We start from the raw sequence: 72089 nt of genomic DNA, 5'->3' as shown, positions 1-72089 counted from the left end.
GCTAGAAAAAAGGTGGCAGCAACATCCCTAGAGATAGGGAGAGGTCTCATGACCATAGAAACCTGAATAAGATTGTCCCTCCCTACCAGAGTGGGGATGACATCCACAAATGGATAAATGCACTGGAAAGGGCCTGTAAAGTTCAGAGTGTTCCCCAGGAGCAGTGGACAGCAATCTTATTGCTCTCCATTGCAGACAAAGGTAGAGATAAGCTCCCCACTGTTAGAGAGGAGGAGGCAGATGATTATAACTGTCTGAAAAGTGCATTGATTGAAGGGTTTGGCCTAACCACTGAACAATACAGGTTAAAGTTCAGAGATGCCCAAAAGGCACAGAATCAATACTGGGTAGTCTTTGTAGATTGTGCGACTAAGGCTCTGGAGGGTTGGTTACTTGGCAGCAAATTGCATGACTTTCAAGGCTTGCACAATTTGATTATGAGGGAGCAGATCCTTAATAAATGTCAAAATCAGCTGCTGCACCAGTACCTGCTGGACTCAGATCTGACCTCTCTCCACGAATTGGGAAAGAAGGCAGACAAGTGGGTCAGATCCAGGGTGAGGCAGAAAGTACAGAACCAATGTGGTGAACCAAAGAAGCAAGATCCTAAAAACTCTGACAATGGTGGGGAAAAAGGTAAAGACCAGAAGTCTTCATAAGGTCCCCAAAAATCTTCTTTATGCGGGGATTCACAGTCTAACAAGGGAAAAGGCCAAAAGAAACCATGGTGCAAAATCTGTAAACAGAAGACTCACTGGACAAGTGATTGCACCAAGTCCAAAGACTCAACTCCAGCCACCATTGCCCCTAAGGCATCTGTTCCCCTTAGTACAGCTACAATTGGTGGTGGTAATGTTCAGAATAAGGGTGTAGTAGGGTTGCCCCTGGGTTCTGAGATGGACTCTGGCCTAGTCAGAGTTCCAACTCAGGCTGTCCTGATCTGTGATGTAGGCACAATGGTGACAAAAGATCTTGTGGATCCTGTGAAGATTGTACTCAGTGAAATGTACCAAGTGACCAATGCTAGCAATGTCAGAACAGACCATTCTCTGGCAGATGTTAACTTCTCCTGGGGAGGGGTAACTGGCCTTTAGAAGGTTGTGGTAGGTGCAGACCTACCAGTTGAATGCTTGCTCAGCAATGATCTGGAAACTTCAGCTTGGGCTGAAGTGGAGCTCAGGACACATGCAGAAATGTTAGGGATCCCTGCTCATGTCTTTGCTGTGACTAGGTCACATGCCAAAATGTCTAACACTGGACAGGCCTTGGATTCTGGAATAACGGACCCAGTGCCTCCCAAGAGGAGGAGCAGTAGGGTTAAGGCAGTGCCTTCCCACTTGACTCAGAATGCAGATCTGCCTTCTAAGGGAGATGATTTTGAGCTTGAAGAAGGAACTGTCCCAGAGGAGCTTGAACCTGACCAGGTTGAGTTCTTGGGGACAGTAGGCCCTTCCAGGAAAGATCTGAGCCAGGAACAGAAAACCTGCCCCTCTCTTGATCCCCTCAGAAAGCAAGCTGCTGATGAGGCTGCTGGGAATGCTAATGTCACCCATAACATATATTGGGATGATGAACTCCTTTACTCAGAGTGTAGAGACCCCAAGCCTGGTGCATCCAGGAGGTTGGTTATACCTCTGAAGATTAGGGACTTCCTATTGACACTAACCCATGATATTCCTTTAGCAGGGCACCTGGGCCAGAACAAGACTTGGGACAGAATTGTCCCTTACTTTCACTGGCCCCACATGTCTGAAGACACTAAGGAGTTTTGCCGCTCCTGTGTGACTTGCCAAGCCAGTGGCAAGGCAGGTGGAACCACAAAGGCCCCCCTGATACCACTACCTGTGTTGGGGGTTCCCTTTGAGAGGGTTGGGATTAACATTGTTGGTCCCATGGATCATCGAACTACATCTGGGCACAGATTTATCCTGGTGGTGGTGGACCGTGCCACTAGGTACCCAGAGGCAATCCCACTTAGGACCACTACAGCACCTGTGGCTCTCTTGGGTGTATTCTCAAGAGTGGGCTTTTCCTAAGGAGGTAGTATCTGACAGAGTACAAACTTCATGTCAAGTTACTTGACTGCAATGTGGAAGGAGTGTGAAGGGAATTAAAAATTCACCACACCCTATCACCCACAATGCAATGGCTGAGTTGAAATATTCAACAAAAACTTAAAGGGCATGATCAAAGGTCTCCCAGAAAAGCTTAGGCGCAGATGGGACATCCTTTCACCCTGCCTTTTGTGTGCCTACAGAGAGGTGCCACAAAAGGGGATTGGTTACAGCCCTTTTGAACTTTTGTTTGGCCATCTTGTTAGGGATCCTTTGTGTCTGGTGAAGGAGGGATGGGCGTTACCTCTCAACCCCCCTAAACAGGACATAGTGGACTATGTACTTGGTCTCCGCTCCAGGATGACTGAGTACATGAAAATGCAACTAAAAAACTTGAGGCTAGCCAGGAATTGCAAAAGGCCTGGCATGACCAAAAGGCTGTGCTTACTGTTTATCAGCCAGGGCAGAAAGTGTGGGTATTGAAGCCTGTTGCGCCAGCAGCCCTCCAGGACAAATGGAGTGGCCCCCATACAATTGTTGAACAGAAAGGGGAGGTCACCTTCTTGGTAGACCTTGGAACCTCTAGGAGTCCCCACAGAGTATTTCATGTCAACAGACTTAAACCACAAGTTTACAGGGTAGACATGGGCTTGCTCATGGCTACTGATGAAGGACAGGAGGAAGAGAGTGACCCACTTCCTGACCTGCTTTCTCAGAACCCTGATGATGGATCAGTAGATGGTGTAGCCTTGGCAGGCAGCCTCACTGTTCAGCAACAAACTGCAGAAAACTTCTCAGCCAGTTCAGACATATGTTTTCTCTGACTCCAAGTCAGACTACCTGATGCACTCATGAAGTGGACACTGGGGACAGTCTGCCTGTGAAGAATAAGATCTACAGGCAACCTGACCATGTCAGGGACTGTATAAGGACAGAAGTCCAAAAGATGTTGGATTTGGGAGTCATTTACCCCTCAGATAGCCCTTGGGCTAGTCCAGTAGTCCTGGTACCTAAACCTCACACCAAAGATGGCAAGAGAGAGATTAGGTTTTGTGTGGATTGTTTTGTGTGGATTACAGGGATCTCAATGCAGTCACTAGGACTGATGCCCATCACATCCCCAGGGCAGATGAGCTGATAGATACTTTGGCCTCAGCCAAGTTTCTAAGCACATTTGACTTGACAGCTGGCTACTGGCAGATCAGACTAGCTGATGATGCAATGCCAAAGACAGCATTTTCTACCCCTAGTGGGCACTATCAGTTTGTGGTAATGCCCTTTGGTTTGAAAAATGCACCTGCCACTTTCCAAAGGTTGGTGAATCAAGTCCTTACAGGCCTGGAAGACTATAGAGCAGCATATATAGATGATATTGCTCTCTTTAGCTCCACCTGGGAGGATCACCCGGTCCACCTGAGGAATGTGTTGGAGGCCCTGCAGAAAGCAGGCCTCACTATCAAGGCTACTAAGTGCCAGATAGGGCAGAGTCAGGTTGTGTACCTGGGCCACCTTGTAGGTGGAGGCCAGGTTCAACCATTGCAGAGCAAAATCCAGACCATAATGGACTGGGTTGCTCCCACTACCCAGACTCAGGTGAGAGCCTTCTTAGGCCTGACTGGGTACTATAGGAGATTTTTCAAGGGGTATGGATCATTAGTGACACCCCTGAATGACTTAACTTCTAAGAAAATGCACAAAAAGGTTCAGTGGACAGTTAGCTGTCAAAAGGCATTTGATGACCTGAAGCAGGCCATGTGCACTGCTCCCATTCTGCAAAGTCCTGACTACTCCAAAAGGTTCATTGTCCAAACAGATGCATCTGAGTTGGGGGTAGGGGCTGTAATGTTCAGTTGAATGATGAAGGTTAGGATCAACCAGTAGCTTTCATAAGCAGAAGGTTGACCCCCAGAGAGAAACATTGGTCAGCCATTGAGAGGGAGGCCTTTGCTGTGGATTGGGCTCTGAAAAAGTTAAGGCCAAATTTGTTTGGTACGGACTTCATTGTTCAGCCAGACCATAAGCCCCTCTTATGGCTAAAACAGATGAAGGGCGAAAACACCAAACTTCTCAGGTGGTCCATTTCCCTACAGGGGTGGACTATACAGTGGAACATAGATCTGGGAGTAACCATGCTAATGCAGATGGACTCTCCAGATATTTCCACTTAGAACATGAAGACTCAACTAGTCAAGATTAGTTTAATGTCCCTGTGTTTGGGTGGGGGGTTGCGTAGGAGATTAGGATCTGCTTCACATGTTTACCCCCACTTTTTGCTGTTTTTTTTACTTTAGTCTGGCTGGTACCCTGCTATTCAGGGCCCCAGCCTAGCTGCTTCCTCTCTAAATTGATTGCCTGTACTTTAGGTACACTCCAGATTGGATTCGGGGTACCCTTGTGAGTCCCTAGTATATAGTTAACTATGTACCCAGGGCATATGTAGCCCAGAGCCCTACCAGGGGATGAAGCATGTATTGTGCCATCCCTGTAAAGCCCTCCAAAATGACACCACAGGTCTGCTAATGCAGCCTGGGTAAGGTGGTTCATGCACCCCTTACTGAGGTATAGGTTCACTATACCTCACCTATCACTGCACATAGTAACCTATGTCACGCCTATGGCAGGCCTTATCAATCCTGAGGCAGGGTGCTTTGTTATATGTGAGAGGGTGCCCAGGCATGAGCTGAGCCCCTCTGCAGTCTTCGGAATCTCTTCTCCGGGGTTGTCAGTGGTGCTGCCTGACCATATACTCTTAAGTGCATTATATCTAAAACGGTTAATGCTGGCTGCATGGAAACATGTTGTGTTTGGTGTCAAACACTTTGGAATCATACCCCCACAGCAGTTCTTGATGTGAGGATATGATCCCACCCTTATAGAGGGAGAGACATGGCTGTACTGGTACACCCGGTAGAAATCTAATAGAGCCCTGGCATAACAAAATGGATGCTGCAGACACAGGTCTGGCCTCCTGTTGCTGACCGAAACTCCGGCAGCGGAGGCCTGGACAATAGGTTTCCTATCCCAGGGGGGTGTAACCACCTCCCAGACAGGCTTATGTGTATTGGGGCTGGGTGGGAGCAATCTCTCAGTGCTTTGAAGTCCTGCACTGGGGGCACATTTGGTGTCCCTGTGCATAGTCCAGCTCAAACCGGTTCAGGATCTTCCAGCCCCTGCTCTGGCACAAAACTGGACAAAGGAAATGGGTGTAGCCACCCCTCATTCCAAACCCTCCCATAGATGGGTCCCTAGATCTAGTCCAACCCCTTCCTTAGGTATAAGTAAGGAACCTCTGTAACCAGAACTTGAGATATCCCTGGACGAAACTCTGAAGCTGAATCCTGGAACTTTGACGCTCTACTAACCACTAGAGGACTGAAAAAATCTCCCTTGGAGTCAAGGAGTGACTCGCCTGCTTGGCAGGCACCAACAAAGCATTTTGCCAGTCTGCATCTCTGAAGCTCCCGCTGGACGCCCAGGAAGAGAATTTCCAGACATCTCAGAGGCCGACCGGAGTCCCCAGCAAAGCTGAGACCCGCAGCCCTCGTGAGTAGCGTGGAACCGGAACTCCTGGTCACCGTGTACTTTTGCAAATGCATTGACTCCTGACATCTCTTTAAGTCGTGCTTGGGGTTACTTGTAGCCCCCACCTCGAGCAGAGAATCCACCGAAGATTGTCGGCCTAATCACCCCGAGTGATCCATGGGCCGCCATTTTGTGTTTCCCCTCGAGGCTCCTTCGCGATCCCTGGTCCATCGACTGGTGGGTCCCTGAGGGGGTAACTTTGATTTTCATTGGGATTCCCTGGTTGCTCCAGATGTGCCCTAACTCCCAACCAAGTGGTGAGTCCCTCAGACCTTGCTGGTCTGCACCAAAGCATCTTTCTCCTTTCTGCATGGGTTGCTGTTGCCAAGGTTTGTTGTGTCCAATCTGGGCATCAATGCTGCAGCACTCGACATCCTTCGTGGGACAGCTCGAATCCACCTGGTTGTCCTTGACACCTCCTGGTCCTCGTGGCTGAAGAGTCACGCTTCGCCTTCTTCACCTGAAATCAATTGACATCCGTGGGCACCCGCCTATCGTCCTCCTGGTCACTGGCTAGTGACCCAGACTCTGTCCCCTCTGCATTCAGGTTCTTCTTGACTTCGATCCAGGCTTGGATCTCTTCGGACACTTCGCATCTTCCCGGCAGCAGCACTTCTTTGCCAGCTCCCATTGAAACCGACAAAGCGACCCGACACCATTTGACACCTATGCACCCGGCTTCCCTGGGTGAGGTAACATGAGTACTCCAGTGCTCCTGTGGGTGTTGACCCTAGAACTTCCCAAGTCCCAAAGGGTTTGGTCCTGAATCATTTTTAAGTGTCCCTAATCTTTAAAACTCTTACCGCGACTTTCCCCATTGAAGATAACGGGAGCTCGCGGCTGTGTTCTCACACTGTGTCACTACCTTGGGTGGTTCCTTGTGGTCCCAATGATTCTACAGGCTCCAGACCTTATGTCTAGTTAAGTCGTGGTTCTTATACCACTATTTTAGTATATGGTTAGGCTTGCCCCTAGGGACTGACGTGTATTTGTGATATTTTACTCTCATAGTTGAAGTGTGACTTATGTGTTTTGACCTCTAGCCTCATAAAGAGACTAGGAGGGTATCTTTAGAAATAAATACATATATTTTATATATATACCTGGTGTGGTTTTCTTTCATTTAGCCATTCAAGAGATTATGGACTGGTAAAAACAAGCTGCTTTACATTCCTTCAAGACTTAGCCTGAAGGCTGCTCTCCATAGCTACCACTAGGATAGCTTTCAATCAAGGTTGTCTTTAACCTATAAAGATTTAAGGGGTTGTTTGGACTGGTACAGGGTGCCCACTATAATTAGTGGACAGCATATACCAGGCCAACTTCTCACACCTTCTGCTTTGGCCCACTTCAGCAAGTCTAGTAACCATAGTTTTACATCTGCTGAGGTACTTGCTTTCCATGACATAGTAATGCAGCATTTAAATAGTATTAGGTCTAGATCTACGAACTTACAAACACCATTTTGTCCTGTTTGGGTTGTGGCATGAGGCCTAGGAGGCACACATCTGGTGTACAGGGGATTGAGCAGTCCACCACCTCCGATGTGACTTCCAGTGATGTCGTGTCAAATGAGTGATAGAATGCACACCTTTCATTTTTCTCTTTTTAAATCATTGTAACTTTTGATTACAGTAATCAGATAGCGCATGCTGACTCGGTGCTCGCCTGTCTCCAATGGCGACCAGAGATATATCAAACAGCTATGGAACGCACTTTTCGCTCCAGTCCCGGTCGCACAGCAATGTTCTGTGAAAATACTCAATGTCCAATCATGTCATCCATATTTTATTTCATCAGCCACTTGCAAGTTTTTTTGCTTGTGCGTTGCTTCAAATTTTGGAAAAATGCCAATCCAGGCAGTTTTCTCCAACATGTACAGTTTAAGTATTATTCATCCTAAGCAGTTTCCATATACCCAATACATTTCGGGCTGCATTTTAGCCCTTCTTCAGGGGAAACTGTAAATGTGAAAAAAACTGACCTTACTCACTATTATCCCTGTTAACATATGTAATATACTTGCATTCCCATATAACATGTTATTTGTTCTTCTAAGTCAGGGGTACTCACAAACTTTCTGTCGGGGGCCAAAATTACAGTGTGGTTAGTGACCGAGGGCCGCACTGGTAGGGGTGGAGTCAGTGGGGGCGGGATCAGTGGGGGGCGGAGCTAGAGTAAAAAAAAAACCTTTCAAAACATTAGACAATGCTGTATTTCACAATCAGATGCAACTACAAAGAGCATCGCATTTTGCAATGCAGTTCAAAAGCTTTTTGAGCTGGATTTGAATCTAGGGAACCAGGATATGTCAAAATTGGGATATGTCAATGAACAAATTACTTACCTTCGATAACAATTTTTCAGGTGGATACACTATTTAAGAACAGATTCCTCACCTTTAATATATCTCCAGGAGCCAGACTGTGTTAAGATTTTAACTGTAGTTCCGAAGTGCCAAAGGGTGGTGATGTGCAGCTTCATGTTGTCTTAGTTTCCCGAAAGTGATACACATAAGTGCCCCCCCTACATATTGATTACAGTTTCTTTCTCGACTCGGTCCACCGCATGGGACCTGGAGTCCAACAAGAATCATAAGTACCAACATGCACATCTCTTGTTTGGGGGCTTTTTAGATGCAAAAAGAAACCATCCCACAGAACAGGGAGGGCAGTAAGAAATACGTGGTTAGATAGAGGTATAACGCACTCATACTTAATTTTGTCAAAAATTGTTCCCTACTTTATTTAAAGGCAACCGCCCCAGGGCGGTTACTCCTGACGTTTGAGATGGCTCAGCGGAAGGGTAGAGTATCTCCTTCGATGTGAAGCCGAGGGAGTGGCAGACAGCTAGACAAGACTTCGAGCAAGGGTGCCTGCTTCCCGATAGAAATATGCCTGTGCCTATTTGGATATTTTGTAAATATGAAGGTTGTTTGGGAGTTGGCAAAAAAAAACATACCTGTGCAGGTGAAGAGACGCTGAAGATTTTCCGGGCACCAGGCTGCTGTGAAGGTTCTCCGGGGCTTCGGGCTAGAAGGACGTCGTCAACAGGGACACATGAATCTCACCAATAGGTGCTTTAAAAGTCAGCTGTATCTAGCGCTAGTTACAGCTGACTTTTAAAGGGCCAAAGCTTCGTGTGTGACATCGGAGGCAGGCAGGCCAATCAGAGGCAAGCAGTAAGCAGAGACGGTGGCCGCAGGAGGAAACGTTGTGAATACGTATTCAAGCGTATTCGCAACGTTTGCTCCTGCGGCCATCTTCCCTGTTTACTCCAAGGAAGGAACTGCGGCATAGTGTAATCGAACAAGGTCCGCGGGCCGCCAATGAAGGCCGGGCGGGCCGCCAGCGGCCTTCGGGACGTACTATGAGTAACCCTGTTCTAAGTCATGTTTTTCACAAGGATTCCCCTCATGTGTGCAATGTAATTTATAAAATGATAACTTCCAGCCATGATGACTCAAAAGCAACTACATTTGCATACCGCATTGCTCTCCCCCTTCCTGATACCTTATCTAACCCATATGTGTTAATATAATGTGCTTCTCACACCACTTTTAAAACTCCTGTTTTCACCCCCAGACGAAAAATTCTCTGTGCTCACACTGTTCAGATGTATACAATGAACACCCCCCTTACTGCATTAACATTGTGTTAAAACACATAAACTAACCAAAATACTTTCTTTGCGTGCCCCAAATCGTGACAATAATCAAAATGTTTACCTGCCCATGTGTGTTGCAGTGTTTGGCAATCCTAAACCATATGAAAAAAGTATACGTCAATGTGTTGCTATTGGAGGCATCCAGTGGATGTCCCCCCAAACATCTTGTATATGCAGTGCAGGTCAGTGCACGTAGTTGAATTATATAAATTGGAATCTCGAATCATGGGAGATCTGCTTGACCATGCTTGTGATTGCCCCCCATTGTTTAGTTAAAACTTTCCTGTCCAGGTCTTGCTCCCATTTAGTTTTGCAAAAAGAACAATTGATGGACGAAATGATGAGCAGTGTCAAACATTCACCCCCAATACAATTGTCTGGGCAAAAATCTATTTTGATCACCATGTCATTCCGGTTTAGAGCCAGCTTTATGCAAATCAGTCTTGACCCTTCTCCCCGCGGGAATAGTCCAGCCTGAACTGCCAGGCCAGGCCCTCCCTTGAGTGAAAACAAGCATCCTAGGACCTGTTTAGGAGTGTCACCCCTCATCAGCCAGGCAAGCTTGACTCCAGTGGCATGGAGAGCACGGGAACCACATCTAGGCATACCCGTCCCACTCAGGGTGACAAATACAAAAAGAACAATTGATGGACTGAATGCTGAACAATGTCAAACATTCACTCCCAGTACAGAGATCAGGGCAGAAATCCATTGTCTGTTTGCTCACCATGGCATTCCAGTTTAGACCCAGCTATATGCAAATCAGTCTTGACCCTGCTCCCCATGGGAAAAGTCCAGCCCAAACTGCCAGACCAGGTCTGCCCTGGACTGACAACAAGCATCCTAGGATAGGTTTGGAGAATCACCCCTCATCAGCCAGAATAGCTTGACTCCAATGTTATGGTGAGCACGGGACTCACATGTGGGCATACCCGTCCCACTAGGGGTGACAAATGCAAAAAGAACAATTGATGGACGGAAATCTGAACAATGTCAAATATTCACCACCAGTACAGAGATCTGGACAAAAATATATCGCTTTTTTATCATTATGCCATTCCAGTTTGGACCCAGCCATTTGCAAATCAGTCTTGACCCCGCACCCCTAGGGGAAAACTCCAGCCCGAACTGCCATGCCAGGTCCTCCCTGGACTGACAACAAGCATCCTAGGAGAGGTTTTGGAGTATCACCCCTCATCAGCCAGGATAACTTGACTCCATTGTTATGGAGAGCACGGGACTATCATTGGGGCATACCGGTCCGACTCTGGGTGCCAAATGCTAAAAGAACAATTGATGAACGGAATTCTGAACAATGTCAAATATTCACCCCCAATACAGAGATCTGGGCAAAAATCTATTTTGATCACCATGTCATTCCGGTTTAGAGCCAGCTTTATGCAAATCAGTCTTGACCCTTCTCCCCGCGGGAATAGTCCAGCCTGAACTGCCAGGCCAGGTACTCCCTAGACCGAAAACAAGCAATGTAGGACCAGTGTAGGAGTATCACACCTCATTCAGCCAGGCTAGCTTGACTCCAGTGGCATGGAAAGCATGGGACCCACGTCCCACTCGGGGTGAAAAATGTAAAAAGAACAATTGATTGACGGAATTCTGCACAATGTCAAATATTCACCCCAGTACAGAGATCTGGACAAAAATTCATTGTTGCTTTGCTCACCATGCCATTATAGTTTGGACCCAGCCATATGTTACTCAGTCTTGACCGTGCTCCTCATGGGAACAGTCATGGGCGTAGAAAGTGTGGGGACGCAGAATATATATATCCCCCAGACTTTGGAGTGGGAGAACAAGGGGGACAAGGGTGGTGGGCGAGGGGACAAAACCAAAAAATCCCTGCCAATGCTATGATTTGCAGGACCATTAGCACGCAAACGCGCTACCTATAATGGCCCTGCACTTGACCTTCTGACCTTCCTCCAGTTATTAGTGACCGATCTGCTGGTCACAGATTGAAGGTGAGTCAGAAGACCATCCACACCCTGTGCCCTTTTGTTTGTGTTAATTACTGATGCCTTCATTCTGGGTGCGGCAGGACAAAGGGAGGTTGGATTTTAAAGCATTGTTTGCTTGATTACTGTCTGCATCCTGCCGCCCTCGGCCCTGCCGCTACCAGCTGCTTTGAAGACTAGGCCTGCAGGGCAATGAGAAAGATATAAAGAGGGAATAGTCCCATTCAGCCTGACACCTGCAGGCTAAAAAGGAGGCTCAATGAAATACAACATTGTCTCGGATGACACCTTTTGGTGAAACAGGGAAGCTGAGATTGGGCCCAGATTTTACATTTTCACATGCACAATTCAGCTTTTAGAAGTGTTTCTCTTTCTGCCATTCACTCTTAATGTTTTTCACCTAATTAATGAAGGGTTAGATTGCAGCATAGGTGACAGGGAGAAGCCACATTTTATTTTGGGAAGTTATGCCTAGCATTATTATTTATGTTGTTATCGTTACATACTTTAGCACATTGAAGTATATTGTGATCTTTTCTGTTTTTAATATTCTTGTTTGACTTCCAGTATGATTTGTTTAATTTATTTTCAAATTTTAGGAGTATAGACAGGAAAAACAAGCATTGGCAATGCCCATTGGTCTCGGCATATAAATGAGTTTAGTGGTGTAGTTGCTATTATAAATATATTAATATACTATGTTTAGGATCAGATGAATAAGTTAGCAGGTTAGCAATGAGTTTAGAAGTAGCAGAATAGTAATGCAGCAGTTTTAGTAGTAAAGCAGTTAAGCATGAGCAATAGAGTAGTGATAGCATTTAAGTTACCAGGAGAGCAGTGATAAAAGTTAGCAAGAGAGTATTAATAGTAGTGTTAGTAAAACAGCAGTGATAGTAGTGCACAGACATGCATGCCAGGGGGGGCCTACATGCCAGTGCACACACACGCAGGGCCAAATGGGTACTCACTGTTACAGGCCCACGCACCTTCCCGATGGTTGAGGCAGCGGCAGTGCTCCTCTGTAATGCCCCCGGTCATTTCGTGGAGTCAATGCAGGCAATCAGCGTTGGAGCAGCAGGCCGGTCCACCATGCCTCCACGGCCTCAATAGTAGTGAATGGGATGCAGTTAGTCGGGTTCGTTCAGCACGTCGTCTGGCTCCCACCAGGGCGAGCAGTTAATGGTGCATGATGAAAGATGTGCCCACCGGGCTCATAATTACAATTGCGGGAGCGGCGGTCCCTGTCGGAAGCCCACCGCAGCCACCTGGGGCAAGTCGCCGCGCAGAGCGGGAAGCTGGGTAGGCCGCAGCACGACCTTCCCCGTTAGGCCCGGCTCCACAGCAGAGAGTTGCATCCGACTTGGGCCTCAGTCAGGCAGGCCTGGGTCGTCTCTTCGCCGCCGCACCGTACTACCAACCAGCAGTCCCAGGTACAGCTCTGCAGGCCCCACAGATACTCCGCCGATCCGTGGCCGAACGCCTCAGCTAGCATATGTTCCACGACCAAGTGTGGCTCAGGGAAGAAGTCACAGCGACAGACTGAAGTCCCCGCAGGTGTGACCAGCATGCAGGGCTGGGTTCGGCCGTGCGTGCCCTGGGGAAGTGCAATACCAGGCGCGGTTTGTGCTTCGTGCGGCACCGGAGCTCCGGAGTAAGCTTGAGTTGTGCAGTAAAGCAGCGGATGGCAAGCAACATTGAGCAGAAAGCAACAATAAAAAAAAAAGTTCTGCAAACCAACTATTCAAAAATGAAAAAATGAAAGTGCAAGGAACCCGTACTTAGGCGGTGCTCTTCTGCCTACAGAGTAAGACTTTTGGCGCGCATGCGCACGATGTAAAGCATCGCGCGCATGCGAGAATCGGGGCAGGTCAGGCAAAAGAAAGTGCGAATGCAGGCAACCAATCATATGAAAAGAAAGCATTTACAAATGCAATAGGACTTGTATTTACGCGAGTCCTATTGCATTGTAAACAAAAATGCGGGCGCCGAAGAAGGCAGGAGTGGGAGTGGGTGGGGGGTGGTAGTGGCCAGAGAAGTCACAGACTGTGGGAGGGAACAGGGGGAGGCAGGGGAACAAAAGAGTTGCTGAAGTAAAGGGGCTGATAGCCATGGAAGGATAAACATGACATCATGGCAATAAGGAGGCGAGACTAATATGCCGGCAACCAATCAGAATGCAGCATTTCAGATGTGAGCCAAACAAAATCATGTGCAGAATGTGGGCGGAGCTTTCCCACAATACTGTATACAGCATCTCTCGACGAGACAGCGCATGCGCTGCCAAGCCAAGACCTAAAAAGTAGAAAAACAAAAAATAATAACAGTTACATGTCAGGATACATTGTATTGTATTGTATTGTAATTGCATTTATATGGTGCTTACTACCCCTAACGAGGTGTTGAAGTGCTTTTTTCAGGGAGTATCATGATATTCCAGAACCCAAAAAGGATTAGTGATGAACTGGTATAGGGAAATATGAGATTAATTTGAGCTGTGGATATGTTAGTCTGTTTTTTGGATTGAGAAGGATAGTGAAGGGATAGAAGAGGAAAAGGTCTGTGTTTATTTACTGCTTGCTACCACTGATGAGGTGTTGAAGTGCTTTTCGGTGAGTAGCAAGCTACTCTGGAACCAGAAAAGGATTAGTGGTGAATTAGTCTAGGGAAATATGAAATTAAGTTGAGTGGTAGACATGTTAGTCTGTTAATAGGATTGAAATGGATAGTGGAGAGATGGAGGAGGGAAGGGTTTACAGTTATATGGTGCTTGTTCCCATGATGAGATGATGAAGCACATTTTGACGAGTGGCAGGCTACTCAGGACCATTAGCACGCAAAAGCGCTACCTATAATGGCCCTGCACTTGACCTGCTGACCTTCCTCCAGTTATTAGTGACCAATCTGCTGGTCACAGATTGAAGGTGAGTCAGAAGAACATCCTCAACCTGTGCCCTTTTGTTTTTGTTAATTACTGCTGCCTTCATTCTGGGTGCGGCAGGACAAAGGGAGGCTGGAGTTGAAAGCATTGTTTGCTTGATTACTGTCTGCATTCTGCCGCCCTCGGCCCTGCCGCTACCAGCTGCTTTGAAGACTAGCCCTGCAGGGAAATGAGAAAGATCTAAAGAGGGAATAGTCCCATTCAGCCTGACACTTGCAGGCTAAAAAGGACGCTCAATGAAATACAACATTGTCTAGGATGACACCTTTTGGTGAAACAGGGAAGCTGAGATTGGGCCCAGATTTTACATTTTCACATGCACAATTCAGCTTTTAGAAGTGTTTCTCTTTCTGCCATGCACTCTTAATGTTTTTCACCTAATTAATGAAGGGTTAGATTGCAGCATAGGTGACAGGGTGAAGCCACATTTTATTTTGGGCAGATCATTATTATTATTAATTATCATTAATTGATTCTTGATATAGCACATGGCTACCCTTAGGCATCCCCGCGCTGGTTGCAGTCAATCACATTCCTTTTTTTACTGCAATTTTTGGAAAAGCCACGTCTTTAGTTGTTTCCTGAAAGAGAGGTGATTAGTTGTGGATCTAAGCTGTAGGGGAAGTGAGTTCCACAGGATAGAGGCATTGTAAGAGAACCTGCGTCCCCCTGATCGTGCCCTTCGAATCTTTGGTACCTTGGCTAGAAACAGACTGGCAGATCTCAGATTACGCAGAGGACGGTGAAAGGAGAAAAGGGTAGAATAAATTGTTGGGCCTGTTTTCCAGAGGGTCTTATGTGGGATGCAGAGTGATTTAAACATTATTCGTTCTGAGATGGGAAGCCAGTGCAGAGTCCTCATTGCTGGCTTAGCTGATTGTTTTCTGGGGATGTTGTATAATAGTCTGGCTGTGCAGTTCTGTACTACCTGGAGTTTACTAAATATGGAGTGTGGGATGCCCAGGTAAAGTGCATTGCAGTAGTCCAGCCGAGGGAGTATCAGTGCTTGGACCATCGCTCTGCGTGCGGTATCTGGGAGTAGAGGTAGTATTTTCCTTAGTTGTCTCAGGATATCAAAGCAAGTGGCTGCTACTTGTACCGCTTGATGGTCAAGTTTAAGTGACTTATCCAGCCAGATTCCTAGGCTCTTTATTCTATCCTTGGGTTTGGGAGTTGGTCCCAGGCAGGCTGGCCATTTTAAATCTAAGGGGCCACTTGCTGTATTGCCGAGGATCATTAGTTCAGTCTTATCCCCGTTGAGCTTTAAGTAAGACTTGCCCATCCAGATGGCCACCTTTGTCAGACAAGCTTCAAGGTCGATTTTGCTACCATCGGGGTGGTTGAGGGCTACCACCAATTGGGTGTCATCGGCGTATGTAACTATCTGGGCTCCTTATGGGAGGACCAGATCAGCTAGGGGTCTCAGGTACACATTGAACAGGGTGGGGCTCAATGAGAACCCCTGTGGAACCCCACAAGTGAGGGGGATCTTCCTTGAGGTGTGGTTGCCTTCAAATACTTGGAACGTTCTGTCCGTTAGCAAGGACTTGATCCAGGCAAATGCTTTGCCTGTCACTCCTACCTCTTTGAGTCTGTCTAATAGAGTGCCATGATTTACCGTGTCAAATGCGGCGCTCAGATCGAGTAGGATGAGTGCCACATTACCCCCCAAGTTGAGGATTTTTCTTGATTCCTCAGTCACTGTTATCAGTGCTGTCTCAGTACCGTGTTTGGGACGGAACCCTGTCTGGGAGGAGTGTAGAATGTTATGGACTTCCAGGTAGTTGGTGAGGGAGGTATTTCCATGTTTTTCTAAATTTTTGCTAACCAGGGGAAGTAGTGATACCGGACGGTAGTTGTTCGAGGCTTCTTGGTTCAGGTTAGGCTTTTTTAGGAGCGCTTTGACCATGGCGTGTTTCCAGCTTGGTGGTACTGTCGCGGTATTTAGGGATAAGTTGAGGAGTTCCAAGAGTGCAGGGAGTTTTGTCTCCTTTACCTTATGTAGCAGGTGCGCTGGGGCTGGGTAACATGGGGAACCTGATTTAACTTTCGTAAAAAGTGTGGACAGGGTAATAATGTCCAGTATTGGGAGGTCGCTCAGTAGGTTCGCCCCCTCTGTCAAACTTTCCACTTTAGTACTAGGATTTTTCGTCTGCTGAGGTGGAGGGAAGGCATTGTATATGTTAAGGATTTTAGTATTAAAAAACTCCGCTAATTCCCTACATCGTTGGGGGTCTGATTCTGAGGGCCTTTCTGGCTGGGGGCAGGTGGAAAGTTTTTTTGCTATTCTAGCAATTTCCCTGGGTGCATTGGCTGCCTGGTTGATTTTTCCTTCGTAGTATTGAACCTGGGCTTGCTTGGTTTCTGTTTGATATAATTTTATGGCCTCTTTATATTTGTGTTTTTTTTCTGGACTGTAGTCCCTCCTCCAGGCCCTCTCCAGTCTTTTACAGTTTTGCTTGGTCTCTCTTAATTTCGGGGTATACCATGGGAGTCTCTTTTCAGTGGGTTTCTTCAAGCTCCATTTGTATGGTATGGTGGTGTCGAGAGATGTTGTGATCCACTCATTAAATTTATCATATGCTTTGATGGGGTCGGGATAGATTGTGGGGTTAGTGGCCTTGAGGGTGTTGGCCCAGGTTTCTGAATCTAACTTTGCCCAAGGCCGGTCCCAAGTCTTAGGGGGCTGGTTGTTGGAAGGGGTCCATGATAGCTTCCAGATCATAGGTATTAAAAAATGGTCTGAGCAGGGGACTGGGGACGGGTTGTTTATTGAAATACTATCTAAGTTTGAAAAAACTGGATCTAGTATGGGGCCTTTGTTGTGTGTCGGGCTTATGACTCTTTGTTTAAGTTGTAATGCCTGCATATTAAGTACGAGGTTGTGTGCATCGCCTTTACTAGGGTCCTCCAGATGTATATTTAGGTCTCCAAGGACGGTGAAGTTGGCAGCCGTGTTTGCCCTCATTGCTACTGTGTTGGTAAGGGAGTCTATAAACATTCCGCATGGACCGGGGGGTCTGTATATTAAGATCCCTGATAGGGAGCATGTGGGATTGAATGTGAGTACGAAGCCCATGCTCTCGCAGTCTTGTAAGATATCTGGTTCAATGCGTCCTTTTACGTGGTTTTTAAGGATGATGGCAATTCCCCCCCCCCCCTTTACGGGGTGTCCTGTCTTTCCTTAATATATAGTATCCTGGAGGGAGCGCTTGCACCACATCTGGGTCTGCATCTTTGTGCAGCCAGGTTTCAGTCAGAAACAGTGCTTCCGGCTGTTGTTCAGTAAGCAAGATGTTGATTTCAAGGTAGTGTTTTGGCAAGGACCTACTGTTCAGCAGAAGTAGTTTTATTTCTGAGTTGGTCTCTCTATTAGCCGAGCGCTGCCCTGAACAGTGCAGTTTGAACGGACAGTTGTTGCAGGTTTTACTACTCGAGATCAGATTAATGTGGTGTTTGCATTTCTCATCGACCGGCTTAAAAAGAGATTTTAAATGGTGCTCTGAGTATGTAAGAAGCTTTACTCTTGGTCCGGGGGTTCTGGTCCCTGGTCCCTGCCGGTCGCGGATGGGCACAGACAGGCTTGCCTTAGGTGCGCCTTCCGCACGCTAATGGCGCGCCCACTACTCGTGTCTGCGCTGCCATGCGATTCATATGGTTATTGGCTCCACCCCCTGACCCCTGCCCTGTGCCCCGCCTCCTAACGCCGTTTCCCTCCACAACAATCGGAACACTACGTGGTGGACCGGGAAATAAGGCGAAATAGCGGGAGAGCGGGGATGCAGCTGGTTACGGTGAGTGAAATGGATTTTTAAGAAGACTTTCAATTTCAATTTTGCGCAGTGTTTAAAATGTTTAAATGTAGTCAGCAATAACAACACTCTTTTAAATACTTCCTCTCAGAGAGATTTGACAAGCATTAATATTTATGTTGTTATCGTTACATACTTAAGCACATTGAAGTATATTGTGATCTTTTCTGTTTTTAATATTCTTGTTTGACTTCCATTATGATTTGTTTCATTTATTTTCAAATTTTAGGAGTATCAACAGGAAAAAAAGGGAGAAAAATAAAAAATGATAACAGTTACATGTCAGGATACATTGTATTGTATTGCATTGTAATTGCATTTATATGGTGCTTACTATCCCTAACGATAGAATGGCTACTGTACATAAAAAAGTTTTTCAATGATCTAGATCTGATTAAATATTATGATAATCCCGAATTAATGTCCGAGATTTCGAAGAAAGATCTAAAAATAAGAGCCCTTTCCCATCTGGAAGAATTACGGATCACAAAAGAGTCAAGTAAAACATCGGTCCAACATTCTCTGATGGTTGAGACTTCTCTCACCATTGAACCATACCTGACCTATGTTGAGTCCCAATTTGAGCGCCTTTTGCTGACACGTTTCAGATTGAACGTCTTCCATAGGCTTGTAGCCTTCCCAAAATGTAACTCCTGGGAACGAATTTTAGTGGCGTGCCCTTGCGATGAAACTTCAACACAAACAACTATGCACACTGTTTTGTTTTGTAAATTTTACGCTGTCCATCGCAATTTATGGTTGACCCCGTTGTTAAGAAAGCTTGGTTTTAGAAGATGTCGTCCTGCTATGCTGCACCTACAATTTCTGAATACTACACTGATCACAAAAAGTGTAGCAATGTTTTTAAAGTGCATTTATAATCATAGATCCAATTTGGGTTGAAAGTATCTGTGTTAAACTAAACAATTTCACATTGTGTGTATACTGAGGATGATATGTTTTTCTTTTTGTAAAAGCTTTTATGGTTATAACTGTTTTTATATAACCGAATAAAGATTATTATTACTATCCCTAACGAGGTGTTGAAGCGCTTTTTTCAGTGAGTATCATGATATTCCGGAACCCAAAAAGGATTAGTGGTGAATTGGTATAGGGAAATATGAGATTAATTTGAGCTGTGGATATGTTAGTCTGTTTTTTGGATTGAGAAGGATAGTGAAGGGATAGATGAGGAAAAGGTCTACATTTATTTACTGCTTGCTACCACTGATGAGGTGTTGAAGCGCTTTTCGGCGAGTAGCAAGCTACTCTGGAACCAGAAAAGGACTAGTGGTGAATTAGTCTAGGGAAATATGAAATTAAGTTGAGTGGTAGACATGTTAGTCTGTTAATAGGATTGAAATGGATAGTGGAGAGATGGAGGAGGGAAGGGTTTACAGTTATATGGTGCTTGTTCCCATGATGAGATGGTGAAGCACCTTTTGACGAGTGGCAGGCTACTCTGGAACCCAAAAAGGATTAGTGGTGAATTAGTGTAGGGAAATATGAAATGAATGTGATTTGAGCGGTGGACAGTTATTTGGATTGCAAAAAGAATAGTAGAGGGATTGAAAAAGGAAGGGTCTAAAAATTATTTTTCTTATTTTTTCTGGGGAGTTCATAGCAGTAGGAAGGGGTTTGGGTTGAGTAAAGAGGAGGTAGAGGGGGAAGAGTCAAATGGAAGGGTTTAGAAAGCCTTAAACCTGCACACATTTCACAAAGTTACAGGGAAATACAGTGAGCGCAGTCCAAGCCCATAGGAACGAGTGCGAAAGGCCCTAAATAGCAAGATGTTGTTTGAACAGCACAGTGGTTGGTTTGCATATTGTATTGTAGTCTATCATATCTCTGTACTGGTAGGACATATATCACAGTCATAGCAGTCATAGAGTGCTTACTGATGTGTGTGTTTGGTATGAGAAGGTTGATGGTTCAACATCATCTACTTATGCAGGGTGGAATAAAAAGGTATATAGCGGGCCACAGATATATTTGGGTCTCAAAGAAGGGGGTTGTAGTTCCAAATATATTCAACTTCTTGTGTTGCAGAGGGCAAAGTCTCTTAGCCATTCTTTCGCCTTGTATCATAACTGATTCATCATGAACAGGAAGTCAATAAATATTCAATTTTACATAGCGCCCCTCTCTGTGATATAGGAGTGGCTGATGTGCACAGGCCCAGGATATGGGGTATGGGACCTGAATGTGCAGGTTCACCCAGCATTGCTCTGGGTTATAAGCAGGGCCACAGGAATTATGCGGCAGGAAAGGGCCACATTGTGCGTCAGGGTTGAGTAAATTATTTGGCAAGAAAAAGCAAATTATGCACAGTAATGCAGCACATTTTGTAACACTTTTACTTCATTACTTTTTCCTTTTTAAACTTCCTAACAATATCTGCACATTAGGTGCCCCTCTTTAGTATCAGTTTAATACCCAAATATAGCACTAAGCAACAGAAAGGTGTTCAGTCCAGCTTTGCAAAGGGCCTTCCACTGCGCTGAAACACGTGTCGCTGCAGTTTTAGTAACTGTTGAACTGCTTGAGCCGGAAACAATTTTTTTGTGGTTAAAATTGCAGATTATGAGGCAGATGGTGGATCATGCGGCAAATCTATAATTATCAGAAAATCACTGCACAATTGCATAATTACAGTGGCCCTGGTTATGAGGTTGTCCCAATCCCCTCCTAGAAATGTATTGTCTCCTGTGCCCCTGGGAAACGTCCAGCCTGAACTGCCAGGCCAACTCCTCCCTGGACTGACAAGAAGCATCCTAGGACCGGTTTAGGAGTATCACCCTTCATCAGCCAGGCTAGCTTGACTCCAGTGGCATGGTGAGCATGGTTCCCTTGTCAGGACTTACCCGTATCACTTGGGGTGACAAATACAAAAAGAAAGAACAATTGATGGATGGAATGCTGAATAAAGTCAAACAATCACCCCCAGTACTGAGATATGGGCAAAACTCCATGACTTTATTTGCACTATGCCATTCCAGGTCAGATCCAGCCATATGCAAATGAGTCTTGACTCTGTGCGCCATGGGAACAGTCCAGCCCGAACTGCCATGCCAGGTACTCCATAGACCGACAACAAGCCTCATAGGACTAGTTTAGGAGTATCACCCCTCATCAGCCAGGCTAGCTTGACTCTACTGGCATTGAAAGCACGGGACCCACGTCTGGACATACCCATCCCACTCGGAGTGAAAAATGCAAAAAGAACAATTGATGGACAGAATTCTGAAAAATGTCAAACATTCACCCCCATTACAGAGATCTGGGAAGAATACATAATTTATTTGCTCACAACGCCATTCCAGTTTGGACCCAGCCATATGCAATTCAGTCTTGACTCTGCTCCCCATGGGAACAGTCCAGCCTGAACTGCCAGGCCAAGTCCACACTGGACTGAAAACAAGCATCCTAGGTCCAGTTTTGGAGTATCACCCCTCATAAACCAGGCTAGCTTGAATCCAGTGACACAGAGAGCACAGTACCCTTGTCTGGGCATACCCGTCCCACTTGTGGTAACAAATGCAAAATGAACAATTGATGGACCGAATGCTGAACAATGACAAACGTTTACCATCAGTACAGAGATCTGGGCGAAAATCCATTGCCTTTTTTTCTTACCCTGCCATTCCAGTTTAATCCCTTTCATATGCAAATCAGTCTAGACACAGCTACCCATGGGAACAGTTCAGCTCGAACTGCCAGGCCAGGTCCTCCCTGGACCAAAAACAAGCATCCCAGGACTGGTTTCATAATATCACCCTTCATTAGCCAGGCCAGCTTGACTCCAGTGGCATGGAGGGTATGGGACCCACTTCTGTGCAGACCCGTACCGCTCGAGGTGGCAAAAGCAAGGCTGGGTTCAAACTGGGGTGATGTGGTGAGCAAAATAATTATGGATTAAACCCAGATCTGTGACTGGGGGTGAGTGTTTGAAAAGTTTCAACGCTCTGCCCATCGTTTTATTTTGTTTATTGGAGTTAGGGTGTTTGTTACCCCTTCACTGGACCTAAACATCGCATAAACATGCAATTTTAATTAAGAAATGTTATCACCATGATATACAAGTATTTTGAGATGTGTGTGTATATATATAAAATATGTATTTTATTTTTTGATTTTCTAGATATTATCTTTTGTGGGAGTTGTGTTACAAGCATTTGTGCTAGCCTGGAGAAGGTGGGGAATCACAAGATACCACCGAAACGCGTCGCTTTTTTGTACAGATTTTATGGGAAGGACTTACACAACGACTCTGGACACCGAGAAAGCATTAGGTCCACAAAGGCACAGGCAATATCTTGGGATATAGTTGAAAAAGAAACTTGACACATTTATGAAATATGTACTTATGAACTTGTCAGTTTTTGAGTTATGCATCTTCGAGTGCCTGTGAGATTTATATTATAAGACATCGCTGCTTGTGTACTTCCCTCAAAGTCTTTTTGTCTCCCTCATGGATTTTGTGATAAAATGTTTTTAATGTTTTTTTAAAGTTTTTATGATACATAATAAATACACTGATTATTCTATATACACTACCTTTCCGGACTCCTATTGGTGCTAATACCTGACTCTTGTGAGTGAATGTGAATGAACGGATGTATGCTACATAAGATACCCAAGGGGTATCACAGGATTCAAACCTAAATCTACATTCACGCCCACCTTAGGCTCAGTGGGGCACAATATAGAAACTTTTGAGAGAGTTGTTGAGATTGAGGTTCAAAACATCCTAAAAAATGAATTCACTCAAACACATAATCTAGACAGAGCTCAGCGAATAGCTATTAGTACTCTTAAGGAAGATCATTCTATCACGATCAAACCCGCTGATAAAGGGGGTGGGGTCGTGGTGTTTGATACACATGATTATGACAATAGAATGTTAAGCTTACTTAATGTTGCGGAACACTATGAAAGAATTCATGAAAAGGAGATTAGTGCTCTCTCCAAGAAATGTAGTGATCTCTTAAAAGTAGCGAGAGAAGAAAACTGGATTTGTGAACAAGAATACAAGTTCCTACACAACACCAACCCTAAAATCCCGGCCATATACGGTCTTCCGAAGATCCACAAGGACCCCCAAAATCCCCCCATGAGACCCATTGTCAGCTGTTTGGGTTCTATTCTAGAACCCTTTAGCAAATATATTGACTTCTTTCTTAAGCCCATGGTTAGTCAGCTTAAATCCTATGTTAAAGACACCACCCATATTATAGGTTTGGTTGAGAACAAAATGTTCTGTGAGGAGACTCAATGTCTTGTCACTCTTGACATTGAGGCTCTTTACACGAACATACCTCAACAATCCACTGTCCAGGTCATTGAAGAGATTCTTAACAACACAACACTTGAGGGAGTTAACAAGGAGTTCATTATTGAATGCACCAACTTAGTATTGAAAAATAATATTTTTCTATTCAGAGACCAACTCTTTCGCCAGAAGAAGGGGACCAGCATGGGCGCAACCTGTGCGCCCAGTCTAGCATGTCTATATGTGGGACATTTTGAAAATCGGCATATTTACAACCAATTGGCACCATTTTATGAAAACATCAGCGAATGGCATCGTTTTATCGATGATGTATTCTTTATTTGGACTGGTCCCACTGAACAGTTAGAAGAGTTCCTGAGTTGGTTGAATCTAGGGGATACCAACTTAAAGTTCACAGGACATTACAGTAAGGTTAGTGTGGACTATCTAGATATCACGATTGGAGCAAGGGGTGGTAGATTGGAAGTAGAACTATATACCAAACCTATGGATAAAAACACTCTTCTTCACTACTCCAGCTACCACCCTAGATCCCAGAAGGATAACATTCCCTTCAGCCAGTTTCTCAGGCTAAGGAGAAACTGTACAGAGCTAGATGATTTCTACAAACATTCACAGGTCCTCAAGAAGAAACTAGGTGACAGAGGCAATCCCAAAAAGATGTATATACCATTCTTTCAAAAGAGCGCGCTTCTACAACAGAGAGGCCATGTTTGAGCAATCTAAAAAGAAAGAGGATAAGATGACCAAGATAGTCTTTGTGAGTCAGTTTTATGGAATCAGCAATAAGATCAAAAATGTCATTAACAGACATTGGACTATATTGAACAATGAAGAGACCGTGACACTAGAGAGACCGATTTTTGCGTACAAACGTAATACCAACTTACGCAATCAATTGGTCCACACGTATAGAGAGGTTAGCAATCAAAAACAGAAAACGATCGACAACTCCAAACCAACGGGCAATGTAAGATGTGGCAACTGTTCAGTGTGTGCCCAGTGCATCGTGGCCAAAGAGATACAACATAACGGCAGAACGATCGTGACACACACTCTCAATAATTGCCGTAGCAAGAACATCATCTATTTCCTGAAATGTCCATGCGGACACGCCTATATTGGTGAAACAAGCCGAGAACTACGAATTCGCCTCCTAGAGCATAGATCAGCTATTAAGACTAAAAAGACGAATGCCCCCCTTGTTACACATTTTTTGGAACAGGGACACCATGAAAATGACCTTTCATGGTTCATCTTAGAAAAAATTACACTAAACAGAAGAGGGGGCAATATGGATGAGAAGAGAAAGGCAAGAGAACAATGGTACATTTGCATATTCAACACGATTAGACAGGGCCTGAATTCACGTGAGGAATGGGAAAAACTTTTAAGATAAACATCTTATAAGAGAAATATGGCCCATTCATATCTTGTGTCTCTCGCCTGGTTTATTTTTGTGGATCTGCTATCTTACAACCATCTCTAGATATCCTGAATTCGTCCCGTTACTATTTCTCTCTAATGTATGATACTATGGGCTCCTACACGTAATAAGTATAGGTTGGGAGGTTGTATTGATACATTAGATATTAGCTTTTGAACTTTACTGTTCAAACCAGGTGTGTCTCAGGCACCAATTAAATGCATCAGGCCTCACTTAGGGCAACCACACACTAGGATCATTTATTTTGTTATTTTGTTATTTTTCATGTCACCTACTCTGGACTATCGGTAATGCAGCATACTCATGTATGAGTTTGTCTGCCTTTGAAAATAAGACTGATGGCAGGGATTTTGATCCCTCTGAGGTGATCAAAGATAAGATAAATCAGTTTATGTCCCGACGTTATGTAGTGTTTTCTCAGCAATATAAATGATGGCGTCCTAAACATAACCAACTTTAGGTCCCCATAGTGTTATTATATATATTTTTTTAATTAAATTTATATATCTTTTGGGATGTTAATCTTATTTGTTTTTATTATGATTTTCGCCACGTATCCATTACCGCTCCTCAATGGCGTCGCCCTTCGCCATTACGAGTTCGCGTTCTTTTAATATTACGTTCATTCAACTCGGACCCACTCCAAGATGGCGGCCAGTTTGAAAGGGATTAGCCCTATTTCTATTTCCATGACCCAATTCACAAGTGGAACCAATCACGGCCTTATAAACGGTTCCAGGATGAGGCTTGAGCTACCGAAGCATCGGACGGTGATCAGAGGCAAGTCGTGAGGCTCTTTAGTCCCGGTAAGTCTGCTTTACCACTCGGTTCGCTGGTCCACGTAGGCGTAGGGCACTGATAACATAGGTAAACTTTAGCCGGTCGGCTTGTCTAGGGAGTTGAAATATGATTTTATACTTCGTGTGGATTAGATACATTTTTCTTTGGAACTGGGAACGGACTTGGTTTCTATAATATCGGGGTTTAACAATATTGTTAGAGCACTTTAGGCTCCTGCCATTGCAGCATCAGATGAACAGTAGAGGCAGTGGGGAAGGCTTTGTCAGTCCCGGTTGAACCTTCAACCATTTGGTTCATTGATTAACACAGAACGGGATAGTGTTACCTTATACAAACAATATTTCGTTTGGACATCTAACGGTGAACGTCTGGGATTATATACATTTCACCAGACTACGGGGAGTTGGCCTGATGTTATTATGTGAGCCCTAAGTGGCTAAGGGTATGCCCAGACGTGGGTCCCTTGTTTGCTGCGCCACTGGATTCAAGCTTGCTTGGCTGATGAACGATGATACCCTGAAACCGGTTACATGATGCTTGTTTTCTGGGACTGGGGGTGAGTGTTTTAAAAGTTTCAACACTCCATCCATTATTTTGTTTTGTGATATTGCTATGTGCACCCTAAGTGACTACGGGTATGCCTGGGTGTGGGTCCCCTGCTTGCTGCACCACTAGCTTCAACCAGTCTGGCTGATGAGGGGTGATAACCCAAAACTGTCCCATGATGCCTGTTTCCAGCCCAGGGAGGACCTGGCTTGGCAGTTCGGGCTGGGCTGTTCCCATGGGGAGCAGGGTCAACACTAATTTGCATATGGCTGGGTCCAAACTGGTGTGACATGGCATGCAAAATAATAATGGATGAAACCCAGATCTATGACTGTGGGTGAGTGTTTGAAAAGTTTCAACACTCATCATTTTATTTTGTGATGTTGCTATGTGTGCCCTAAGTGGCTAAGGGTATGCCGAGATATGGGTCCCTTGCTCGCTGCAATACTGGACTCAAGCCAGCCTGGCTGATAAGGGGTGATACTCCAAAACCGGTCCCATGATGCTTGTTTCCGCTCCAGGCAGGACCTGGCTTGGCAATTAGGGCTGAACTGTTCACATGGGGAACAGGGTCAAGACTGATTTGAATATGGCTGGGTCCAAAATGGGGTGATGTGGCGAGTAAAATATTGATGGATTAAGCCTGGATCTGTGACCTGGGAGAGTGTTTGAAAAGTTTCAACATCTGTGCATCATATTATTTTGTGATGTTCCCATTTAATTTTATGACATGGATTGGGATGTTGTTAATATGGAAGAAATGCTGACTTGATGATATTTTTAAACAATACTCTTGCAAACTCTACATTTTTGAAATTGTATTCTTTTTACTTACCAATTGTTGTTGGTTTTTTTGGTGTTTATGTTTATATGTTTTTGTTTTTATAGATGCAGTGATATCCTTAATGATGTCACAAATTATGTCACTTACGATTTCATGTGTGATGTCAAAGACAATGGGGGGGTGAAATATGGTTTATACCGGGTTCCATACCTGGCACATTTTAATGGTTTTAAGAATTTGACCCAGAACCATAACTGTTTTTATTGAATACAGACACACACACACACACCACACACACCTCCCTCTCAATATTCTGACGTACAGTCACTTAGGTGTAACAATATTTCTGCCTTGTCTGTTTTAAATCCTAACTTTTCACTTCTTTGCTTTTAATTTTCAAAATATTAGTATCCCTTTTTTTCCTTGAGAGACTCTTAGGTACGATTTTTTTTATTTTTGAGTAATTTTTCTTCTAATTAATATGTACAACACATGTTTAATCTTCAATCTGAAGCGTGTGCTGTCTTTTTGTTTTGTAAAATTAAAAAACTAAGAAAGCAGAGATATTTTCACACTTGTTACCACGTGCCCTAGCACTTCTGCAATGTTGACTATCAGAGGTGTATTTAGAACTCGTCTGTTTTTTTATATCCTTGAGTGTATCTAGACATCTCTCAACATGCTTATTTCCTTTCTCCAGGGTGCACACCAAGAGGAAAACATCCATCATAACGCAGGCATTACATCTTAATGCCTTTACAATGCAAGTCGTCACAACGACGTGTTGTTACATTGCATGCCATTACAAAGCAGGTTATTTTCAATCTAACACCTTCCCTACCGTTGCACACACTGGAGTTGGAATAGTAAATTATACTATTCCAAACTCCAGCGCCCCCCTACAGCAAGTCATTGTAACGACTTGCGTTGTAATGGCATGCAATGTAACAACGCATCGTTGTAATGACTTGCGTTGTAATGGCATGCGTTGTAAACGCATGCGTTGTAATGAGTGCTATTCCCACCAAGATTGTCCTGTCTTAATGAGATACGTTCAGACTGAAAATGTGCGTATGTGATATGCTTGTATTTGTTTTGATTTTGATATGTTGTGTGGTGAATTGAATTATGTCATTATTAAGGAAGTTTTATGAAGAATTAACTTACGTAAAAACCACAGTGGATAAAAAGTTGTTATGACCAATTTTATTTTAGATTACAATCATGAAATATTACATTTTTGTTATTGATTAAAAAAAAGTCATGATAAAAAGATAATAGTTAGTAATATGAGAGACAAAGTTAGGGTGGAGGTCAGCGTTGAAAATGAAGGTTAGATTAAAAGTTAGATTTGTGGACAGTGTAGTCTAAGAATAAGGTAAAAAAAAAACTGTGCTAGATATAGGTTAAGAAGGGTTAATACTGGGGCCGTGGGTGAAATGCATTTTCTTTACAAACGTACTCATTCTTAAATGTACTCTTATTGTTGACCATCAAACGCTTTAAGACAAATCTTTATGGTGGGTTCTTCATCACAAATGTTCTGCCTCAAGGCATTCCTCATCGAAACATAACACTGGTGAATATAATTGTATCTAAGGGGATATGTGTTGAGTTATGCCATAACACGCCTGAAAATCCAAGTCGTATACATCATTTAACAAGGAAACAACACAGAATACCCATTGTTGGTGATTGTTAGAGATGTTAGACTGTGACTGTATGAAGAATAGGTGCTGGAAGTAGGGATGCTGGGGGTGCTGCAGCACCCTCAAAATACCCATGCTGGAGTTCAGAAGGGGAATGAGCAATACAGATGTCTTTACATTTTGTTTGTATCTGAGCACATTAGTGGTGCCTTCAAAGGCAGATGTGAAATGTCAGGCTATGTCTTCAGGCAAATTACTGCTTATATTTTTAATTGGTGTTTGCTTTTCTTTCTCTGGCTGCACATTTAGAGCATTGTGTGGAGTGAACTATGTGACAATCTTGCTGGGGTACCTGAGAGTGTGAAAAGGAAACACTGTAGGATGTCAGTTTTATTTCTAACACACAGCAAAATGTAAATACCTGTAAAACAACTGTACATATATTTCAAAATATATCAGCATGGAGGAGAGCACAAACGAAGCACATATTTTTTTTAAAGTGTGATGAAAACAAACGATTTAATAGGATCAGAGCAAATCAATGCACTTTACTACCTAGTGTGAAAGAATGAGTCACACACATTACTGTTTGTGGGCTATGGTTTTATCAGTAAAACTGCATGCCAGTTCGAATTCTATAGCCATTTCAACGGATACTATGCGGTCAGTAAATGTAAAAGATTTACAACAAAATGTTTCAAAATGCACCACAGTCCATGTACCACTGCCTTACCCCTCTCCTGCTGAATGGGTGAGGTTCATTTTCTACCCTTGTTCTTTGTGTGTTGAGTGAATTTTTCACAATCCCCATCACTTTCAGTAATGTAACATTAATGGCACTACCCCAATCTGAAAATTGTTTCAGCTCCACTGCTCTGAAGTGAACTAATTTCCCCCTGTGCTGAATGACCCCTTTGGTGTACTTAGATGTCTGAATATGTGGGGTGCTCATAAATATTTAATTACACATTTTTATAACCACAGGGCATATGGCCGGCTAATGGTACGTCAGTGTCATGTGATAGAAGTGTAAGGTTAGACCAGGTGCCCATACTGAAAACCTGGGGCATAGTTCAAAAGGATTCATGAAGGATTAAGGGACAGATTGTGACAAGATTGTTATTTTTTTTTTGCAAAAAAAATTCCAGGTTCATGTATAGCGGTGCGCAGTTTGAGACAAAGTGCTTGGCTTAGGTGGATACAAAGTGTTCTTCTAATATGAGTGTGAATCCTTTTATATTGAGGTGAGCTGCTGCACCTTCCATCCTGCACCATCCTCAAGATCTGCAGGAACATTTTCGAGTCAATAAAGCCCACTGCACTGGCCCACCTGGCTAAAACAAATGAACAATCTCAGGAAGCAGCAAGTAGCCATGACATGGTCAGACTTGAAATTCAGGGGAGACGTCTCCTCAAGCCACAAATCCATAATGTTATAAAATGAGAGCTTCACGAAATCTGTTGCTGCTGCAGAAGAGGTAGTTGCATGTCTAACCTTAGCTGGACATGTATTTCATTTTACCCGAGCCCTTCCAAAGGGTCACCTGCCACGTGATAGGCTGGGACCCAATCCCAGGCCACCTTTCATTTCAGATGCAGCATCCATTGGAGGATTGGAACATTGTCTGCCTATGATGACTGACAAGGGTTTGAGTTATGGATGTTTTAGGCTGTGCCACAAAATGAGCTTACCGAAGCCAACTGCAGTGTGTTCACACACAAAGAGCACAAGAAGTCATGAAAAGCACATACCCGTTTGTTTTATTGAAAGAAATACAGTACGACAAAAAGTCCCTGGGTCGCTTATCTTAGTGGTACCAAGGCATCCACGTTGTGAATATAAAAAAAGTGCGTTGTGGAGGTGCTGATGCGGGGCGTCCGCCCCTACAAAATGTAAGAAACTACACCGGACCAGGGCTCCGAGGTCCAGCCACACACCCAGATCCCATCACAAAGCTAGTGCATCCTACAGCTATGTACAGAGAGAGGAGATAAAGGCCAAGGGCCCCGTAGAGAAACACAGAAAGTGTTCTTTGAGCACATTTCCAAAAGCTTTCAAGGAGTCATGGTTCCTGTAGATCAACTTGGGCGATGCTCCTGTGCATCCACGTCACACTCTGCCCACTCCTTACTGTCCTCAGGGGGCAAGGGGTGGCTGCAGGTTCAGGGCGCCCCCAATCCATGTCAGGCAGTTTGCGCAGTGAGGGTTTTCCTCATCTTCGGGAGTTCAGCGACGCAGTCATTGCTGTCCTGAAAACAAGAAGTGCGACACGTGAGCGATGAATGCCCTGGTGAGGTGTGTGACGGGCAGAGCAACAGGCGGGGGTGTTGAACCACAGGGGCAGATGCGTGACTGGTAGATCTGAGGGCAGGGCAGTTCATTCATACAAAAATGATGTGCTTTTTTCCGAATGTATGTGTACATACTGGAATGTTTGTCGCAGCAGGGCTTGATGGGGAGGGCAGCTTGGCCACAAATGGCAATAAAGTGTACATTACGCAGAGCTACCTGATCATACTAACACGTTTGATCGGTGTGGGTGGGGCTGGGTCATTACTCCACAGCTCCAGAAGTGTTCTGGCAGGGCTGAGGTTAGCGGTGTCTGATCACCGAGGCAGTTGAGGTTGGCAAACCACAGAAGCTGGCATGTAATGGTTGGGGCTGGATGCAGGGTTGCCTGACATCAGAAGTATATATGTGGTGGCTTCAGTTAAGAGTTGTCTCACCACAAAGACAGGTGTGTGATGGATGTAGCAAGAAGCAGGTAATAGGAAGGGGTAGGCGTAGCCATAATAAGAACAAATAGGACGGGGAAATGTATCAGATAACTAGGAGAAATTTGAGTCTAGTTAAAGCAGGAACAAGGATCAGAGGACTCATGTATCATTTGGGGAGGTAAAGGGCTAGATGGCTGTTTCCCTGCATCTCGGGTGGAGCAGTAGTCCTATCTGTATGTATTACAACTATACGTTCCTATTTTTGTTTCTGTTCCCATCATCATCATCTCTGAATGACTCACCCTCGCATTTTCTCTTAAATCATTGGGGCAGATTTATGTTAACTGGCGCATCCCTGCATATCAGCAGGGATGCGCCAATTATTATGCGCCACAGCTGCGCCACCATGGATGCGCTGCATTTATAATGCGGCGCACCATGGGGCAAAAACGGCACAGATGCGTGATGCATCTGTGCCGTAAAAGTGGCGCATTGCTGGAGTTACGTCGTAAGCGCGATGCAGCTCCAGCAATGTTCTGGGGGGCCCTATCTGTACAATGCTGCGTCAATCCTTACGCCTGCTTCAAGCAGGCGCAGGGTTTTGACGCAGCATGGGCCTAAAAGTGACTGAGTGAAATCTTGTAGATTTCACTCAGCCACTTTTAGGAGGCGTTCCTGCACCGGAACGCCCCCACCTGCCCTGGAACGCCTACATGTGGCGCAGGGCTTTACAACGTGACGCATCTCCCAGATGCGTCACGTTGTAAATACCCCGCACCATGGCGCAGGAATTGCGCCGCTGCTGCGTCACAAAAGTGACGCAACGGCGGCGCAAAAGTGGCGCAAGTGCAACATAAATCTGCCCCATTGTCTCCAGCGCCTAGACACTGTTTCAGGGTACAATGTCCGAGTATGGTGACTCACTCAGTGAAGCAGCTCTGAAAGACTTACAATGGTTATTTCTCACTCGAAAGCCAAAGAAGGCTCCGAAAAACATGGGATAGGAGGGTTGCGCCTGCTTGTTTCGTGCTGAGAAGCTGCCTTAGCTTGTGAGAAGACCTCCAGGGAGGCTTTCAGTGTAGGATTTTGAGAAGTTCAGAAATCCTTTCTGCTTCATTCTCTCAGGGAAGATACCTCTCTCGCCACTTTTTTCCTTCGCTTCACCTACTCTTCCCTGCTCGACTTTTCCCCCTCCCTCTCGCTCTCGTCTCTCTCTCGATTCTTTTTCTCCCTCGCTCTCGTCTCTCTCTCGATTCCTTGCCTATCTCCCCCATCTTGTCCACATTCTTCAGCCCACCCCGAGTCTTTCCTTCCTGCCGCCCGCTCTCATTCCTCCCCTCTGGGCCTGTTGCACTCCTCACCCTCTCTCCTTCACATGCTCCTGCTGGTGCCTTGGGCAGCGGCCTGTTGTCATGTGACTCCTCTCGGGAGCTGAAGGCCTCCTTTGTGGCGGCGAGCAGAGATGGGCAGCGTGCCCTGTGTTTTCAACACACACAAGATAGGCGGCTGAAGCCTTATGATGGTCCCCTCTCTCCCTCCCTCATCCGCCCCACTCGATTGCACGAGAAAATCTACCCTGGTCAGCCTTCATCCCTCCCCGCCCACAGTCAGATGACGCACTAGACACCTTCAGCCTAGACATCCTGTGTCCTCTAGTCTAGTGCCCGTCCGTAGGACAACTTCCAGGGACATTCCATTTGACTCCCTGGGACATCTAATATGCTGTTGTTGCCCCCTCTGCAGCCCTTGTCCTCGGCTATAGTCAGGGCTTTAAGTGGGCTGGGTCTCACCGGTGCTGAGCACTGGCAGTTTTTTAAAGGGGGCCTCGAAACAGGTCTCTTCCGGCTCTGTTTGGTGCCCAGGCACACTCGGTCCGTTTTATTTCAGACGTGCGCACGTGCTCACTTCTCACGAGTGGAGAAGTTAGGGGCATGACGTCATGCCAGGTGAGCGTTTAGGGGAAGGAAAATTCTTTAATGAGAGTCCTTTTCTCTGGATTTCCCTTCTCTTTTTGAAACTCAGGAACAACAACATTGTCAAGGTGTCACCAGGGCTTTAAGTGGAAGCTTTTTCAATACTATATACAAGCCATAGTTGCTGCTTATTTATCTTATGCAACTAACAACAATTGACAAAGCCAATAGTCCTGACTTCTTGTCGGTATGTTACTTGTTGTATCATATGTCTGGATTCAGTGACAGAAACCACAAAATACAAGTCGGCGGCACACTATGCTAAGCACAGATTTTTAGCTTTTGTGTTTTTAAGCCACGCCCTTAATTACATTGGCCACGCCCGTTTGCGAGACCAACCCCCAGTTTGTTCATCCCACTTAAAGCCCGGGCTATAGTAATAAATTAGTGCTTAATATGAGCAGGTGGTTTCCGGAACTCAGCACCCACACTTAATTGTCAACACCAGCGCTTGTGACAATTTGCCACAAGGTGGGGCTGTCTGGCTAATTCAGAGATGACCACAAGAACAGTTAATTTTTTATTCAATATAATAAAAAAAATTACTATTACCTGCCGCCCAAGCCATTCTTATAGCTTGGGAGCCAGAAATAGTCAGAATCATCATATTTGTAGTTGTCTGATGGTTAATAGTTATCTTTTTATTATCATTAGCAACATGGCAGGGGCAAGGTGTGGTGCAAGCTAGAGAACCTTCCCAACAAGAGCCCTGGTACATATTTTTGTATAAATATAGCACTGAGTATGTTAGATATCTGTCTAGTGCTTTATTGCTACTATCACGGCCTTTGACCCTCCACTGACAGACCTGCCCAGTGAGGGCTCTCCATGTCCAGCTCCTGTTTCCTCTAACCCTATATATTCGCCTAGTATGAACTGGTCCATCTAGTCCCTCCTCACTGAGTGCCCTTGCTACTCACCCCTGCACTATATTGCCCTCCAGATCCAGGCCCACCCTACTGAAGCCCCAGGCCCTCAGTTGCTTTTGCTCCCTTGAAGTCTCAATATCCAACCCCTGAGATCTCTGAGAGCCAGTTGGTACCCCCAGAGAGGGAGATTCTTACCCTCTGCTATCCCTTCTGGAATATCTTGGTATTCTTCGGTATCATCATCGTCTTCGCTTTCTTCATCTTCTTCCTCTTCTCCCTCTGCTTCACCTTCAGAACGAGAGAAAGTAATTGAAATCCAGGCTTCCACAACTGGTATATCAGAGCCCGCTTGGGTCAGAAAAACACTTCCGGGTCAGAAGGATATTATGCTAGTTTCAGATAATGTCCTATAACTACACATAGACCAAACGTGTTTTAAGATGGATTTCAAATGTTGATTGTTGATAAATTGGACTTTGAACTTAAATTTTGGCGAAGTCCTGCTTAGGGAGTCTGGAAATGTCAAAGGGAACTTTTCCCTGCTGGCTTTTAGGTAGGAGCCTTGGCCCTGGAAGAAGTCCCCAGCAATAGAGTGGTAAACAATATGGAGGGAATCTAATCTGAGCAGCTGTAAATCTGCCTCCAGCGAACTGAAATAAAATTCCATCTTGGATGAGATCCCAAGCTGATGACATTGGCGACCCAGGAGCACAGCGAAGTGGAAAGAGGGTAAAGCGGAGTAGGGAGAGTAGTGTGGCTGAAGGAGGTTTGTGGGTTAAGGATGAGGTGTTATTAATAGAGGCAGTGAGAGAAAAAGCGACTGTTTTGGGGAGAGAGTGATGACGTTAATGAGGGAGACAATTGGGATGAGAATGTAGTATAGATAAGGAGGTAAAATGTATGCGATGGACTGGTGCGGCTGAATGAGAGATTGAGGACGAGATGATAGAGAGCGAGGGAGGTTGTGTAAGTGATAGAGGAAATGTTGGTGAGTTGACAGCATCAGTAAGGAAGGTAGTGTGGGTGAGGGAGTATGTGAGGACGATGGTGGTAGTGTGGGTGAGGGAGTAGGTGAGGACGATGGTGGTAGTGTGGGTGAGGGAGTAGGTGAGGACGATGGAGGTAGTGTGGTTGAGGGGGTAGTTGTGGGTGGTGGAGGTAGTGTAGGTGTGGGAGGTGGAGGTCGTATGGGAGAGGTGAGTTGTGCGTTTGAGACATAATAGAAGGAGAGCAGGTAGTAGTGTCCCAGACAAAAGATATGGGCCAGAGTAGGATTTTGTGGTCAGGTGGAGGGAGGGCAGTGTGGGTAAACTGGTAGTGAGGGAAAGAGTTTACTCGTGTGGTATATTAGGTAGTAGTGTCCATGAGAGGGTAATCCGGAGGGATGGGATATTACTGAGAGTGCAGTTGTATGGGTGAAGTGATAGCTGGCCCTGCGGTGAAAGCAGCTAGTGTTGCTGGAGACGTAGGATGCGAAACAGGCGAAGTGTGGACGACGTAGTGTAATTGAAAACAGAGAAGTGAGGGCACTAATATAACTGACAACTCTGTCACACTCTTAGGCCACTTTCAGACTGGTAAAGCCCCCCCCACACAGAACTTTGCCAAATAGATTCATGTGATGCTGCGATACTGGAGCTATGGCCTACTAGCATGTGTGACGCAGTAACTGAACAATGTCATGGCGGGTGGATTATGACCCCAGCCAACGCACACGTCCTAGCAACTCTCCCACTATCTGTCTGTCCCCGCCTCCTCCTGAGAATGCCTACCTCATACCAGCCGCCAAACTGAACTTGTCAATGGAATTCACACCTTCCCCCACACGAGCCCCTTATCTTAAAGTCTATTTTCAACCCAGCCACACTTGTTCCAATCATGTTGACATATTTATGAAACCAAGGACAACAGCTCTCTGAAGGCAGTATGGTGACTGTTGCAACGCAATATGTGAATAAGCAAATGTACGTTTCACACCTGGGTTTATTCCCCTACCACGTCCTTCACGTTAACAGTATTTCTGTTTGTAGTTTCCTATAGTGCCCGCTCAATGACGACAGCAACTCTAGCGTCTATTCTGCTTTGCTTTGTTTGTGGAACCGTTATCTGTTGCTATGTCCATGCTTGGCTTGCCTCCTATGGGGGGATGGTGGCTGTCTCCGGGGGATATAGGGACTGCTCGTTAATACTGTTTTTAGGTCTGCCTTGATATTACAGCTGTCTGTTAACCTATTACCAGTTCATAAAAGTACAGATGGAGTAGGAATTGGCTATACCGAGGACGGTATAGCTCCCTATCCTCATGCTATTTGCTGGCTGTTGCATTACCAATGCTTTCTGCAGTCGCACGTCCAAAGGCGCCATTTTAGTTTCCATCAATCAATCTCAAGTACTTTTTCATTTGCACTGTAACCGCCTCATTTTCTGATAACTTTATAGGCACCTTTGCAAGCTCTAGCAATGCCCCGGTTCCTCGCCACAGTACAGTTCATGTGTAATTACTGTGGCGAGGAAGACGGATGTTGAGTTGGGGTTTGTGGGATGGTTTCGACGGACGATGATGGAAAATTAAATAAATAATTGATTTACCATCTTCATCATCTGTCGAACACTCCCCCCCCCCCCTCAACCTGGCCTCTTCGCCCCACTGCTCTTACCTGCTCTAATTGGCTAATGTGACATTAGGATGCAAGAATGGATGAATTAATTAATTAATGGTGGCAATAATTCCACCTTCAAATGGTCTCTTGTTGACAGTCTTTACAAATTGATCTCCAAAAACAGGTAAGTTGTAAGTTCCTTTCTAGAGTTATGATGATTGAAAGTAGGGGATTCCAGACTGTTGGACCTGCTACAGAGAAGACCCGGCCTCTTTGTTTTTAATTTAACCCTGTTGCCCTGGGGATGCAGAGCAGTCTTTGATGTTGGCTGCTCAACATTCAAATGTGTAGGTGTAGATCAATCCCGTTAGTAAGGTAGGGTGAACAACGTTGACATCTAGATGTCTTTAATTCACACTGGGCCTTTTTCAGTATTGTTGTGTCTTATGCTTAACCGGGCAAAGTTGGTCCTCCAGAGAAGGATCACAGTATTGGTGATTTGGGGATCTGCAGAGAAAGGATCAGATTCATCTTTTGCTTCCTTCATTTCACATCAGAGCCAGAGGAGAAGTGTCTGCGTACCTGGTCCGAAGTCAAGACTTCTAAGCACGTCCTTAACGTGCTCCAAGTCGAGAGTCAAGTGCTCCATGTTTTCAAAGCCCGGCTCAAGCTTCTCCAGTCTGCAGCTGACCGACGCCTCTGTGATCCTGAGGAGAGAAAGACAGGTATCATCAGAACCAATGTGAAGGGAGATGAAAAAAGGTGACAGGATCTGGGTAAAGGAATACAAGGGGAACGGAAAAGGAAATGGAAACATTGATAAAGAGAGAGAATGAGAGAGAGAAAGAGAAAGAGAGAAAGAGAGAGAGATAGAGGGGAGAGAGAGATAGGCTAGTTCTAAGTGGTTCCAAAAGGCATTAGAGTCTTGTCCTGGGTAATGAAATAGGGCATTCATGAATGGTCCCTAAGATATTCCCAAAGAACAACAGGAGGTTCAAGGTAACCAACAACTAACTGTATTCAGCAAGGTACCTCAATCAACCACATACTATCAGAAGCTGCAGGATCCTTCTGTCCCAACCTTCTGGCAGCGGTAGTAATGTCTAGTTGCCTTAGCAGAGCATATATGATCCGATAGTACAGGTTCCCCTTGCCCCCACCAAGGCCTAGGTGCACCAACCCAACACCTTCTGGCAGCAAGAGCAGGTTCTAGGTGCCCTATTCCATCATACACAATCAGAAGGTACATATTTTCCTTGCCCCCAACTAATTGCATCTGCAATCAGCCCCTTTAGGTGCGCCAACACACCACTTTCTACCTGCAGCAAGAGGTTCTAGGTGCCCTACCCTATCATACACAATCATAAGTGCCAGGGTATCCTGGCCTGAACCCAAAACCTTCTCTCAGCAGCAGTAGGTTCTAGAGGCCCCCGTCCTTGTGCCCCATCAGCAGATTGAAGCAGTGTCATCTTGCTTCCCACCTCGGAAGAGATGTGGACACACAGGGGGATATTTACAACAAAATGTTGGAGTGCTGTGTTACTCCAAAATTGGTAATGCCGCGCTCCAACATTTATAAAACGCTGGGATGCGCCGCATTTACAAAAATATGGCGCACCCCTGTGTTTCCCCTACCGCTGGTGCTAATAAAGCTGCCTAGCGGCAGTTCAGGCACCCTCGCGCCTGTGCTGCAGGAGTGACTATTTATGTGCAGGAAGGGACACCTTCCTGCACATAATCTTGAAAGGCAATTTGCTCTTTCTATGTGTTCTACAGAATGCAGCACACATAGAAAGAGCAAAAAACGAGGATAAATTAATAATTTCTCCTGGTATCACCAGTTTAAAATCAGGTATTCCTTTGTCTTAGCTTTTGGTGCTGCCTCAGCCTTGTAAATATGGGGCAGTGTAAATAAGTAATGAGTGTTGCAGCAGAACGCCCACTGCAACACCAATTGCACGCCCCTTTCACGCCAAGTGAAGCGTGAGAAGGGTCCTTAGCTACAAGGTGGCGTAAAGACATGTTAAGTGGCTTAGCGCCACTTTGTAAATAAGGAGAAGGGGATAGCGCCACCAGAACGTCGCTAAAAGTGACGTTCGGGTGGCGATATCCCCTTGTAAATCTGCCCCACACTGTGCAGCCACAGCGGCTCTATGCGCTGTCAGCCACAGCGGGCTTGGTGGCCTGAATTAGTCTGCCCTGAACTCCACTTCCACTATGTCTAATCCCCATTAGCACGCGGCCTTTCACAGCATGCCAAGGACGGAAGCCCGCCAGGAGTGCCAGGATGAATTCGAGGGACACAACTCGAGCAGAACGAAGACCTTGCGTGAGGGGCATTGTGGCCTTTTGTTGTGTTTATTCACATACTGTAATAACTAAGAATTTCATAGAGAAAGATGAACAGAGGTTAGAGGAAAGAATGGGGCAGAGGAAGAACGGGAGAGAAAGTAAACGCAGAAGGGGGAGGAGTGAAGCTACTGGGAGGGAGGCAGGGAAAAGGCGACGACAGATTAGATTGATCTTCTGACTAGGGGTTCAGAACAAAAATAGCTTGTGCTGAAGGCCTCGCAGAAGAGTACTTATAGAGTAACGGCTCCTTCTCTCAGCACCACCCTCTCACTCCTTTGCGACCCCTTCATCCTGCTCCAGCAGTTCTGCCCCAGTGTAATTTCAAGCATTTATCCTAATCCGCCGAGGAATGGCAGCTTCGGAAGTCTTTTAGAGAGCTGTAGCCACTGCAAGGCCCCTCTGCTACCTCCCCTGCTGAGCCCCTCTGCTGCTTCCCTTGCAAGACCCGTCTGCGTCACTCCCACAACTTCCCTCTGCTGCCTCGCCTTCAAGAGCCCCCTTGCTACCTCCCCTACGGGGTCTTTCCATTGCCTCCAGTACTGGTCCCTCTGTTACCTCCCCTACAAGACCCGTCTGCTATCTCTCCCATAGGACCACCTTGCTGCCATTGGGGTGGTTACCATAAATGCAACCAGTGCAGTAGCACCGGGGCCCAGAGGCCAGAGAGGGCAGTTGAACCCTGATTATGGCTGTATGTCATTTTTCAAACGGTGGCCAGGGGGCCTGTTTCCTTCTTTGCACGGGGACCGTGACACATATCCTACGCTACTAATTGCCGCCTTCTTGTCAAGGTCACCTCTTATGCCTCTTGCATAAGACTCTCGCTGTCTTTTCTACAAGATCCCTCTGCAGCATCCCGTGGAGAGGGGCGGTGCTGCATTCCCTACCAGACACCATGCAGCCTCTCTAACAACATCCTCCTGCTGCCTCCCCTGCAAGACACCTCTGTTGCCTCCATTTCCAGGCCCCTCTGATGCCTCCACCGCGGGGTTCATTTGCTGCCTCTATCGCATGACCCCTCATTTGCCCCCTCCAAAACCCTTCATATGTCTCTACTACAAGACCCCTCTACTGTCCTCCTGGGAGGCCATCTCTGCTGCCTCCACTGCAAGACCACTTTCCTGCCTCCTATGCACGACCCCCATTCTGCCTCTCCTACAAACCCCGCATTGCCTTTTCTACAAGAGCCCCTAAGTTTCCTCCACCACCGCACACCCTGCTGGATCTCCTACAAAACCCTACTGTTGCTTCCCCTGCAAGACCCCTCTACTTCCTCCCCTTGAAGACTGCTCTGCTGCCTCCCTAGAAGGCCCCTCTGCTGCCTTCCCTGGAAGACCCCTCTTTTGCTCTTCTTCAAGACCCCTCTGCTGCCACCTCTTCAAGGATCCTCTGCTACCTCCCCTTGAATGGCCCCTCTGCTGCCTCCCCTTGAAGACTGCTCTGCTGCCTCCCTAGAAGGCCCCTCTGCTGCCTTCCCTGGAAGACCCCTCTTTTGCTCTTCTTCAAGACCCCTCTGCTGCCACCTCTTCAAGGACCCTCTGCTACCTCCCCTTGAATGGCCCCTCTGCTGCCTTCCCTTGAAGACTGCTCTGCTGCCTCCCTAGAAGGCCCCTCTGCTGCCTTCCCTGGAAGACCCCTCTTTTGCTCTTCTTCAAGACCCCTCTGCTGCCCCCTCTTCAAGGGCCCTCTGCTACCTCCCATTGAATGGCCCCTCTGCTGCCTCCCCTTGAAGACCCTGTTGTAACTTGAGTTGTTGCTATGCACCCTTTCCTTAGTTACACCTTCCCTGCTGCTCAGCCTCGATGAGCGCTGGAGTGCGTGGTGATGTAGTGGAATGCCGGAATGCTTGGTGATGTAGTGGAACGCGTGGTTGTCTGTTAAGGTGTAGAGTGGCAGTTGGAGTGTGCAGGCTAAGCAGCAAGGAGGCTGCTCCTGGTGGGGCTGTAAGCTATATGCTATCTTCTATGTACTTATGAACTACTTATCTGAAACTTACCCTCTTAATAACCTGTAACTAATTCTTAATAAATCTTATTCATGAAACCTGCTCTATGGCTACCTGGACTTCCTTACTGTTACAACAGCCCCCTCTGTTGCCTCCCCTTGAAGGCCCCTCGGCTGCCTCTCCTTGAAGGCCCCTCTGTTGCCTCTCCTGGAAGGCCCCTCTGCTGCCTCCTCTTCAAGGGCCCTCTGTTGCCTCCTCTTCAAGGGCCCTCTGTTGCCTCCCCTGCAGGACCCGTCTGTTGTCTCTCGGCTCCTGTCTATCCCACAAACCATTTTACTGCCTCTCCTGAAAGAGCCATCTGTTGCTGGTGTGCAGTACATTGTTGTTCTGGCTTGAGAGGGTGCATGTATCTCACCACAGGACACTTCAGTAACTACAATAAACATAGAGTGGACACTTACGTTTTAATGAGCTGTTTGGCGTTCTGTGATTGAAGACAGCCCAAGAAGGAGACCCAGAGACAGCGAGACAGAGAGACATGAAGAGAAAGAGAGAGAAAGAAAGTGGGCAGGTTAGCTGAGCATGTCCTAGGGCGAGAGTCCTTTTTTAGAGAGACACGTGACCTGGGTACAGGCAACTTATCTCTTAAAGGAACATATGGGGTTACAGCACTTCTAATCGAAGGCCATGGCCTGGGTTATTTATCTAATTTTTCAGGGGATTATGCATACATAGAGACATTTTTATAGCAGAACATGGCCTGTGTTCAGCCACCTCTTCTTAAATACACTCCATATATCGCAGTGTATAAAACACCTGTGTTGGTGGAACAGTGTCTGAAGTTAGAGCCGTCAGGGGCAGCCGATGACGAAGGCCCTCTCCTTTCAAGACTTGGTCTGTCTTGCATGGTATTTCTGACTGAAAATGGTTCAGTCTGTTTCATTAAGACTGTTGAAACCCTGGAGGAGAACCAGCTCCCCAGCACTCGTTCAAGTTCTCACTAGCCCAAACAATTCACTTCACAATTCTGGTCATAGCCTTTGCCAAAAATGGCTATAGGAGAGCGTCATTGTGTTCCCCATCAGAGTTATGCAGCTCCAACTCTCATCTGGCAGCAAGAACCTCATCTGCTATTGGCGAAGACTGTGGCTGGTGACTCCTCTGCTGTCCTTCAAAACCAATCAAACGCTGACTCTTTCACCAGGCCTTAATTAAAAAACAGATGCTCCTTGTCCTGAATTCCAAGGACCAAATATGACACTATTCAGTTGTGAAGTGAACACAAATATACAAAGTGAAAGTAGAAAGATCTCTAGACCCATTCACCATGCAGCCCTTCCTTGAAGTTGTAGCATGTGGAGTCCCTGCTCGGTTTCCGGATTTACCCTAAATCCCTCCAACTGCTACTTCCCTAAGAACATTCAAACCTCTTTAAATTCATTTTTTTGTTGTCCAAGCCTCTCCAAAACTTCCACAGTAAATTACACTAAACTATACATACAGGCGAACAAGATCTTTTATAGCCAAGATGTCGTATGACGGAGAAATCGCACAATGAGAACAATCTTCACCAGAGCTTTCACAGTTGAGGACATTCTTCACCAGAAGATGCATAGTGGTGGTTCCCCGCCAGAGGACACCTTATTTTAGGGGTTCAATACTCACGTTCCTTGTAGGAGGTCATTTCAACCTAGGTCACCTAACAAACATCAAACACCTTAGGCAAGTAGCTGGATGCACGCACCACTCTGCAACTCAGTGCAGTCAGTCCAAACTGCAATTCTAGCCCCAAAAATATGATTTGAAGTCAGTCCTCTTGATTCATTAATCAGAAGTCACTTAAATTGCGCTCTTGCACCCTACACATTAATTAACATTAATTAATTCCTTGTTAATTAATTCTTTGACTTCTGTAGCTTGTTCTAAATCAAATCCTGATCATTGAGCTCCAAATTTGATTTTACCCACCTGGAGAAAAGCAGCAGTGCCTGTCTCATCCATGGACTGGATGGCAGACTCCACCAACTTGGATGAAGTTTCCAGCTGTTCCCGGTACCGCTCGAGCAGGGTCCTAACGGAGCCAACCTTGTCCTCCTGTTCCTTTGTGATCCTCTGCAGGAGCTCGCTCTTCTTCTCCTCCAGAATGCTGTAGAGCACATCCAACATCTCATTCAGAGAGTCTTTCTTCTGTCGACTGTTCTCCTGTGTGAGAGTAAGCATCTTGACTCATTTTAACCAGAAATGAAGGAAGGGCAGGATAATGAAGACAAGAAGGCTGACCAACAGCAAAAACAAAATCCTTTTGTGGACAAAAATCATTCCATTTGTTGGGCGATCTGTGAATTTCGATTTCGCCCAAGAATTGTATGCAGTTGATTTTCATCTTTAGTGCTAGTTACAACTTACTCTTCACTCAACCTAGAAACCTTTAATCAACACAAGAGCTCCACACATAGCCATGAATCTCTTTCACAATTACACACTTGTTTCAACCCCAAAAAACAAGCAAATAAATGGTCGCCAATTCTACCAAAATGTACTACGAATATTTATCTACCCAGGGCATCAGTGTATAGGCCTTACACCAAACAAAAAGTGGTTGTAGACAGAATATCGAGGACAAAAATATCGGCTGACAAAATATCATTGCAAAAATATCGAGAACCAAAATATCAAGAAGGTAAGTGTTAGTAGGTAAGTATAAATATATTATTCCTAACTCCACATCAACGTACCTTGAAAATACATGTCATCAAGATACATGTGTGGAGTTAAGTATAGCAAAGCATTTCTTACCCATAGAATTTACCTTCACAATAGTTTTGTTCTCAATTTTCGCGCAAAAATATTTTTGTCACAAACTGTCTTATTTTCAATATTTTGATCAAACACCAATTAAGCTAAACCAGCACATTGTAACATCTACACTTTATACCAAACAGGATTTCTTACAGTAGTCCAAACATCCATGGTTTGTCCATAAATATCAACCTAGACAACTTACACAGTCACAAAGACAAATTATACATCAACACAATCAATCTAGGAAGTCTGTATTGGCAGGTAATATTTTAGAAAATTAAATGAAGTTTAGATTTACATCTTGAACTTAAACCTATTTTTTTTTATTTTTTAAAATTTTACTACAATTAGACCCTTATCCTAATGTCGGGCGGAAGACCATTCATCAGCTTGTCAGTGGCGGTCCACCCAAAATCTGCTGCTGTGGTCCGCCCGCCGCATTACAATGCATGCGGTCGGAGGCAGCAGGCTGAGGGACCGTCTGGCACTTTACGAGGGGTTCAAGGAGCCCATCCGATGGAAAGTAATCCCTGCGAAAGGGGAAGTGCCTGCTCAGGCACCGAGATAGGAGATAGGGATTACAATGTCCCTTTCCGTCTGCCTGTCTGTGGCGGTCCGGCTGGCATAGAAAAGCAGACATAAAGGGACTTCGGGGACCCCTAGCAGGGTCCCCCGTGCCCCCCCTAGCAGGGTCCCCCGTGCCCCCCCTGGGCCTCCGCTATGGGTCAGGGGGGCACCTGTGGTGCCCACCAAACATCCCTCCATAGTGAGGCAGGCACCGCATGGTGCCTGCCACACACAGATGTTGGGTGGACCGCCACTGACAAGCTGATGAATGGTCTTCCGCCCGACATTAGGATAAGGGTCTAATTGTAGTTAAATGCAGGGATGTTTAAAAAGTGCATATTTCCTATTACGGCTTGTGCTTCAGCTCGCAGCACAAACCGCAATAGGAATAATCACTTTCCGACTGCCGTCAAGGCGGTCGCATCATTATCAAGGAAGCTGTACCTCAGACTCTTTGTCGGGCGGTCCCATTTCCGACACGATGCCGGTTTGACAAATTCCGACCAGAATCATAATGATGCACTAAGGTTTAGCTCTTCAGAACAGCATTTGCTTTTTTGCTTGTTTCTAATTAGCATGTATCGGTAGTGTGTAGAAAGATTTTTGGAGACCACTGGTTGGTAGTTGTAAAAATAACTTTTAACTAACTAACGTGCGCTGGGGGAAAGCTGAAAGTGCAGAGCTTACGAGGGAAGAATACAGAGTGTCACGAAAAAAGCCTATTTCTCTGGAATGGAATATGATGTTGGAGGAGTTTATAGCAATGGAACTGACTGCGGCATAATATAGACATACGGGAACTGGAGAGTTGTGTAATACCATATAATTATATATAGGAAACGTCCAAGATGTGTTGACAAAGAACATACGCAATGTGATTTTGGTTGTTGGTCAGTAATTATAGTAGATTTAATATGTACAAGAGAGTGGTATGTCGCATGCACGGTACCCATAACTGCACAAGGGTTCATGGAGGGGAGGGGGGGTAATGTTTAGTTTTCATTGTTCTATTTTTTTTTACAGGTGTCACGAGCATGGAACGGATAATGGAATAATTACATTGTACTCAAAGTAGATTGACATTTGTACAATGATCTGTAGCAAAACACAGCGAAATGTGATTATATCAGGAGTACTATTGCAGAATGTGTGAAATTGAGAAAACCAATAAAAAATATTTTTAAAAAACTAACTAACATTTGAAAGCTTTTAGCCTGGTTTTTGCCACTTTCTGAATTAAATGAAAATAATATTTTTTTATTTGGCACAGCATTAAGCAAATAGTTGGTTAGGTTTTTATAGCTTGTTAAACATGGGATATTAATGGCTACTTCTATTTCTGAACCCCTCAAATGCTATTGATACTGACTACAAGGGCCAAAAAAACAAAAAACTCTTCAAATTGGCTACACTTGTACATTTCTGTTGTTGAAATTCGAAACCTTTTAACCAATAAAATGAGTTTCTGTTGCTGCTCCTTATTCTTGTATTATGACATCTCCACCATACATGGCTCCCAGGATAAGCCCAAACTTCACATTTGTTGGACAGTCCCCAACAGTTCTAACCAGATATCGTTTTTGTCAATCTTTTATATGCTTTTAGTGGGAACGGTATTAAAGAGAGAGTGGGGGATGCCTGTGTGATTGGAGAAATTGTAGAAGAGATACAAGTGTGACTAGAGAAAATGTGAATGAAGAGATGCATGTGTGACTGGAGGAATTGGACAAGAAGAGATGTATGTGTGACTGGAGGAGTTGGACAGGAAGAGATGCATGCATGACTGGAGGAATTGAACATGAAGAAATGAATGTATGACTGGAGGAATTATAGAGGAAGAGATGTATGTGTGACTGGAAGAATTGGACAAGAAGAGATGTATGAGTGACTAGAGGAATTGGACAGGAAGAGATGCATGTATGACTGGAGGAATTGTTGTAGAGGAAGATATGTATGTGTGACTTGAGGAAATGGAAAGCAAGAGATGCATACATGATTGGCGGATGCACGTGTGATTGAAGATATTGTTAAAAACACTTGGAACTTGATTAAAGGAATATCATAATGCGACCTGCAAACATTTCAGATCCCCTGCCTACACCTTTGATGTATCCCGGGATTTCAGGATTTCTCCATCAATCCCGCTTCTTCCTGGAGCATCCACTGAAAGCTAGCCTTTGCTAATGCAACCCCAGAACAAAGAGAAACAATAAGGCTGTGTTCCTTTTAGGGATGCGTATTCATTCCTGCTGTACACTAAACAAGAAAAACGAAGTGGGCACTGGGAATGGGTATTGCAGTGAAATGAAATAGAAAGAGAAGACAGACACACTCAGATAATGTCACACACTAGCATGTCCTCGTGAACAAGCAGCAGCATTTGAACAAAGGGGCAGGACATTTAAAAGAAAGAGGGGCAGCAAATGTGTAAATGTAACAGGTTTCAGATTGAAATTAGAAGGGAATTTTACGTTGGATTGAGAGACCTCCACCTAAAACAGATATTTCACTCATTCGCGAGAAGTGATTGGTGAATCCTGAGATTCAGAATGTTCCCTCCCACCTGATATCCTCACCTGCCACAGGTGCTACTACCGCTTATCTTAGCTTGCCACAGCAGGCACTCGCTCGACCGCCTCCTTCCCAGAGGACACTCATTGTCATATTGTGCTTCTGGCAGCTACCCGCCCCTGTCCCACCATAGCTGGTGCCCACTCATCCCTGTGCGACCCCAGCTGATACCATACTTGATTCTGTCCTCCTCCATCTCATTGTGATCTGTCACAGCTGTTACAGCTGTCCTGACCAGCCATAGTACGTAGCCCGCCAATCCTGTTATGCCCAAACTGGTACCTCTTTGATCTTGTCCCTTCCATACTCTGATGCACCCTACTGGTGCACACTCAGATTGTGTCTTGCCCAACTAGTACCCACAAACACTGGTTCCTGCCGCAGCGGGCACCCGTCCTAGCTCTGTCGGGACACCTGGATTTCCCATCATATAGCAGTTTCTGCTTTGGGCTTCAAGCAAGTGACTCGGATTTCGAAGGGCCGGCTCCTTATGACATTACTCACCTCAATGGCATGGCAGGACACTTCAAGCTGGCTAATAATAGCCTGCACTCGCTCATTCCCGGCCACCAGCGCAGAAATGCAGCCACTCAGCTCTGTCTGTGAGGGATCCAAACAGAGAGTTAACCATGGAGACCAGCAAGGGACACAGAGAGGTCAACGACACTGACGGAGGACAAATAAGACCAACAAGACAGGGAGTGTGGGCTTCAGCAAGAGACATGAAGGTCATCAAAAGAGAAAGGGAAAAGGAAACAAGACAGCCAGGTGTTCAGCCAGAGACACAAGGGGGTTGTCATTAAGGGGTATTCAACAAAACGCAAGGAAAGGACAAAAATACAGGATGGTGTTAACCAAAAGGCACAGGGCTCAGTGATCCAAGAGTGTTAGTGACTAGCCTCTAGTAGCGAAACTGATGTGGTCATCCAGTGACACAAAGCGGTTAATGAGTCAGGGTGTGTTTGCCAAAAGACACGTGACAAGGTCTTATTGAGACTGGCTGCTCTGTACAGCACGCCACTGGCCTTTGGGGCTAGTTTCCCACTTTATATCTAAAGCCATTAAACTAAATAAATAAATTATGATGTAATTGGTCAACAGATTGGGGGGTTGGTGAGCAAAAGGCACAGAGAACTGAACAATACAGAGACGGACTCAGGCGATATTAAAACACGGAAAGTCCATTGGGGATGTAGAGCAAAAAGCACAGAAATCATTTTTTATGGAAGATGCTTGGGGTTATCAGGCACAGCTTTTGCTTTTAATTTCCATTTACTACAAACATAATTAATTTTCTGGTCATTTTTATTTCCACTGGTGGAACTAAATGCAAGGGTTGATGCTGAACCTCAGACGCCTCATGATGAAGAACTCATACGGTCTATAAGGGATGCACCATAGGACATTAAAGGTCCTAAGGGAAGTAAGTGGTGCCCCTAAGTAGTTGCCAGAGGATGAGATTCATTCATAGATTCTGCTCATCACATTTGTGTTGTTTAAGTGAGTCTCCCTTGACATGGGTCCTGATATCGCTGGGTCACAGGACTCAAGCTGCACCTCACTGATGAGGCCCAATGAGGCCGTCGGGTTCTGAAATCCAGCCTTGGCTCTGGACGCAGAAAATGGAGGCCAGGACCAGAGTACCTAGAAAAGGAGAGGTGGCTAGAAAATGAGACTGGAATCAAAAACAGGAAAGATTTCACAAACAGGAAGTGAAGAGGTGGCTAGATGATGGAACAAGAATAAAGACCTATAAGATATCAGAGGTAGTTATTGTAGATGTGGCTTGATACTGGAACTGGAGAGAGGGCCTGGCCAGAAATCGAGGATAGGAAACGCAGAACTGGTCTTACTTTGGGACAGCAATAAAAAGTCAGTTTTGGGGAATCAGATATGTGGCAGAATTAAACATGAGCTTCTTTAAATGGAGGTGACATGGGCTGCTTATTATAAGCCGCTGGCGATGATGATGATAACATCTGTCCTGGAGCTTCCAAGAGCTACAGAGCAGATTTTTAAAAGTGAGGTGACCGTCACCCTCTGCGCACTGCGGCTACTAAAACTCTAAATATAAACTGTGACTTAACATCCTCCTGCTCTCGTTGACACAAATTATTAATAAACACATAAGAACCGAAACCGTGGCTGAGCGCACTACTTGCCCTCGTCATTCAGCACACTAACACCCTGAATGCACTTGCTGACTCCCCAAGCACATTGACACTGGGGGTACCACAGCATCCTGAGTGCACTTTCATAGTGAGGTCATTGGCTGTGACTCGATGGGCCAGTGGGAGCCGGTGGGTAATAGCAGGTGCAGCGGCGGCTCCTCTGCAATGGCGGAAGAGCATTGCCCCACTCCCTCAGAGCCAGCAGTGGAAAAATAAAATTATATTTTATTATGGTTTTAATTCTCAGCTGCTGGCTGAGCCAGCGTGTGCAGGAAGGGGTGGGGCCAGGCCATGGGGGGGTGGAGAGGAGGAGTGGTATGTGCACTTCTAAATGTGCATGTCAGTTTGACCGGCCATCTTAGGCAGGCCAAACTGACATGTGCGCTTATGTTTCCCCAACCCAGCTGTATTGCACAGCTAGGTTGGAGAAACAAGTACAGACTCCCTGTGCCTGAATGAACGATAATCCAGCCCACTCAGGCCAATTCCCACGCTGCTCTCATGCTTGAGAGCAAGAATGAGAGCACACCGGGGATTGAATGGGGAGTCTTTCATTATTTTTGTAATTATTAAACCGCCCCCACGCACTCCCACTGTGCCCGCACGCATCCCACCTGCGCCCCCTCCACCTGTCTCACCACTCTTTATCTGCATTGGCCACCACTGAGCATGTGTTAGAAGGGGATCTAAAACTTTCCTATCTGTAGTCTTATTAATGAGACAGAAATAATCACAGGGACCTTGGGAAGCCGCAAGATGCTTGGACAGGTCAAATGCACCGTGGATGGGATGAGACTGTCCTTGGACAACCAGTGACACTAGGTTCTGGTTGGCAGCCAATGAATTAATAGTTCCTACAGATGAGGTTGGGTGTCACTCATGGAGCCAGGCATTGACACTAGGAGCTGGAAGGGAAGTCAGTAGCGCAGCAGAGAGGGTTGTAGAAGCCCCAAAGAGTCAAGCATAAGGCTTAGAGTAGGACTTAGAAGTGGCTTAAGAGTTTCTGTGCGGTTATGCTGATGATGGAATGGGGGGAGGTCATGCTGTTTTCTGTTCGTATTGGAGGGTTCATTTAATCACTGCTCTGATTCGAAGCTCCTATTCGGTGCTGATCTTATCTGATGGGTGCTTTTGGTTCTGGCATGCTCGTTTTGAGGGCAATGTTCTGTGATGCCCTAGTTGGGGCATATTCTGGTGTTATCCTAGGCTCTGTTCTGTGTGGCCCTCACTGGAAGCCTCTTAAGGTGTTACTTTTATAGGGGCTCCGTTTTGAGCATTTTTTTTTATGGACCTGTTTATTGCTGTTCTTAGTGAGGGGCCCTTTCTTCTGTTCTCTTATTGGGGCCATGCCCTGTCCTGCTCTCATAGGGTGGCATGACCTCTATTGCCAGTAGCAGCCCATGCAGGTAAGTGCAGTGAGGCGGTGGACCGGATTGGGAGGGGGGGTTGAGTATTCGACAGACGGCCACAAGAGAAAATTAAAGTAATTTCCCCTCGTCGTTGTCTGTTCTATAATGACTAGGAGCCAAGGTCTGTGCTTCTTTATTGGGGCCCTGTTCAGCACTGCTCTTACTGAAGACCCTGTTCTGCACTGCTGTTATTGAGGGTATGTTCTGCACTGCTCTTGTTGTTGACCATATTCTGCTTTCTAATTATTGAGGTAGGGTTCCCTATGTGTACCTTCTGTCCTTGATATACGCTCTGGAGCTGGGCCACCTGACAGTCCTTGTGCGCCCCGAACACCTTGCACATGGAACACGTGGGCACCTCGCATGTCAGGCAGTAGATGTTGATCTTCTCATCCTCATGCTCTTTGCACATGGGGTTCTTCCCTTTCTTCAGGGGTCGGCTGTGGAGAGAAGACAATAGAAAAGGGTTAACAGAGCTTCAGATTGTACACATGAAGGTCATGTGAGCAAAGCATAAGAATGATTGTGCTCCAGCACTTACATCATTCCAGAAAACCTGCCTTTGGGCACATCTTCCATCAGCAGACATGCCCCTGACTTGCTCATCCAATGAGGAAAATACATAGGGACTTGATAGAAACTAATCTTGAGAATGGTCTGAAATGGACATAGAACAGTGACATAGACGTTGATTGGTTTGGCAAGAGGTAGTGATTGCAGGTGATCAGCTTTGGTACTATTGGTGAGGCGCTAGTGTGTTCACTTGACCTGTATCAGTGATATGAATGTGAGCAAGTTACCTTGACGTGGGCATGTGTCGGCATTAGGCATATGAACAGGTTTGCCTGTTTGCAACGCATTTAAGAAATGTTTTTCTGTGAAACATCCCAAGACACAATACTACTGCCTGCAGATTTTCTTACACCTCCAACTCCAGTTTGATATACTTACAGGTCTTCTCAATATAGAAGGATTGTCAAGGAGAGAAGGTAAGCCAAACAGGCCTGTTATTTTCATTAGCATTGGCCAAAAACATTGCCCCTGTCTGGAGTTTCCAGATATCAATGTGCCCATCTCCTGGAAGCATGTTCCAGGGTCCACCAAGAGCTTCTGATCATCAGAACTTGTTTATATCTGGCCACCATGTCAAATTATTCTCCACAGCCAATGATGAAACCTGAGAAACCAGTCAACTCTCACTGGTCTGCCTGAGACCCTAGCTTGGGAGTCAAGATGACAAATGCACCCGACCACCTATCTTGGAATTTCCTGTGTGCATTGTAGCACAAAGACATAGTCACGTGTGCCCCTTTGTTTACATCGACGTGAAGAACTGCCATCATGAATATAAAGACCCAACTCTGTATTACCTTAAGGTGGTAGCCAAATATATGAAAATTTGCAAAGCAGGTGTATAGTTCATTTTTTTGGACTAGGCCTTAATTTGAGTTTGTCGGATGGGACACTCTATCACAAACATAGCGGATGCCCTGTCCGTCATATTACAAGTACATTATAACCTACGGAACTAGTAATAGGGTAAATGGGATATACGTCACATTTGCGATGGAGCATTCTTTCTGCCAAGCTTTAAATAGGGCCCGAAGACATCTATTGTGGTACTCCAGTGCTAGGGCTCTTACTACAGATGTTGCTGAACCAGATTTTGGCACAAATCTAAAGCACTTAGTGATGGGTTTTAATCTGGAGATTGGCAAACCAATATTGATAGCACTTTGGGGGCAATTCACTTCATCAGGTAGAAATATGTTATTTTTTTAATTTTATCTAAACTAATGCATATATGTATATATATAGTCACTTTTAATCTAATAGTTTCTTTATTCTCTTTAAACAAATAGGCTCTTGCATTCCCATCTCATGTCTTTGCTCACCAATTGTCTTTTCCGCAATGAGCAATCTCTTCTGTCGTTTGTTAGGTGTGTCTAACAATTTCTGAATACTGCAGCACCAAGAGCAGATCTCTGTTGTATCACCTGCTGCAGTGGGCAGTTTGTTTTCATTCAGGAGGGTTATTCCTCCTATGGAACATTTAATCCCACATTGCCAAAATCCAATCCAAAGTATATGCAACAGTTGATTCTAATTGAGTAGGAGTTTTTTTTTTGACATAATGGATTGCTTCTGGACATGAAATGTATTAATCGAATAGCGTGTGAGAGACGAATTTCATCCCCATGAGAGCTATGTTCTCATTTTTCCTTATTATGGATGATTAATTGTTTACACTATAGCATTTTTCTTACTCAATCATTAGTTACTCTGAGGTAAGACTGCAATCTCCATATATTTTTACATGGACTTTTTGCCTAACCAAATTATCAAATATATACTGAGTGTTCTATTTCGCTGTAGGATTCTATCATCATCTTGTCCTGAAGAAGACCATGGTTGTAAATAACCAATTACGCTTGAAACATAGACCTACTGATTGATTTGTTGGCTGGGCATTCAGGGCCATATTCATAAAGGTAACACACTTTTTGACTAATTCACACTTTTTTGAGCAAGTTTACTACTTTGACTATTCACAAAATCCGAGTGTGAATTACTACTAAAAAGCAGTAGCAAGTCAGCTAGCCACTGGTACTGAAGCACTCTTCCATATAAAATATTGGAGCTGAGGAATTATAATGAATCCCCAGAGGAAATAATATTAAATTAAAATAACACATCATAATTGGACGGTTGGACTGCCAAGGAGGTGGCGGTCAGACTGCCGAAAACACAACGACTGGACACATACCACCATCATCCTCATCAGGCCCTTATTAACTTAATTTCGAAATAAATCTTTAATTCATGGAAATATATGAAAACAAATCAAAATTATTTTCTGAAGTGTAAATTAAAAGATAAATTCCCACCTAGAAAAAAACGTGATTGTGCATGAATAATTATTAATTCCCTTTATCCATGATTTACTATGGGATTGTGGGCAGGACCTGTGGCTGGCAATGTGTGGTGCTGGACTTAGTATTGTTTTTTTCTTTTTCGGTGTTAACATACACTCTGATTTTGTGAATAGTCAAAAGTAGTAAACTGACACAAAAATGCAAATTACTCAAAGTTAACTTTATGAAATTGGCCCCCGAATATCCAGGCACTCAATGTATAATCTGTATACCCGAACCAAGCATTGTTGTCAGTGTACTGAACTGAACTGTATTAACATCCAACACTTTATTTGCTTTTCATTGTTCAGCTGTGCTCATTCACACTCATGTCACTAATAACTAGAACTGGGCAGTCACATGGAGCACCTAAATGTTCTTCTCGTGTTCACTGATTAAAATAAAACAGGATGAATTCTGTTATTGCTATTTTTTTTTATTTATTCAGGGGTGTAATGTATGATTAGTTCCTGAACCCACCTTATACTCTCTCTGTAATTGACTGGTTCTTGTAATATAAATCCATGCAAACCACTGTCATATGTACATTAGTTCATCACCCAGGTTCCAATGAGCACTGGGTCACCCCATGGTCATTTTTTGACTATGGCCAAAACTGTGATCTACCTTCTACACGTGGACACCCCCTTGCTGTGCATGGTCTTTGGCCGTGTGCAGAAAGTTGTTAGTCTCATGGCCTTGCCTGTGGCCAGGTCCTGCTCCCACCTCTCTTTGACCCTCTAACACCCTATTTGCTAAGCCTTCAGCCCATCACAGCAAAGGTTGACCAATATTCTGTTGTTCCATGATTTAAGCAAACAGATCTCTGAAAGTGACCTACCCCCACTGTATCCATATATAGGGTGAATACAACTAAAATGACAATGACATCCTTCATGAGTGTTTCGCTTCTGGAATATCCGACTTCTTTTGCATCTTTCAAAATCTTATAGGCAAACTACAAGAGTCCTTACAAGATGTGTATGCTAAGTAACCAGACGTGGAAAGTGGATGCTATACTCAGGCAGATATCTCTCTGTTAAACTATTTTTAGCCCTTATAAAATATATTATGCCTCAAATAACTAAGCATCTATAGCTTACCTCACATATTCAACCCACTGGGTTCATGCCTGCATTAAGATTTCAATGCTCATTTACTTCACTATGCTCCTCTGGAAAGACTTTATATTCAACAGTTTCTGTTCCAACAAAACAGAGTTAAGGAGTGCCTCATTTTGTCTTAAATACAATATGTTAGCACTCTAGTTGTTCATTAGAACTCTGTGCAGGGCTGGACTGGGAACTCAATGCGTCCCTGGCAAATTTTGTCAGACCAGCCCTTGTACGGTGCATAGCAAGTGCAGCGAGTGGGCCTGACCACTACAAAGGGGGGTGACTCCCCCCCAAAAAATCTGGAGAAAAACTGTGCATTGTACAACACATTTGTCATTGTATATTCAGTTGTATTAGCTTGTAAAGCATAGTAAATTATGACCTTACTGTGCACCAGTATACAACAACCTTTGTTAAGGCTCTTCAATGATTACCTAAACTAACCACCCCCAACAGTGCCTTTCATCTCTCCATAGCCACTTTCTCACATGTATTTTATTTGCTTTATAACACCTCTCATACCAGTGTAGGGACACTTTATATCACATACAGAGACAATGAATCTTACATGTGTAAATCGGTGTACAGAAAATGTTACATAAGGCAAAGGGACTACAAGGTGTAGGATTCAATGCCATCCATAGTGATAGGACCTTTATTAAAGTGCTTGGTCTGAAGAAGCACAAACTCAGGATTCAGACCATAACACAGTGGTTAGGGTTGACTTTAATAATAAGAATTTATTTTCACCCAAGCAAACCTTTTTTTAGCAACATTGGAATAATGAAAGATTGGGTGGGAAAACAAACTTTCTAACATGTACCTTGCAGCTTGCATGCAGCTCTTTGATGGCAGTTTATAGCTCACAATGCTAGATTATAATTGTCATTTTTGAACTGCACAGTAGCAAAATAATCTCTGTTACAAAAGCAGTAAACCACTGATCTTTGCACGTAAAATATTGTTTTTGATATGCATGGTACACATTATTTGCAGCAGGTTTATTAACCCTCTGCACTACCTTAGATGAGTCAAAGCTGCCACTAGACAAACCTTCCATCTCTCTCCAGCTGGTACATCAATCACCAGAGTTAACTTTACATTATTAGTGTTGCCCAAAAACTGCTAAATATTCAAGGAACTTTGCAGTGCTTTTAAAACTGCTGTACTGCTACAAAACCACCCCCACTAACAAAACCTGCCACCCACCCTTCCAGAATCCCAGGAAAAACGTCTGATGCCTGGTACTGCCAGTCCAGCCTTGCTGTGGTGATATTGCAATTGATTACTTATAGTACTATACATGTTTCATTGTGCCTGTCAGAATATTTTACTGAAATGTTCAGGAACTCTATAAAAGGTTTCCTTATTTCAGCTTTCTGGAGAACAAGCCATAATTTCTATGACAAAACGAACCCCCTCATTGTGCTCCTTTACTGAAGTCTCCTCTGTAGGAAATTCTGTCATTTTAAAGCTTTGATTCTATCTTGGTCACATTCAGGTGTGCCACACTTTTGCCATAAATGCAGAATGCATAATGTTAGTGCTCTATTTGCTCATTAGGACTTTGTGGCGTCGCTGCAGTTGATTATTATAGCGTTAACTGACAGACTGCTCCTGGAGTTGAAAGTACATGTTCTAGTCTGCATGCCAGGAGAATTTATTGACATGAATATGAAAAATATTTGGGATTCATAGAAAATGTATCCTCAATTTAGCTTTCTACAGCACTTACCATAAGGTCTATGAAAATATGAACCCCTCTTTGTGATAATTTCAGAAGGAAATACTTTAAGTTGGTTGTTCATTAGAACACTGTGGGAAGCTGAAGTAGCACACTCGTAGGCTGCTGCTGCTGCTATTGGAAGGACTTCCTCAAAACATGAGACTTTTTTCTCACATGGCTGATAGAGAAATAGCATATAAATACATATAGAAAGTATGCTCACATTTTAGCTTCTAAAGCACCTTCCATAACCTCTAAGAGAAAATCATGAGAGAAAATAGGGGCATATTATCAAGCACGGCGTTAAAATTATCGCCGCTTTAATGGCAGAAAACTGCCGCAAAAGCGGCGATAATGGGCTTGATAATATGCCGCAGAGAATTCCAATAGAAGCCCATGTTGACACCAGAACATGGGCTTCTATGGGAATTCTCCAGGGCATATTATCGAGCACATTATCGCCGCTTTAGCGGCAGTTTTCTGCCGCTAAAGCGGCGATAATTTTATCGCCGTTTCTTGATATTATGCCCCATCCTTTTCTCTCAAACATAGTTCATCAAATCCCAGAAAAGGGTCAGGATTTTCACAGGGCAAAACCACATGAGAACTCACCAGAATTCCAAAAACGAGAATTACACCATCAACAAATAATTTATAGTGGCTAAAATATGTTATCACCTTTGACATGTATTCCTTTTTGTGACCCTCAAAAACAGGCTTTCACCACAAAGAATTTCAATGGGGACCATGACCCCTGAGTCCTGTAATGTCCATGTTCTCCATTTTGCAGCCTGCCAAAAAGGGGAGGGTCCACTTGTGATCCCCTAACATTCCCCTGGGCATCAGGTTGTGCTCACTCTTTCAACTAACGGTTTTTTTACTCATTTTCAAAGCGTTGGGCCCATTCATGTCCCTGAGTCATATCATCGCTGCCACAACATATTGTTCATGTTTCAGCCAGTCAATTGACTAGTCTCCTTTAAACTGGCCTATCAGAGCATATCTTGACCTTATCTGTCCAGATATCCCTAACTTTTTAACACCTTCATGCCCATTCTGTACCCGAAACACTAATTTCTCAAAAACGGCTGCACTGGCCTACACTAAATCACAAAAAGCACACTTTCAGAGAAAAGTTCTAACTTTTTGACAAATTCAATATAATTCAGTACAGTTGTTTTTTCTGTAGTAGAGAGCAAATTTTCCGATGGGAATTGACACAGGAATGACAGTTTTTCTGACACCCTCCTTTTTTCTTGACTCCTGCTTGATGGATCAGCGTGAAACTTTCCATGAAGGTGCCAAGGTGGGCCAGCTTTATTTTGGAAAAGTTTTGCGCAGATTTGTCAAACTGCGCTAATGTTATTAGCAAAACACAAAATGCCAGGTACAGCATTCAGGTTGCTATGGTGGGTGTTTGGGTTGTCAGGTACTTTCTTCAAAACTTGTTATAATAGCTTCATTTAATCTAAAATTTGTTATGACGGCAGTGTAAAATGTTTATTGTCATTGTGCATTACTTTTTTTATTTAAGGCATTCTTTTGCATTCTTTGTCATCACATAGATCCCTGTGTTCAGAGAATTGCCATTTCATACATTCATTTGATCACCTCCTCGCACATCCTTCTCTGTGCACATTCTTCTTGCACTGTATACCACAGTCTGGTCCTATCCTGGCCATCAGACAATTAAGCGTACAGTACTGTGATGCTTTGATTAACAAGCAGATCAACCTATGCATATTTGGGTCTGTATATACCACAATGGGTGTGTGCAGCGCTTACACACTGGCCAGCTCTTTGCAACGCACCCTAACCTAACACACAAGAAAATGGCCGCCTTCTGCCCACCCAACAGCTCTGTGCTGCAGCAGGAAGTGTGTTCATTGGTATGACCTCATGCACATGGCACTGAGCGTGCAGTGAGCCTACCTGCACACTGCTCTTAAATTTAACAGTGCACCCAGGTGTATGTACAGCGCCCAAACTCGTTCCTACCTGTGGCAGTCCTGTTTGTAGATGTCGATGATGTTCTCCACCAGGAGGTTCCTCTGCAGTCCGTACACCCCATGTCGGTCAAGAATCACTTCATGACGACAGGACGGACACCGAAAACGACCCCCTGACACGGAGCTGGTGCGCGTCGACCAGTATGGGTTCCCAGCCTAGATAAAAACACATACCAGCGTGTGAATGAACTGGCCTCAGTAGACATCTAATCACATGTCCTATCAGCTTTGATTAAAACATGTCCCTTTGTGCAGCGGGAACCAGGGAACTCTGGACACATTGGAAAATACAAACACCTACAGAAGCAATACGTTATCAACTATGAATAAACAGCACACCCCAAAACAAAAATAGTCCAGATGGCGAGTGCACTGCAAACAAATTATATGGCACCACCTCACAAACTGAACAAGGGTGTAGTTTCATATCGTTCCCCAAATCAAAGCTCTGGTAATGTCATATACTGTTTAGCCTCTCACACTAGGCCACACAGTTGGTGAAGCATGTTTAGACACTCGCTGTGGTACCTAGGAAAGAACTGAAGGCTTCATTTATGAAATGTGTTGTGTCGCTGCGATAAAACAACAATGCAACACTTTTCACTGCGTCCTCCTTGTGACACCATGGATATGTCGTATTTACTGTACGGCGCTCCATGTCTCAAGGAGTAATGGATGCGTCAGGAATCCTGACGTATCTTTTGGCACAAAACTCAGGCATTGCTGGAGTTGTGTCGTAAGCAGGATGCAACTCCAGCAATGCATGGGGAGGCCTATACATAACATAACAGGTGTATTTGTAAAGCGCACGCAGGTTTCCTGGCGCTGAATAACAGATGTTTATTGTTAACCAACTCAATGGTACTCATTTTATCGACCTCAGATGGATGAAAGGCTGAGTGCACCCGCCAGGATTGGATCCTGTGACCATGAGGTCGAACAGAGGCCCCTGCAGTGGCTGCCTTAGTCCACTGAGCCACCAGACCCGGCTTATGATACACATTGCACTGTGTCACCCTTACACGTGCTATGAGGCAGGCGTAAGGTTTTGATGCAGTAGTGTCCTAGAAGTGGCGCAGTGAAATCTGATAATTTCACTGTGCCACTTCTACTAGGCTTTCTTGCAGGGGAATGCCCACCCTGCATATATTACACCTCACGCAGGTATAATGTGGCACAGGGGTTTACAAGGTGACACATCTGCCTACATGCGTCACTTTGAAAATATGGCGTAACATGGCACATTGTTAACGACGCCATTGCATCACGAAAAGTAATGCAACAGCAGCGCAAAAGTGTTGCAAGGAGCTCAGAAATCTGCCCCTGAATCTGTGCACACACCTCTCTGGTTATGAACAGAAACGGAGATGTTGGTGCTGCATTCAAATATTCAATCAAGGTTGATATAGAGGAAATCGAAGATCTGATATAGGACTGTTTTGAGCAATTTGGTCCGATGCAGAAAAACACCCTAGTCTCACCTCTGTATATCAAGAAGCAGTTCTTAATTTGAGCCAGTGCTTGCAGGTGGGTTCCAGAGGCCCTTATTTTTTGGGACTCCCGCCTACTTTTCAACAGACCTTGATCCAAAACAAGGGAGTGAAAAACACAGGCAGATGAAAGAAGTGGAGAATGAAAGATGGAAAAACAGTGACAAATGGAGAAAGCAGGGATGAAAAAGCAACCTGTGAGAGTGAGATGAAGAGGCAGGGAGTGTGTGGTAGTAGAGTAAAGAGGCATGAGAGAGGTGGAGCCAAGGCGAGGTAACTTTGGTATTCGGTATGCCACCCTTCGATAGTGCCGGCTGCGGGCATCTGAACAAAACTTTGGACCTGGCACCTATGCTTTTAAGAATAGCATTATAATAAATGTCAAAGTTTTAAAGTAGAGCTGCGCCTATATCGACTCCACAATATCCACTCCCAGCATATCATCATGGAGTTAATAACAGTAAAACTGCTCTACTCTATATATGTAGACATTGGTGATATTGTGGAGGGCATATATGTGTGTAGGTCAATGTTATCGACAATATTATCACATACAACCAATCAACAAATACCAACCGAATACCCCAAATCAATAACCTTTCATATGATGATAAAGCCCCTCTCAAAGCCCTCACCGCCGAGGCTCATACAAAAAGAGATCACCCTCCTGGGACTGTCCTGCATGCCTTCGTGCAGCGTTGAGCGGACAAATATGAATGAACTGAAGTATATTCCGTGTTTGGCTTTATGCGATCAATTGAAACCTGACTAGAGTCCCCAAGGACTCCTCGGGGCAATACAAAATCAGTCTATTTCAAACAAATCAAAAATCATCCCCTAAACAATTTAAAGTCGCAGATATAATAATCTAGTGATAATTAATTTTGCAGTCAATCTTTGACAGTGCTGTACGACACCCAATAAAGAGCTCTGTACGCAGCACTCAATAATCCTCTAAGCAAGGGGGCACGTCATGGTCTGGATGAGGTGAGTTCCTGTCTACAGGTCTTCTAATGGATTCTAATCTAGCATCTACACTGGGGAGTGAAGACAGAAATCTCCAGACTCAATTAAAATCACTGAGCGCAGCATTCCAGCAAGAATTCCTGTCATGCCTCCACTTGGCGCCAAAACCATTTTAGGCCTGATGTGCAAAGGTATATTGCGGTTCACAAAATCACTGTGATTGCAAAACCCTTGTACTATCCACAAAAGCGCTTTTATTTGTCGGAAAACTGTTATCGACTCGTAAAAGGGTTTTTGTGTCCATGTCTTAATCGCAAGGAGTGGCAGGCATGAAAGGGGTGCCCCCCTCCTATTTGTGATTCGATAAGCAAAGGAATATATCAATGGTTTGTAACCACATTTGTGGTCACCTCAAAGGGGGTGGTATCTGATTTGCAAATGGGAAGTTGTCCAATGGGCCATCTTCCCTTTTGGGGATCGTGACGGCCTCGGGGGGAGCAGGCCGTGCTCCACATGACCAGTGCCTGCTCCCCCTATGCATTCTCAGACAGGAAGTTACATTTTTATAAACGTATCCCTGTTGATTTTAATGGACTGGGATTCTTTTCATACAAAATGTTTCCCGTTTGGGAATGCAAATTCAAGAGCGGAGGTGGAATTTAGTCCTTTGGAGGCCTTCATCCCCTCATCTGCAGCCAATCAAAACAAACTGAGAAATGTCATTTGCAAGTCATTTTGTGACTCCACGCCCCATGTGAATTTACAATTTGTGATATGTTTTATTACTAAATAGGTTGCACCGCAAAGTGCATTCCCATTCACACACCGTCTGGGGTGCTAGCACATCTCTAGTTTGAGGATGAGAATAGTACATCGGGACCTATGTCTCTTCTAAGGGCTAAAACACCTCAAACCCCAGTGAGGGTCACTGACCCAAAATGAGGGACCCTTCATCCTGCCTAGAACTGGTGATGATGGCCTCTTGTTTCTTGCTCACGCTCTTGGTCCTCTCTTCAATCTGAGCTTCACCAAACCAGCCCCTTCCTTGAGAGATGCTATAGCTTCCCTTCAAAACTCTGCACTCATTTTGAGCTGGATGGTAACATACATTCTTCTGATATCTGGTGGATGGCTAAAATCCGAGGAGACTCCACTAGTGGCATTTCGTCTGCCACACTACTGTGGAGATAACTACACCTGAGAATTATACTACAATTTTGACATTTGCTTCAGAAATTAGAGGATTATCAATTAACACACACTGTAAAATCTACTATTTTTGTGTTTTTTGTTGCTATTTTGGATATTTTAAAAATTTACTATTTTCAGATGAATCCTGATGCTAGCTTTAATCAGAGCTGAGGCCATGTGTGCATCCTGTGAGGGGCTCTGATTCATGCACTTTTCAGGGCTGATCGCCCCCTACTTCTCCTTGAACCCTCATTCCTACTATCACTTGGAACTGAACCTCTGATGGCGCAGTCAAAGGACAGAACACTTCAGCTGTCTCTAATGGGCTAGGATTTAATCTCTTCTCTGTGATAAAATCACCCGGTCTCTTCTCAAAAGTGCAATACTCCAGCATCCAGCAACTGACTCCACTAAATCACAATTCTTCTGTAGTCACTAATTTAATTATCCTTGAGGGACACCAAGTCTGTGTTTCTTCCTGTGGAGTAAGCCTTGATTCTCTAGATGTTGGGAAGTTTCACTTCTCCCCGCTACATCTCCCCTACCTCTCCAGATGTTGAGGTCCAGGTTTCAGGTATCTAGATTTCCTCTCTTCTCCCACTGAAGTCCAACTTTCCACATTATAGGAGTTTTGAACTACCCAACTTTCTTCTGGTGAAGTCCCTTTCTGTACAGATATTGAGATATTTTACACTGACCACATCTAGAGAAGTCCCTGACTCCGAGAATATTGAGATCTTTAAACTTCATTCACCCCCCCCCCTTCCCTGTTCTGAAAATAGCGCTACCACCGGATATGTTATGAGATAAATTCCTGTTTTCCCAGATGTTTAGAAATCTGACATGGCTTTCCTCTGTTTCCCCATATGTTGAGATATCTGCTTTCCGACTGCAGCTTCCTCTGGAATGGTTGATATCACCCTAGGTTTTGAAATCACTGTTTAACAAAATTTCTGATCTCTCCCCAGATGTTGACATATTTGTTTTCCTCCCACACCTTTCTCTGGAATGGTTGATATATCCACAGGTGTTAAGATATTTATTTTCCTCAATGGCTGATAAATCCCAAGATGTTCAGATATTTGTTTTCCTCCCATGCATTTCTCTGAATTGGTTCCTGTCTCTCCGGGTGTTAGGATATTTGTTATCCTTCCACCCCTTTCTATAGAATGATTGATGTCTCCACGGGTGTTGAGATACTATTTTTCTCAATGGCTGATGTCTCCCCAGGTACTGATTCACTCGTTTTCCTTCCACATCCTTCTCTGGGATGGTTGATGTTTCCCCTGGTTTTGAGGTATTTGTTTTCCTCAATGGCTGATGTCTCCACAGGTATTGAGATATATTTTTTCTCCCATGGTTTTGTCTTAAATGGTGGTCATCTGCCCAGATGTTCACATACTTAATTTCCTCAATGGTTGATATCTTCCCAGGTGTTGGTATATTTGTTTCCTTCCCACCCATTTCTCTGAAATTATTGATGTCCTTCCGGGTATTAAGATATTGGTTTTGCTCCGACATCTTTCTCTGGACTGGTTGATATAACCACAGGCATTTGGATATTTATTTTCCTCAACGACTGATGTTTCCCCAGGTATTGATATGCTTATTTTCCTCCTACTTTATATGGAATTGGTAATGTCTTTCAGGGTTTTTAGATATTTGTTTTCCTCCCATGCCTTTCTCTGGAATGGTTGCTGTCTCACTAGATGTTAAGATAATTGTTGTCCTACACGCCTTTCTCTGGAATGGTTGATGTCTCCCTAGGTTATGAGGTATTTGTTTTCCTTAATGGCTGATGTCTCCACAGGTGTTGAGATATTTGTTTTCCTCTCACACCTTTTCTGGAATGGTTGATATCTTCCCTGATGTTAAGATCTTTGTTTTCTTCTCATGCCTTTCTTTTGACTGGTTGATATCTTCCCATATGTTAAGATCTTTGTTTTCCTCTTGTACCTTTCTCTTGAATGGTTGTTATCTGCCAAGATGAGCAAATTTTGCATTTCTTCAATGGCTGATATCTTCCCAGGTGTTAAAATACGCGTTTTCCTCCCACCCTCTTTCTCTGAAATGGTTTTGTCTCCACAGGTGCTAAGCTATTTAACTTCCTCAATGGCTGATGTCTCCCCAGGTGTTTAAATATTTGATTACCTCCCACACCATTTTCTGGAGTTGGCTGATGTCTCCCCAGGTGTGACATGTATTCCGGGCTCTGGTGTAGTTTCTGTAATGCCAGATGAAGAGATCTTTGAGCCGTTCGTCAGGGTTCCAGATCTTGAGTTCCTCGTACTCCCCATTGGCAAAGATTCCCCCATATTTTAAGTCAGCGGACCTTGGTAACCACTTAACACACAACTTTGGCATGTCCTTCTCCTGGGCTTCCACTTTTGACTATCCCCAGGGAGTAGGGAGGACATCAACCAGCCTTAAATAACCCAGGCTAGGAGGCAGTGACTTTGGTAGCCATCCTTGCAGACCACAGTCAGGGGAATGGTGGTAACAACACTGAGCAATGAATACTCTACCATCAGCTGACTGAGGAGAATATCCAGGCTCTGGCCCAGTGACAGAGATGTGCTGCTAACCTGTTTGGAGGGGGCACAGGTTATAGGAGGTCCTGACCTTAGTCAGAAGCATGGGCAGGATACTGTGGGCAGTAGAGCAGTGAGCTCAGTAGTTATTAAAATAAGTGAATGGGGCGAAGGTTTTCTTAGAAGGCCATGGCTGGTGCTGCTGAATGCGGGGTTTGCAGAATACCAATGCCGTCTATTCATGATTCCAACTCATGCCACTTTCTTCCACCGCCATACACCTCCTGTCTCTTTATCTCACTCTAGCAGCTTCTGTTTCATCCATGCTTTCAATGTGTCCCTTTTTCCCTATCTTCTTCTTCCTCCCTTTAATGCCTCTCTCTTGGTGTGGGGTCAAAGTCAGAAGTTGAAAAATAGGCAGCAGTCCCCATAACTAAGTGCCATTGCCCATCTGCCACAACCCCTGGCACAAATTAAGCAGCATGGCCTTTACCCTTGGTAAGAGTGTGCTAGCAGTCAAGGGACAGGGTGAGGCTTTGGGCAGAAGAGTGATAGTAGAGAAGGGGTAGAGGTATCCTGGTTAGGAGAGTGTTGACGGCAGTAAAGGGATTGTGTGTGCCCTGGTCACCAAACTGCAGGCATGGGAAGGGCAGACTAAAGCCCTGGTGAAGAGAATGCTGCTAGTTAAGGGACAGACTGATACTCGTCAAAGGAGTGCTGCCCAGGGAAGAGATAGTTTGTGCTTTGGTTATAGGAGTGCCTGGCATTGAAGGGACAGGCTGGACTGACATCAGGAGAGCGCTGGGAGTTATGGGGCAGCTTGTGCTCTGGACATGAGAGTGTCCAGCAGTCCAGGGACAGAGTTCTGGGAACGAGAAGAGGGGTATTAAGTGCAGAAAAGGGCCATGGCTTCCGCTGCATACGAGAGGTATTGGAAGTGAAAAGACAGGCTTAACTTTGATCTGGAGAGTGTCGATGTTTCAGGGGTAGTTTGTGCCTTGCACGGGGGAGTGCTGGATAAGCACCTTCCGTGCAAGGGACAGGTTGAAAACCCGTCCAAAGAATGCTGTGCAATGAAATGGCAGGCTCAAACCAGCCAAGAGGGTGAACGGGAAGTTCAAGCTGCCCCGGTCAGGGGCGTAACACCAGCCCCTGTAGCCCCTGCAGCTCAAGGAGTCCGAAACCTTCCATGGTCCCTCAATCCTTGGGGGGGGGGGGAGGGGTATTCAGCCCAAGGCAGATGAATATCTGTGAGATATGGGAAACGTAGAGGCCCCTCTTCACATTTTGCAAAAGGGCAAGGGGCTTGGCCATTTTGCGTTATGTTAGTGTCCCCGGCCAGGAAAGAGCGGAATACTGCCGACCAGGCCCTAAAGTTAATGGTAACTTCTCCTCCCCCTGCACTGCCCGCTGGCACTGACCTGGAAGACGTCGTTGGCACATTTCCTGCACAGGTTGTGCTGGCAGGGCAGGATGACCACCGGCTTGTTGAACATTTCAAGGCAGATGGGGCAGATGAGCTGCTTCTCCAAGTTGTCCATGGGGTTAGAGTCCCGTATGATGTCCGCTTGGAAGTCCATGCTGTGGCTCAAGTCCTGCACGCAGGGTTTCTCTCGAAGGCAAGTGTAGCGCTGCGACTGCCGCTGCTCACTGGCTGTGCGCTCTGGGCCTGCTGCCTCTGCTTATCCGAATGTCTGCTGGTGCTCTCTGCTTGTCGCCTGCTCGGCTCCTGGTGCTGTTCTGTTAGGTTCCCAGTTTAGCGTCACACTATATCTGCAGATCTTGTTACAGGTCTATATATATATATATGATTTGTCCCAAGGTCACGTGTCTGCAGGACTGCTCACGGATTCCTCCGGCCACGCTACCCGGGCAAGGATTGGGTTTCCTGCGGCCCGAGAGACACAGCTGGGGCGTCACATGCAACAGTGAGCAATCTTCTGTCATCCCAGGCCCGACACCTGTAAACAAGGGGGCACAGGATGTTCGGGACAGCTGCACAATAATCCCAGCCCTTCCCGGGATCCAGGTTTGAGGGAGAAAAACAACCCCCTCCAACCCTCTTCCAAGGATTCGGGGGTCTAAACATACGCTTTCTATGGATTCGGCAGCGTGACTGTCTGCACTGGAGCTGCACGCAGTTGCCAGCCGGCCGCTCTAGTCTTAAACCACCTGGTCGGGAAATTAGCATAAATTAGAGAATGTGATCTAAGGGCTAGGGCGTTTGACCTTGGGGCTGGGGCAGCGGGTTCGAGTCTCGGCACAGACGCTCAACCTTCTGTGATTACGGGCAAATTACTTAATCTCCCCGTGCCTAAAAAAAAAAGCATTGGCATAGTCAATAGGTCTTGCCTTTCGGACCTTATAAGTGTTTAGCCATGCAACACTTGATGTTGTTGCTCCAAAGATATTGTACTGGATAACTAAACACTTATAAAGTCCCAAAGGCTAGAACTATTGGCTACGCCAATGCTTGTTTTTTTTATTAAAGGACAAGCAGTGCTATCAGGCTCAGGCTGCCAAGTAGAGCTGTGGAGAGAGAGGTGTAGAGAGAGAAAGAGAGGTGTGGAGAGAGAGAGAGAGAGAGAGAGAGAGAGGTGTAGAGAGAAGTGGGTGGAGAGAGGTGAGTAGAGAGAGGGGTAGAGAGAGGGGTAGAGAGAGATGTAGAGGGAGGAGCAGAGAGAGAGATGTAGAGAGAGGTGGAGAGAGAGGGGTATAGAGAGGGGTAGATAGAGGGGTGTAGAGAGAGGGGTAGAGAAAGGGGTTTAGAGAGAGGGGTAGAGAGAGAGCTGTAGAGAGAGGTGTAGAGAGGTAGAGAGAGGTAGATAGAGGTAGAGAGAGGTAGAGAGAGAGGTAGAGAGGTCTAGAGAGGTAGAGAGGTAGAGAGGTAGAGAGAGGTAGAGAGGGGTAGAGAGAGGTAGAGAGGTAGAGGTAGAAAGGTAGAGAGAGATAGAGAGAGGTAGAGAGGTAGAAGTAGAGAGGTAGTGAGGTAGAGAGAGGTAGAGAGGTTGAGAGGTAGAGAGAGGTAGAGAGAGAGGTAGAGCGAGGTAGAGAGGTAGAGAAGTAGAGATGCAGAGAGTTAGAGAGGTAGAGAGAGAGAGAGAGAGCGGTAGAGAGGAAGAGAGAGGCAGAGAGACATAGAGAGAGGTAGAGAGGTGTAGAGAGGTAGAGAGGTAGTGAGCTAGAGCGGTAGAGAGAGGTAGAAAGAGGTAGAGAGGTAGCAAGGTAGTGGTAGAGAGGTAGAGAGAGGTAGAGAGAAGTAGAGAGGTAGAGAGAGGTAGAGGTAGAGGGGTAGAGGTAGAGAGAGGTAGATAGGTAGAGAGGTAGAGGGAGAGGTAGAGAGGTAGAGAGGTAGAGAGAGGTAGAGAGGTAGAGAGAGGTAGAGGTAGAGAGAGAGAGAGGTAGATAGGTAGAGAGAGAGGTAGAGAGGTAGAGAGGTAGATAGGTAGAGGTAGAGAGAGAGAGAGGGCTGTAGAGAGGTAGAGAGGTAGAGAGAGAGAGGTAGAGAGAGAGGTAGAGAGAGAGAGGTAGTGAGGTAGAGAGGTAGAGGCAGAGTGGTAGAGAGAGAGAGGTAGACAGAAAGGTAGAGAGGTAGAGAGAGGTAGCGAGGTAGAGAGAGAGAGGTAGAGAGGTAGAGAGAGAGGTGTGTAGAGAGAGAGGTGTGTAAAGAGAGGTGTGTAGAGAGAGGTGGGTGGAGAGAGGTGGGTAGAGAGAGGGGTAGAGAGAGGGGTAGAGAGAGGTGTAGAGAGAGGGGTAGAGAGAGAGAGGGGTAGAGAGAGAGAGGTGTAGAGAGAGGTGTAGAGAGAGGGATAGATAGAGGGGAGGGGTAGATGTGGTCATCCATCCTGCTGACCACCGGTCACTGGCAAGTGCTTTTGAACACTGTCCCCTCAATTTTCAGGTCCTCTTCATCTTCAATCCACCTTCGGATTCCAGCGGACACCTCTTCAGTCGTCTCAAGCAGCAAGTCTTCATTGGTCTCTATTGAAAACAGCATTGCGACCCAACACCAAAAGACACCTATGCACCCGGCTTCCCTGGGTGAGGTAACTCGTGCACTCCGGTGCCCAAGTGTGTGTTGGCCCTCGAAATACTTACCCTGTAAGTGGCTTGCTTGTTGACTTCTACGAAGTGCCCTAAAACTTTAAAATACAAACCGCGACTTGCTCCATTGTAACCTATAGGAAACCCGCGGCTGTGTTTAGACACTGCACGCGTCTCCCGTGGGCTTGTTACCTACCTGCTAACACTGCAGTAGTGAAGCCCCAGCGATTCCCAAGGCCATAGGCTTTGTCATTTTGCAAGTCGACTTTGTTAAACCATTTTCTTAGTATATGGTCTGGTACGCCCCTAGGGCTACAGCCATATTTGTGCTTAATTTATTGAGAACTGTTGACATTTGAATGTGTATCTGGGTTCTAGTCTCATAAAGAGATTAGTAGAGTGTATCTAGAAATAAATACATATATATTTGATATATATACCTGTGTGGTGTCCTTTTCATTTGGTAATTCAAGAGATTATAAGGTAAAACAAGCTGCTTTACATTCCTCAGAGACTTAGCCTGAAGGCTGCTCTCCACAGCTACCACTAGTATAGCTTTCTTTAAAAGGTTGTCTTAAACCTATCTACCATAAGAGTCGAATTGGACTGGTGCAAGGTGGCCACTATAACTAGTGACCAGCATATGCCAGGCCAACTTCTCACATTGGTGGGCAGCGTGCGGGATTCCAGCTTGCCATTGTTTTACCAGAAAATCTCTATTTGAATTACTAACTGAAAACCACTAAAGGTACTCAAGGTACATATAAAGTCAAGCTAGTATCAATAAGTTCTACTGAACTTAGAGCTGTTTGTGAAGGGATAAGCACACCCTTGCTACAGCTCAAGCTAGGTTCAGTAGGCCTCAACTAGTGTAGGTAGTACAACACCGCACAACACTAGTATGTCTCACCAAGGTGGAGCCAGTGGGTCCACCCCATCTCAGTACAAAGACATAGCCTACACTGACCTGAAGGCCTTATGCTTTGAAAGACAACTGAGGGTGGGCAGGAGTCCCTCCTCACAACACCTGATAGATCTGTTAGTAGCAGATGACCTGAAACAAGCTCTAGGAGCTAGTGGGTCTGCATCAGTGAGTGGGTCAGCCATAGGCTCTGGGTCTGATGATGAAAATCCAGATGACCTGGAGTCTGTGATTGAAGGGCCAGACCCAGAAATGTCTGAACAGAACAGAGGAATTCTCCTTAAGAAAACTGACAAAGTGGGAGAAAGGACTTGGTCCTCTTCAAGGGAATCTGACCATTCATACCACTCTGGAAAAGACTTTGTTCAGCAGAGTAACTCCACCTATTCCAGGGAGACCTCCTCTGACAGAAGGTTCAAGATGCTCCAGTATGAGGAAGCTAGGCTTGCCCTCAGAACCAAGCAATTGGCCTTAGATAGGGAAGCCTTCGAGCTCCAAAGAGCTTCTAAGAAGGAGGGGTTAGATACCCCTGGTGGCAGCAACAGTGTCCCTAGAGGCAGAGATTACATTCCAGACCATAGGAACCTGTCCAAGGTTGTTCCTCCCTACCAGAGTGGGGATGATATCCACAAATAGATAACTGCTATGGAGAGGGCCTGTAAAATTCAACAGGTCCCCCAGACACAGTGGGCAGCAATCTTGTGGCTCTCCTTTTCAGATAAAGGTAGAGACAAGCTCCTCACTGTTAGAGAAGAGGATGCTAATGATTATGAAGCCCTGAAGAGCACTTTGATAGATGGGTTTGGCTTAACCACTGAACAGTACAGGTTGAAGTTCAGAGACACCCAGAAAGCACAGACTTTGTTGATGGTGCAACCAAGGCTCTAGAAGGTTGGCTGGTTGGTAGTAGAGTAACTGATTTTAAGGGATTGTATAATCTTATAATGAGAGAACAGATCCTTAATAATTGCCAGAACCAGTTGTTGCATCAGTACCTGGTGGACTCTGATCTGACCTCTCCCCAAGAATTGGGAAAGAAGGCAGACAAATGGGTCAGAACCAGGGTGAGGCAGAAAAACCAGAACCACGGTGGTGACACTAAGAAGCAAGATCCTAAAGGCTCAGATAAAGGTGGGGATAAATCTAAAGACCAGAAGTCTTCACAAGGGTCCCAAAAATCTGCATCTGGTGGGGAGTCACAACCTGCAAATGGAAAAGGCCAAAAGAAGCCCTGGTGCAATTTCTGTAAACAGAAAGGGAACTGGACTTCTGACTGTACAAAGTCCAAAGACCAAACCACCACCACTCTAGCCCCTAAGGCAACTATCCCCCCTAGTGCAGTCATTGGTGGAGGTAATACTCAGGAATAAGGGTGTAGTAGGGTTGACCCTGGGTTCTGATGTGGACTCTGGCCTAGTCAGAGTACCAACACAGGCATTGCTAGTTTGTGAGGGAGACCTTGATATGTCCTTCCTAGTGAGCCCCAGTAATCTGGGCAAGTACAAACAGCAGCCTATCATAAATGGCAAACAGGCTTTGGCATTTAGGGACACAGGTGCTAGTGTCACCATGGTGGCAGAAGAACTAGTGGACCCTACACAGATCATCCTGGGTGAGATGTACCAGGTAACCAATGCAAGCAACACCAGGACCAACCATAGCCTGGCAGTTGTGAATTTCTCCTGGGGAGGGGTAAGTGGCCTCAAAAAGGTAGTAGTCAGTGCAGACCTCCCTGTCGAATGTTTGTTGGGCAATGATCTGGAGACTTCAGCCTGGTCTGAAGTAGAATTATGGACTCATGCTGAGATGTTGGGCATACCTGCAGAGGTATTTGCTGTGACCAGGTCACAAGCCAAAATGCATAAAGCTGAACCAGCCCTGGATCCTGAAACTATGGACCAGATGCTACCCAAGAGGAGGAGCAGTAGGGTTAAGGCTGGGCCTTCCCCTCTGTCTCAGATTCCCCTCCTGAGGGAGGAGAAGCAGAGCCTGATGAAGGAACTTCCCCAGAGGAACTTGAGCCTGGTCAGGTTGAGTTCTTGGGGGCAGGGGGACCTTCCAGGGAAGATCTGAGCAAAGAGCAGCAGTGCTGCCCCACTCTTGAACCCCTCGGACAGCAGGCTGCTGCTGAGGCTGCTGGGAGTGCTAGTGGGTCCCATAAGGTTTATTGGGATGAGGGGCTCCTAAATTCTGAGGCTAGAGATCCTACCCCTGGAGCCACCAGGAGGTTGGTAATTCCTCAGAAGTTTAGGGGGTTCCTCTTGACCCTAGCACATGACATCCCATTGGCAGGACACTTGGGCAGTCAGAGAGGTAGAGAGAGGTAGCGAGGTAGAGAGAGAGAGGTAGAGAGAGGCAGAGAGAGGCAGAGAGAGAGGTGTGTAGAGAGAGAGAGGTGTGTAGAGAGAGGTGTGTAGAGAGAGGTGGTGGAGAGAGGTGGGTAGAGAGAGGGGTAGATAGAGGGGTAGAGAGAGGTGTAGAGAGAGGGGTAGAGAGAGGTATAGAGAGAGGTGTAGAGAGAGAGGGGTAGAGAAAGGGATAGATAGAGGGTAGGGGTAGATAGAGGGGTGTAGAGAGAGGGGTGTAGAGAGAGGTGGGTAGAGAGAGGCGGGTGGAGAGAGGTGGGTAGAGAGAGGTGTAGAGAGGTAGAGATGTAGA

The 72089-nt window shown here is 45.3% G+C and overlaps 1 protein-coding gene across 1 annotated transcript; it reads right to left on the bottom strand.

Moving 5' to 3' along the window:
- Positions 1-30280: 30280 nt before the first annotated feature.
- Positions 30281-66242, bottom strand: TRIM63 (tripartite motif containing 63). The gene is made up of 9 exons (XM_085647784.1): positions 65887-66242; positions 58277-58443; positions 50794-50962; positions 47447-47542; positions 42971-43204; positions 41464-41486; positions 37288-37412; positions 34301-34393; positions 30281-30795 (listed from the first exon to the last, which is right to left on the bottom strand). Exons 1-9 carry the CDS (start codon positions 66043-66045, stop codon positions 30785-30787), a joined length of 1077 nt encoding a protein of 358 aa, XP_085503910.1. The 5' UTR covers positions 66046-66242; the 3' UTR covers positions 30281-30784.
- Positions 66243-72089: the final 5847 nt, after the last annotated feature.

Source organism: Triturus cristatus, chromosome 3_2 (assembly GCF_964204655.1).
Source record: "Triturus cristatus chromosome 3_2, aTriCri1.1, whole genome shotgun sequence".
NCBI lineage: Eukaryota > Metazoa > Chordata > Amphibia > Caudata > Salamandridae > Triturus > Triturus cristatus.
The sequence above is the reverse complement of the archived record's forward strand: the minus strand, read 5'-3'. Positions and strand labels throughout refer to the sequence as shown.

Coding starts and splice junctions, on each gene's coding strand:
- TRIM63 (XM_085647784.1), bottom strand. CDS start 66,045: ATGGACTTCCAAGCGGACATCATACGGGACTCTAACCCCATGGACAAC. Junction 58,444..65,886: donor GTGCCAACGACGTCTTCCAG/GTCAGTGCCAGC, acceptor GTTTTTATCTAG/GCTGGGAACCCATACTGGTC. Junction 41,487..42,970: donor GCACTGCTGCTTTTCTCCAG/GTGGGTAAAATC, acceptor CTTCAATCACAG/AACGCCAAACAGCTCATTAA.